The sequence below is a fragment of the Apodemus sylvaticus genome, chromosome 8, assembly GCF_947179515.1.
Source record: "Apodemus sylvaticus chromosome 8, mApoSyl1.1, whole genome shotgun sequence".
Lineage (NCBI taxonomy): Eukaryota > Metazoa > Chordata > Mammalia > Rodentia > Muridae > Apodemus > Apodemus sylvaticus.
Genome location: NC_067479.1, coordinates 41,967,735 through 42,039,823, shown reverse-complemented (window position 1 = coordinate 42,039,823; position 72,089 = coordinate 41,967,735).

The window sequence follows — 72,089 nt, the reverse complement described above, 5'->3', positions numbered from 1 at the left end:
AGTCTGCATATGTCTGATCTAGGTCTTCTGCCTTTAACCTAGGATTGTCTAGGTTGATGTTTCAACAGTGAGAGTTGAGGTATGATTGACTTTATTGCCTGTGCTTGGGAGTCTTTTATCCTACTTGATTGCCTTATCCAACATAGATAAGAGTGTTTGTGTCTAGTGTTAATTGTGTCATGTTAGGACATGTATGGTTGATATCCCTGAGAGGTAATATGTGAGAGAAAAAGAAAAGAAAAAATAATGTAAATTAGTTGCTTGACCAAAAGCAAGCATTAGAGTAAATAGTAGAAGCCTTGAGAGCACAAATTTGGAGTTTTCTGAAAAAAACAAAACAAAACAGTATCTTTAAAAATATATGGATAGTGCTGATAAATTGTGGGCAGCCTAGGATGTCTTTACTGAATGTGCAAGGAGTGGATGAAGTACTGAGTGTGAATTGTTGACATGGATACAGCAATGTCAGCATCTAATGCCTCAGGTCCACAGTAATTTTGAAAATCCTCACGCTTATCTCTCAAGGTAATGTTCAGAGGGACGTTAAAACTTTCTTCTGGTCTGAGTATGAATATTGATAATGTTTGCAGGTAGGTGTTCTTACAAATAATTGAACAGTGTGTGTGAAAACTGGACATTGCATCTTCCTTCCCCCAGATGCTTACAGATAAGACAGATCACCCCAAAAGACCTATTTACACTCACTAAGCACTTGCTAGGTTCATTTTCCCTGTACTGCACACAATAAACTTGCTAGAGGTGTGGTTTGTTGCATTGTTGGTGCAACTCTGACAAAGTGAGAATGATAAAACTGACTCCTCTGTACTCTCTGTTGACCTTTTCTTCATTTCCTTCCCACTCTTAATCAGATTTGCAAGGTACAATGATGCAGAATGTGGAAATAAATAGAAATTCCAGCTAGTGAATAGGCAGTATACAAGGCACAGTACAGATAAAAAATATCTTATATTATGTGTGAACTAAGAAATTCTTTTAAACTTAATGTGCCACTTGCTTCTGATACTTCATAGAACACTCATGATTACAGAACTCAACTGTAAGTGGACATTTATTTCACCACTTTCACAGAGTCCCATAGACTACAGGAATGCCTGATATGTCTGAAAATTATAATCACCAGAAATACTTTAGAAAATATTAGTTTCAACTACTGAAATTTAGATTTAGTGAAGCTGTGGTAGGTCCTCATTAATCCCAACTTACTTCAGGAAGGGGATCCATTCAGACCACTCATCAGATTCCACATCCCAGCACTCTGAGTTGGTCTTCACACCAACAACTTCAGTGAGTTAAGACAGAATATATAAAGTTCTGTGGCACAATTTTAAAAATATGTTCATTAAAAATCACAAAAACGTGTGCATGATAATTTTTTCCAATTTTAATGACAGATTTTTGGATAGCCAGATTTATTCTAATTTAAAAATTATTTGCATAAATTATTTATATTTATCTACCGATTATGCCTTTAGAATAATTTTACTTATGAATTTGAAGACAATGAGATCCATATTTAAACATTCAATGGTAAAATTAATGCCAAGTAGAAATTTGAATGCAAAGTTTCTATTCACTTACCTTTGAAGGTTTTAGATATTCACATTTCATATTTTCATTACTTCTATTAATCCAATTTAAATAACACCTTTATTTTAAAATTATTTTATATTGACAAGGCATTGAAAATAGGTATTACTGAAAGAAAGCCATTTCTACTATTCTAAACATGTTATATAGCAATGCTTATTTTTTGTAAGTAGAAAATGTATTATCAATAAATTATTAATGAAGATAATACTTTATTAAATTATCTTAAATGTTCCTGATAATCTGTTTTGTGTTTCAAAGTCCCATCCAATATACAAGGCTTTATGAGGTTTGCGTGTCTCTATAAGTGCACATAAGCTGTGGTAGGATTCAGGTTCAATTTGATTTAGAGAAAAACTGGATAGCGAGAGATTTTCCTTACTGGGATTTGTTTTGGGTTTTTTTCCTCTTAGTTTAATTTATATTATAGACTTGGCAGAGCAGTTCCAGAGATTAATAAAGTGCCTCTCTTGTTATAGCACATCACAAGCACAAAGACCAAACCCAACTAGTCACTGCTGACATTAATTTTTATAGCAGAAGTGATATAGTAGTTACTATTTTCCATGAAAGATTTAGTTTTTTACACTCTCATTATATATACTACACTCTGGATAAAATAATTGCTAGAAGAAAGTAAACAAAAATGAGGAAAATAAATCACGACTTATGACTGGTAACACTTTAAAAAACCGAACAAAACAATGAAGGATTATTGGACTCCAACTTAAAATATAAAATAAATATCAAAAGACCAACAGTTTTATAAATGTAACATGATAGATAAATAAATGAAAAAATAATGAATAAATATGCCGCACAAAATACGCCAAAGAAATATACATGCACATTTTCCAGAAATGTGATATATAAAAATCTGCTTCTAAAATGTGGGTTTCAATTTGATAATATTTAAGGCAAAATTTACTGCAAAACTTTAGTTTAAAAATCTCTGATATAGTTACACCAGTGTAATCTACTTTAAATGTCCCGGAATCTACATAATTATTATTGTTTCCTTTTTATTAGATATTTGCTTTATTTAGATTTCAAATAGTATCCCCTCTCCTCAATAATCCTCTGTAAACCCCCAATCCCATCGACCCTGACTCTGCTTACCAACACTCTCCACACACACTTTTCTGACCTGCAATTCCCCTATCCTGGGGCATCAAGCCTTCATAGGACAATGGCCTCTCCTCTCAAGGATGTCTGAAAAGGCTATACTCTGGCTTCTTTTGTAGCCATTTCCCTTAACTCTAGGTAATAATGGCATTTAAAAGGAAGCAATATGTAGCAATATAGCTACACTAAGGATAATGGCTACTCAAGTACCCAAAGTTATTTCCATTAAATTTTTGCCTACCTGAGATTACAATTTAGGAAGTGTAGGGAAGTTACTATATTTGTACAGCTTAACAAGAAGTCAAATTAGCATTTATATCTAATTTTGTAAAGATAAATAAAATAATGAAAGTTTCTTACATTGATAAATGTAGCACCACCTTCTGAGTTCCGAGTGGTCATATTCCATCTTACTTTCATAATGTTTCACATTCCCCATTTATTCACAAGGATTTTAAATGCTAGAACATCCTTTGCAAAATTTCCTAGGTTATAAAACATTGTTGTTAATATTTTTCCCCTTTCTCAATTTCTTACTTTATGTCTTCTTTCCACTTTAAGCATTGCTTCCACTAGTTATTCTGAGATGTAATGAAGATCAAAGTGTGAGGGGCATAGAGGACTCAAGGGGTAAGACCACTTGCTCTGGCTTTAGAGGTTCCCTGTACGGGTGCACCCGGGGGTTCACAATGACTTGCAGCCTATTGCAAACCTTCAGTATTTTCCTTTCCTTATACTGTTCTATTTTATACTTTACTCTTGTTCAAATGTTCAGTCTCTGACCCAAAGATAGTATTTCAAACTAATGAATTATGGGCAATGTTTTTTTTTTTAAACTCTCATTTCAGACTTTGGAGGGAATCTTTCATTCTATTAGTTTGTGTCTTTTCTCTCATTTCATCAAATTTTCTAGGTGGTTGTCAATTACACTTATTGTCTCAAAGATCCAAGGCTTAGGCTGAAAATGTCTCCCATTTCTGTGATCCCAGTTCACTCTTTTCACACCCTAATATTAATACTTGGCGTTTACTGTTTTGGGATTAGGCTTTTTCTTCTTTTCCAAATATAGTAAAGAATATCATTAGCTCAAAAACTACTTAATTTTTAAACATATGGAGGTATCAAGGACATCTGTAAATTTGCTCTGACATTTTTACATTATAGTAGTAAATTTTGTTCAAGAAATAAATTTAAGGGAGTAAAAGTAATACAATCATCCTAAACTCCCCCAAATTCAATGTAAACTATTCAATAACTTGGACACATATACTTTTTTGATAAATGGACTTTGAAATATATTTATCTGGGGAAATAAATAATGATATAGATATTTTATTAGGCAACCTGAACATTAAAACATAATATGAAAGAAAATAAAGAGGCATCAGAAAAGACATTTTTCTAAGACACAGTTCTAGAATATCTCTGAAATATTCGAGATTTTAACTGACCTCATATAACAGATATGTTTAATACTGTAATACCCACAGAAGGAGATACAAAGACAAAAGGCTGAGCAGAATCTGAGGGAAAGACCATCCAGAGACTATCCCACCCAGGAATGCATCCTATATATAGTTATATACAGTTACAAAACCCAGGCACTATTGTAGGTGCTCAAAAGTGTTGGCTGACACGAGGCAGATATAGCTATCACCTGGGAGGCTCTCCTAGTACATGACAAATGGGGGGGGGGGGCATTCTCAGCCAGCCATTGAACTGAGCACATGGTCCGCAATGGGGGAGCTAGAGAAAGGACCCAAGGACCTGAAGGGGTTTGTAGCACCATAGGAGGAACAACAATATGAGTCACCTAGTACTCCCGGAACTCCCAGGGACAAAACCCCATCAACCAAAGTTTACACATGGTGTTACCTGTGGCTCAAGACACATCTACAGCAGAGGATGATGTTGTTGGTCACCAAATGGAGGAGAGACCCTTGGTCCTGGAAAGACTTGATGCCCTAGTGCAGAGGAATGCCAGGACAGGGAAGTGGGGGGAGGGCTGATTGGGGAAGAGGAGATGGCTTATGGGATTTTCGGGGGACAGGGGAACCAGGAAAGGGGACAACATTTGAAATGTAAATAAAGAATGTACCTAATTATAAAGAAAAGACCATTAGATTATTTTATTTGACCGCTTTGTGAAATAGCCACAGAGAAGCTAAATTTAAGATGGGTTACAAGTTTTACCTATTTATTCTTCTTTCTGCCTTTCCTCCCATTTTATGTATAATCTATTATTAAGATTATGCATATAAATAGACAGGTAGGCAGCAGGAAACAGAAATCATGCACACTTTACTCTCCTGAAATATTTAATATTTATTTTCTTCAAGTTATAACTTTTATTAGAAAGGTGATTAGAAAACCGGAATCGTTTTCCTAAATTATTATGTTTATTTTCTTTATCACTGCATGGTAGTTTTTTAACAGAAATCATTAGGAAATTTAGTATCACTTAACAGTAATTTTCTTATAAAAATAAATAGCTTTTACAAATGAAAATTTAAACTGTTTTAAATTAGTGTCCAATGTAATACACCAAAGAGATCTGGTTAAACCATCTTTTGAGGAAAAATTAAAAAAATAAAGCTAGGGTTCTTACTCAAGGACATAAATCATGTGCTATCATCAAAGTTCCTGAATCCTTTCTTTGACGAAATGAGTTGAACTACACCCTTCTTCAGCTGATGGTCCAGCAGCTTTGATAAGCTGGTCATAAAGCTTTTCTCCCCCATCTAAACATGGGTCAGGGGCAGTATGACCCTTATGTCCAAACTACAGTTAAAAGTTATATAAATTAGATTCTCTCCTTAATTCTTGTTATGTTTTTATTCATAGGGCTCTAAGATCTCCTTATGGTTTATCTCTCTATTCCATTGTACTACTATCATCTGTATATAATTTGTAAGAATTCCTGGCTGGTTGTGTTGTCTTGTGCCAGTGCCAGTAAGATTTGTTGAAGGAGGCAGAGAGAATCATGAGTTTGAGGTCTTTCTGGGCTACACATTGCTCAGCAGATAAGAGCACTAACTGCTCTTGCAGAAGTCCTGAGTTCAATTTCCAGCAACCACATGGTGCTCATAGCCATCTGTAACTCCATTTCCAGAAGTCCTGTTTTCCTCTTCTGGTCTGCATCGGCATATGCATGGTATATAGACATATGTGCAGGTAAAACATTCAGACATCAAAGTTAAATTATAAACAGAAGATATTTTTAAAAAGTGTTATTAAAAGTGAATAATTAAATACAGTAATTTTGATAAAAAGCTACATAATTTATTCTGTGAATAAATTGTAACAAATTCACAAGGAGAATACCTATAAGATCAATTAAATGGTATTTTTAAATATGATACATTTAAGTTGTACAAGATTATTCAATATATCAAAATTAAGTTGTATGAGTACATTATGAATGGACATGGAATATATACATTTCTACAATAAAATTGATATTAAATATAAAATACTCTTAGGTAAGGCTCTCTCACTTTCCCTTGATGTAAACCAAGACATGAAGAGTGGATTGGCTACTGTTTGGACCACTTGCTAGGGTCCATGGCAATGCTAAAGGTCCTTAGGTTGTTGCTCTTGACACTGAAAAGGCTGCATGCTCTGAGCCACATTATTCATTCATCTAATCATATGCATATTCTGGTAATGGTGTAAGAATTCACAGAGACCCTTTTCTCTTACATCTATTACAAGTGTTTTATGCTTATGAGTTTGCAGTCGAAAGCAGTCTTATCTTGGAATCCTTTAAAGTACATTCTATGAAACTTTCTTGCCACATATTTGAACAAACCACAACTCTATGTCTAAACAAGAAAAATGAATTATCCTAGATGATGTTATATGTGGTTAAGATGAAAGGAACATATTAAGCTAATATTTAAAAAATTTATTTGTAGATTTGCATTTTTATTATAGATTTATATTTATTGTTTCAAAATCATGTGTGTATTTTCATGTCTATGTGTAGGTATGGACTGTTTGAAGTACCTTCACTGAGGTTGCCTGTGTAGGATAGGAGTGTCAGACTCTGTGAAGATAGAATTACAGACAGCTATGAGCCACTGGACATGGCTACTGGAAGCAGAATTTGGATCCTTCTACAAGAACTGGATGTATTCTTAACTACTGTGGCATCCTGAATTCCACATAAAGCATTTTAAAATGTACATTTTTAATGTCCCAAGTCTTCCACATTTAAAGTTTACATGAAAGTAGACAAAATTCCATATACTAAAGGTTTAATGGTGACCCACATCTTTTACCTCAACATTTTGCAGAGACAGATAGATCTTTAAGATTTTTCCAGTCAAGCTGTTATATAAGACAAGTTCCAGCAAAGCTACTGATACATAGTGATGCCCTGTCTCCAAAACCAAACCAGAACACATCAAACTTAACCAAAAAAAAAAAAAAAATCCAGAAACAAACAACAAAATAAAAGTACTGTAAGTTGGCAATTCATTTAATACTATAGTTCAGTAACAGTGTACTATATAGACTGAGCCTTTCTCTTGCCTGCAGGCAGCTGTGCTACCTGTTTGCTGTCCAGCATTACTAGATATTCTCATGTTCTATGTTGCTCATGCAGAAGTGATATGCATTTAAAATCTGAGGTACAATTTGCTTTCGATGCACATTTTTTATATGCAACGTCAAAAAGTAACAAGTCAATTCATCTTTAATCCTGGATCTTTTGCTATATTCTTCGTGTATTAAAGGAGATGTAGCAAAACAGCTGATTCAGTCAAATAGACTTGGGTCCTCAGAAAGATGCATGTCAAATTTGTGGCACACTTGAGAGATGAATTCTGTAGGTAGCATTTGATTTGGTCACTTGCAATCAGTGCTGGTAATAATATTTTGTATGTGCCTGCCTTGTGCCTTTCCACTAAATAAAACTAAATGAGAGCAAATGAGATTTTATTACATCTATTTAAGCTCTACTTGCATAATCAAAGAACTTTGTAGTATTTGGCATATAGCAATGATCCTGGTGTTGACACTGCTTTACTTGAGTTAATATTTATGCTCTCCCTACTTAATTTAATTTTACTCCTAGAGTCATTGTAAATTAATTCATATCCTCACCTTGTGGACTCTAGCATATTAGAAGGAGCTCTTTGTGGTCTTATTTGCATATGGTGAAGCGATTAAGATGACTTTGGTCCCATTATGGGCTCTTGAAGATGCCAGACCTGAGACACTAAAATAGAAACAAATAAGAAAGGATTGCACAATGCTATCTATCTATTGGCCAATTCTGGGAATCATGAGGCTAATTGACTAAATTGTTGCTTAACATTGAGTTATCTGTATACCATTAAAAATTATACTCTGGAGTATATATATATATTCTTTTGTTTTATCATCATCAAAACTTTTCTGAAGTTTTTCAAATAAGCAAAGCATCTTCCTTAAACTGAATTAGTAAATGATATTTTGGAGTTGATGGGAAGGAGCCAGCCATTTTCTCTCACAGGCTGAGAGAAAGGTGTTGGTAAATGGGCATTCAGAGGAATAAATCTACATTTGGTTGGAATTAAGAGTCCATCACTGATCACATAAATGATACTGTCTACCAACAGATGTTACCTGCAGGATAAAGTGATATGAAAAGAATTATATAACAATAGATAGAAACTATCCCTTTGTAATGGAGACTGAGTAAAAATAAATGCATCTCATTCATGTTCCTCTGATTGAGAGTTATATAGTCTCTCTCTCTCTCCCTCTCTCTCTATCTCTCTCTCTCTCTCTCTCTCTCTCTCTCTCTATATATATATATATATATATATATATATATATATATATATATATATATATATATATATAATTATATATTTTACATGTATATGATTATAGAATTATGTAGTTAGACACAGAATATACACACATATATTCAATATTTTTAGTGATGTTTAAGCTTAAAGAATATAAACTTATGATGAAACCATCTAGGTGTGTTGATTATATCATATGCCCATGAGAGGTAATATTAAAGCAACTTGGTGGGGACTACATAATGATGTGTTTGAGACAATGTCTAATCGTATACAGTTGGTACTTCTAACTCTGCACCTCCAGTGATAAAATGTATAAGTCTATACTACCATTTGAGCATAGAAATTATAATATCTTATACTTCGGGTTCTCAGCACCTGGTAGGTCACCAGAGTATGGAGGTATACACATGTCATCCTAGTGTTCACAAGGAAGGAAGACATGTGCTCCAAAGATAGTTACCATAATCTTATTGATATATTTCAGAGTAATAACAGGCCCTGTCTCAAAACAAGGTGGATACCTTCTGAAAAATCAATATGAAGATGAACCCTGCACATGCACATGTGCACTGACATGAGCATGAATTCACATGTACATATAAATATACATATACACCAAAGAGGTGGAAGAGAGAAAGGATAGATGGAGAAAGAGAAGGAAGGAAGGAAGGAAGGAAGGAAGGAAGGAAGGAAGGAAGGAAGGAAGGAAGGAAAGAAATAAGAAAAGAGGTAGAGAGACTGACATGAAGATAGAAATGTTGTGTAAAATAAAAATGCTAGTAGAAAATGGAGGCTTCTGTAAATGTATGATGTGTGACAAAAGTCATGGAAACATTTATATTCTACCAGTAAAAGAAAAAAACAAAAAAACAATTTTAATCAAGTTGGCAATACTATTTGGTTTATAATCATATATCCAATGTCATTTTTCAAGAGTAAGCCACAGAGATGTATGTTAAATGAGGGTGAATTATTTAAGAGGTTCCTGACTTAATTCATGTGTAAACTATCTGGGTGAGAAAAGAGTCATAAATAGGATGATGCATGACAAGAAAAGAAAATTGTTCAATATAACTTGAAATTTTCTCGTTTTGGTGATTGCTTTGAATGCTGATGATTCTTGTAAATTTAAGAATAGAACATTGCCATGTATTGACGCAATAAAAAAAAGGAAAACATAACATTTTAGTATCATGATGAGATCGCCAGATAAGGATTCTAAGTCAGGTTAGTATAAGTATGTGATACAGAAGAAATTATAGACAAGAGAAGATAATACAGGGCAGAACCAAATATATAAATAAAAACAGATGACCTACTTAAGATTCTGCCAGTCATTTGCATATGTACAATAGAAACTTGATTAAATGGGTTTGTATTTATTTAGAAAATATGTCCCTGACATAGGATTACAGATGGCCATTAAAATTTCTCTGAGTTTCTTGACAGCCACAACAAAAAGAATAAGGTGATGAGGCCATATTGATTTCATGATCTGATAAAAAAAAATGAAAGTCTTTGATCTGAAAAGATAACTGGCTTCCTGGCAGTCATTTCAAAGAGCATTTCTATGATGTGAGTACTTATGCAAACATAATGTAATGTTATGCCAGACAATGTGTTCAATAGAATGTTTTCTCAAAAGAGTAAGTGATGAGCATATTGTACCCAGACGTTGAGAAAGAGAAAGTTGTGTATACAACACAGATGGACAAGGGCCAAATTTAATAACATCTTGAAGCAGGCACTTAGTTCCAATAACTTAACCCTTGGATAAATAATTGTTGTTTTCACTGCTTTTACTTATAATCTAATGCTTTAGACATTCCAAGGATTATTATTATGTTACTTGAAAATCCTGAAGCATAAATATCTTACTTATACTACGTATGTGAAATACCATGTATAATATATATTGCACATTATATGTGTATACTATATATTATATATCCATTTTAGTCTGTATATAATATTTTTTACTAAATTTCCATATCTTGTTTTTAAGCATGTTTTTGTCTTGCAGTTTGGGGCTAAATGGTATCACAGGGACAAGGTTGTGACTGTTTATGTTTTCTTTAATAGTGTAGTATTTAAGAAGGCAGTGTATAATTCCTATTTTGTTTTTAATGAAGTATCTCTAAAATATTATTTAAATCATATAAAGATATTTGCGACCTATGACTTTGATGTAGTATTTTAACAAACTGATAATGATATTTTGAAGCTTCTCTTTTAGTTATTACTAGGTAGACAATGCACAGTTCCATAAAAGCTCCATTTCCCATTCATAAAATTTTCTAAACTTAGTATCTATAAATCATAAACCAAACCATCACATGAAGTAAGGAGCATGACAATATGCTGTCATTTATACTTTTAGAAACTTTCAAGCAGGGAATAAAAGTCCTGACATCTCAAAATATAATAATGCTTCTACCTTTTATGTGACTAATACATTTTGGTATTTTATAGGACGCTAGATCTCTAAGGCCTTGACTAGTTTCTAAAGGAGGAACTCTAAGTGTTGGCAAAACTAAGAAAAAAATTATCTACCAAATCACTTGGAGAAACGATAATGAAAAAATTATAAGACTTGAATCTTAAATAAAGCCAAATGTAAGTATATCTAGACATTCCAAGGGTCATTATACAATAAAGGTTAAAAGAAACAAATAAAACAAACAAACAAAAATTCACGAAGAGTTGAGAGAAGGATGGAGTGCTATCTGAACCTGCCTCTCTCTTTATCTCTCCCTCCCTCCCCTATGAAATAAAATCTAGTTGCCCAGCTAGAAGTTCATTGCAGCCTGAAAGAATAAAACTGACTCACCGAAGACACTCTAGATGAAGAGCTTAGTAAATAACAACATTTCAAATGTAATAAGAGCCAGGTACATTGATCTATCTGGTCTTGTTCAGAACCATGTAAAGATCTGAGTCACTGAGCAACAATATCCAGAGAGTTCACTCAAGCCCAAAGGAACAGAGGAGAACATATTGATTCTTTCCAGCACATGCCTGCTTTACACTCAAAGTCAGTCAATGAGTTGTCAGCCTTAGTGCCTAAGCCTTTATCTTTCTGCACAACTTTCCAAAGTGTACAATGCATACAAATGCTAGAAGTATAATGTGCAATGTAATAATTATAAAATGGTAAAGCTATGATTCAACAAAGAAAAATGATACTATAAATATTATGATGTAACTTGCATTTTCACAACTGCTTTATTTAGAATAGTTTTAAGCAAGCAGAAGTATACGAAGAATGTAGTTCGGAGTGTTTCTTAATAGTTCATGTTCAGCTGGGGACATCTCACAATACCATGTGACATTGCCACAATTAAGGAACCACAATTTCTCAAAAGTCTTAACTTTCAGTTCTATCATAGGACATTGCCTAGGATGTGAAAATACATGTAGATCTCCTGCCTTCATTGTTTTCTCTTGCCTGTATAAGCTTTCAGATATCTTTGCTTCAGTGATCATCAGGTTTAGTGATTTAAAATCAGACATTTTATATCATTCCTTCTGGTCATGGCCATTGTTAGACAGTGAGCTAGCTAAGACCAGAAAATTGTGCTTAAATTCTGTTTCTTAGTCTAAATAATCTTTAAGCAATATGTCTTCAGTGGAGAACAGAAGAGTTTCATGTTGATAAAAGTTCTCTCATGGGTGATACTTTAAGGTAGACTAGAACAATGTGAAATCAGAGAGTTGTCAAAACATAAGTCATCATCTGGATTGAAAGACTTGAGATATATGTTTCTTTAATCTAGTTTAGTAGGATTTAGAATCCTTACATTTCAAGTGAGATGACTGTAAAAAGCAGGATATATGTAAATATCAGGAGACATAATAAAATATTAACCAAAATGGTCAAAATTGAACATACATGCTAGCACAATGATGGATATCTATGTGCAATTAATTTTGTGTGATTATTTTTAAATTATTTTATTATCACAGGCATATACATGTGTTACAGAAATAAAAGTAATCTAGAATATATGCAACTAAATAAGCAGAGAAGTGGGAGATTTCATATTCCAATAATCAACATATAAATACAGATTTACATTCTTGAAAATAGTAACAATTTTTTCTAAAAATATTATTAAGCCTACATTTACCAGACATCCAAGTAATAATACTCACTGCTATTCAGTATACACATCTATGTGCAGCTTTTCATCGAACTTGTTTCTAATGCTTCTGAAATGAAAATAGCCATAAGTTCCTTAGATAAGTGAATGATTTATACAGATTTGCTATATTCATAACATGAAGTATGACTCACAGTAAGGTGAGGTCAACTATGAATACATAGAGCAGTTTATTTGTGTACCAAAGGCCTTGTCCTGGGAAGAAGATAACAACCTAGAGAAGACTTACTTCATGCTGTCTCATTTTGTAACCTTCCAAAAATGTTAGAGTTGTAAAGATGAAAAGCATATTTTTCCATTAATTAGTTTGTTTAGTTTACATTCCTACTGAAGTCCCATTCTACATGTCCCACTCTCACAGAGCTTCTCCATCAATATCACTTCCCTTTTCCTCTGAAAAGGAGGGAAGCCCTTCTGGGTACCAACCCACCATGGTACACATATACTACTATTGCGTAGAGCATCCTCTCTCAATGCCTGACAAGATAACCCAGTTAGGAGAACAATATCTCTAGACAGACAACAGTGTCAAAGACAGGTCATGCTCTAGTTATTGGGGGTTCCACATGAAGATCATGCTGCATTTCTGCTGTGTGTGTGTTTGTGTGTGTGTGTGTGTGTGTGTGTGTGTGTGTGTGTGTGCATGTGTGTTGGGGGTTGCTAGGTACAACCCACGTATGTCTTTCTGTTGGTGGTTCAGTCTCAGGGAGCCCCTAAATGTCCAGGTTAGTTGACTGCAAACTTGAAAAATGACTCTAGGTATCAATTTAATGGATTCTCAGAAATTTAAGAATAGTTCTACCTCAAGTCCTAGCTATACCACTCCTGGGCTTACACCCACAGGATGTTGCACCATAATGTTGCACTCAGCTATGTTCATAGAAGCTTTATTTGTAATAGCCAGAAACTGAAAACAACCCATATGACCCTCAACCAAAGAAGGGTTAAAGAAAATGTGGCTCATTTACACAAAGGAATATGACTCAGCTATTAAAAGAAGAGGTTTAAATTTAAATTTGCAGGCAAAAGAATCTAAGTAGGAAATAGCATCCTCAGTGAGTTAACTGAGACCCAAAGGACATACATTGGTAAGTACTTACTTAAAAATGGATATTAGCCATTCAGTACAGGATACCCATGCTGCAATCCATAGACTCAAAGAAGCTAAACAAGAAGGAAAGTCCAAGAGAGAAAGTTGAAAGAATAATTAGTGATGGTAGGTGGATGGATGGAGGGACATGGGTGGGAGAAGGAAGAACATGGAGGTGGTAAAAAAGAGGAGAACCAGGAGAGAGACCCAGGAAAGTGATTGAAAATTGGCAAAGGGCTGTGGGAATGGGGTCATCTCTAGCACGGGGCAGAGAACTGAGATGGGGGAGATTCCAGGGTGTCTATGGAGGTAACTCTAGCTGAAACTCTCCTAGAAGTGGGAGATAAGTAGCCTGAAGTGGCACATGTACATTGGTGGTAACCGATTGCTCTCTAATTTGACTTAGGATCCACTCAACAGGAAGAATATCCTGACTAGTACTGAAAATCTAGATAACTAATCAGTGCTAATGCAATCATAGTTATTGAAGAAGAATCTATACCCAGAAATGCTTAAAATAAAAAAGCATGATCAATATACATTTGTTCTTATACATAAACGTAAGGATAGATTTCATCCCTTATCAAGGAAAATTTATTTCCAACAGGAAGAGACTATTACTGAAAATGCAACCAATTAATGTGGATAGCTGTGGAGTCAAGTTGCAGTGAACACATGTACAAAATATGTCAATACCTAAGGCTCATGGAACATTGTAGAAAGAAGAAAACTTGAAAGAGCCACAGGCTTAGTGACTTTGCTGTGAGATTATTCCTCCAAGTAATATCAAAATCTTTATACTTAAAGTGTCTCTATCGTTACCTCCAAATGTGATAAGGAAAAGGACAGCAACAAAGATTCTAAACTGCATGGTGAAATGTCTGTGAGGCCTCAACCCTATAGAACGAAATGCAGAAAAGTGAATAAAACCGGAAACTGGAAGCCAGGCAGTGGTGGGGCACACCTGTAATCCCAGCACTTGGGAGGCAGAGGCAGGTGGATTTCCAAGTTTGAGGCCAGCCTGCTCTACAAAGTGAGTTCCAGGACAGCCAGGGCTACACAGAGAAAGCCTGTCTTGAAAAATACCAAAAACAAAAACAAAAACAAAAAAAAAGAAAGAAAAAGAAAAAAAAAGCTGGGAACCACAAGGTCTGCCCTGAAAATATATATATGTTACATCATACAGTCTATGGACTATATCACATGTATATACAAATGTATATATGCATGTACAAAAATTGATGGAAGAAAGGAAGTCAGGAAAGGATATGAAGGAGAGCAGGGAGGAGTGAATGTGAGAATTTAGAGGAATGAATGGGAAAGGAGAAATGTAATTAGAAAAGAATCTGAAAAATTAAAGAAAAATGTCTTTTGAATTTATATTTTATAATTTTGAGCATAATTAAAAAAGAATATTTATGTGAATCTCCAGAATTTCAGAGTTTGGAGCTGTGAGGGACTAATATCCTACATTTAAATATTCCTGTCCTAGAAGAAGGGGACTTCTATAATTAAGGCAACTAATAAAATTTATGAAGCTTGGGGAGCTAAAACTTAAAGGACACATAAAGTCTTTGCACAGGATTTGAACAGGGTTTAAAATTTTGTATATTTAAAAAATAAATCACTGCGAAGAAGAGATTCTACCTAGTAGAGCTGACTGTGCCCTTCTCAATATGGTTCAGGGATGCAGGTCTTCCATGTCATCCCCATCCTGCGGTTGATTATAATGGTTTAAAACATTTCTAGGTATAAATTCTTCTTCAATAACTATGATTGCATTAGCACTGATTAGTTATCTAGATTTTCAGTATTAGTCAGGATATCCTTCCTGTTGAATGGGTCTTAATTCAATTAGAGAGCAGTTGGTTACCACCGATATTCCTGTGCCATTACTACACTTATAGTATATCTCATAGGCATGATAGTTGGGAAGGAATGTAATCCTTTTGTAATCTTGCATGGTGTTTTCTGGCATCATGAAAGCTAGTATTCGGGGAGTAGGTAGCCAGATCAGTTCCAGCTGAGGGGCCCCTGGGTATATATATTAAGTATATGGTGTTTGCAGCAGTAAAGGATGACATCCCACCTTTGTGAAGTAACCAAGAACAACAGGAAAAGGCTGTATGCTTGGGCAGTCTCTTAGACAGTACTAGCCAACAATTTAATCAAGAACTTGTCATTTCTGGTAGAGCTTTTGTTAGGTAGTCTTTGACTCCGAGAGAGCATTCCATAAGACCAATCTTTATACTGCCTCTTTCCTGCTGTTCCAAGCCTTAGATGTAGTTGTTTTGTAGATCCATCCTTTGGTCCTGAGCATCCTACAGTCAGCTGTTCTCTGCATTTTGACTAGTCGTGTGTTTCTGACTATTCCTGCTTTAGAAAGTAGCTAACAGCTTCACTTGTTCATTAAATACACTTATTTAGAGCACAATTAAAATTTATGCTGATTTATGAAAGGGAAAATAGATTTAGTAGGTTCTCTAGTATTAATGGTCTCACAAGTCCTGGGTAATTGCATGAGTTTACATGTTATGTATGGATATCCGACAATAGAAATGGCTTCATGTCTGATCAGATGCCTGTTGGTTATCCTCAGGATATAAACACCACTATTTCACTCTTCGGTGTATCATGTAAGTTGGATACTAATTTTGTTCTTAGGCAGTACAGTGGTGGACTAGTGGATATATTTCTCTTTCTGAAGTTTATATTACACCTTCTAATTGCATGAGGACTAGTCCTAGGGAGGAAGCTTCCAAGTCAGAGCCAGCTCAGTTCCTCCAAGGCTTTTGTCTTACAAAACTGTGCAGTCCTCAGTAAAAGGGTGTTTCCTTCAATCCTGGGAGGCAAACAAGCACAAAGGGAATTGATACCTATTAAAATTGTATTCAAATTTTGTTTACCTTAAAGTTTGTCTACTTTAGAATTACTTTATTCAAGTCTGATAAGAAAACCAATAGTTTATCACTGACTAAATACATAGGAACTAAAGTTAACAGATTAATATTAGAATTATTATTTGGGGGCTATTCGCACATAAAGAAATTTTGTGGTGTTTTGATTGTGTTTTTCAAATTGATTCATCATATTGCATGGCCTGATATTTACACTAAATTTCCAACCTTGGGAATTTATAAGCGACTTGTCAGCCTCTCACTTTCTGTCAGTGTCACTAAGGTATCGCTTTTGTTGTCATGGCAGTGATGGATCATCAATGTTTAGAGGAAGACCTATAATTTGCAAAGTGAATGACAGACAGCATTGAAAATGCACCACAGTGGCCCATCTAGGAAACTTGGAAGCTTGTGGTGTGTGCATTTTCTTTCTTCTCATTGTGTTTTATTTTAGTCTTCACACCAGGTTTGACATTTAGATTCGAAGATATAAAATAAGATCTTCAGGTTTTGAACTTAAAATAATTTTTTTTGTAATAGAGCAATAAATGTTTTACTGTTTGCAAAAAATTCCAGAAGTCATTTAATCAAGAAGCAATTTTGTCTTTATACTCCATGACATAAATTTTGGTCTCTTTTAATTAAAATGTGTATTTTTATAGAAGAAGATTAAAATAATTATCTTCTTTTGATATATCTGTGGAATTAAACCAAACAGAGAGGAAAAAGGTGTCCCAAAATCAAATTAGTATTTCTTTTTGTCATTAGCTTAGAATTCAGTTTCTTTTTTACCCTGGGACTATTTTCAAGATGCAGAATTTGGGGTTCAATTATACATGGGTTTTTATGCAGCAAATAGAAGCCAATTTTCTCACCTCCAAAGTTGTTTAATTTTTTCTGCTCTTGAGTTGCAGTTTAATCGAAAATAATAAATAACTGCTTACTAACTGAAAAATTCTGAAACTAGTCTACTGCAGTAATGCACTGATTATGCTAGAGCATTGGGTGAAGACCAAAATATTACTGTTACATTACAGAATTACTTATATATTTTAATTTTATCTATTTAATTATTTACTTTCACCATGAACATGTCATTGCCAAATTGATAGTAAGCTTCCTAAAGTATGGATAAATAATCTATACACCTGTTTATTACAGATAGAAAAATTAATGTTCCCCAGACTCCATACAATGATATCATGCATGTATCAGATACATGGTTAATAGTTAACAATAAAAATAGCTGCAAGCATGATTGTAAAAATTAACAAAGAAACCACATGAAAAAGAAAACAGTAATTCCAAACTGTTAGATTAATTAGCACTGGCAAAACATGATATACCCCCAAGCAGTGCCTATGATTTGACAGATGTGTCCCTGAATTGAGTGGAACATTTCTATAAAGTAGGATGTGTGATTCCTATTTTAAATTGCTTTGTCATAGCCCCTGGAGCAGTCATAATTTTTAGTTATTCCCCTTTCTCCAGCTTCAAATGTGAGAGGCTATCCCTGTCATAGTTACAATTTACAGCCATGCACTGATCTTAAAATACTGAATCTTGTTAGCTAAAACCTTTGCTGTTTCCAAAAGTCATTCAGGGACAACAAACTTGTATCATATTTTTTTTTTGTCAGAATCCTTATCTAACCAGTTAGCATAACTGTTTTTTCCCATCAACATAGCATTTATTAAGTACCATTGTTTCACCTGATGTGAAAAGTAATGAGTTTAATAGACTCCAAAGAAGTAAGATATTATAGCTACACAAAAAGTGAATTGCAGACACAGAGAAAAGAACAAGACAATTATAATGGGGAAGATTACCAGGCACATTACAACTATGATATATTTCAGTTTCAAAAAGGGATTATGAATGCATTCATGACTTGCCTGTAAACCTGTAGAATGTAAATTGGATGACATCAGCAATGAAATTAGCACATCATTTAACATTCTCAAGTGAGAAATTAGCCAACTGTCACATTTGTTATATTACTACAGAAATTTATATTTATCTTTAACTTAATGTATTTATTTTTCAATTAGATAGTGATAAAAAATCTCTCTATTAAATTTCTGGATGCTAACAAAAACAAATTTGGTTGGGACAAAACCAATTATAAGTATTGCTTTAAAGCACAATACTCATAATACAGTACATTTGAATCAAGGTCAAAGTTACAGGACAAATACAATGTCCTAGATTGCAAAATGGTAAACTAGCTGGGTGGTGCTGGTACACACCTTTAATCCTAGCACATTGGGAGGCAGAGGCAGGCAGGTCTCTGAGTTTGAGGCCAGCTTGCTCTACAGAGTGAGTTCCAGGACAGCCAAGGCTACACAGAGAAACCCTGTCTCAAAAAACCAAAAAAAAAAAAAAAAAAAAAAAAAAAGGTAAACTAAAGCCTATAGCACATAGCACAGTAATAAGGGTTGTCAATACCAACTGAATAGACAATTAAGTCTCTGTAAGTAAACTAATTGATAATAAGACTAATTTAGCCCTATACTTTCACATATATCTTTACTAATATACAGATATGTTTTTCTATACAGAATGGCACAAACCCTTTCTACATATGAGTACTTTATATCTATCAAATTTACATTAATGCATTATTGTTACTTATGAATGATCACAGAAGGAGGATAGAAATGGTTATAAGGTATTCACTTAGAAAGCATGGCTTCTTTGTTAGAAGTGATGCGTAGTGATAGGTTGCAAACTATGTTAAAGTAATTATGATCAAAGTACCTGATGAGTTCTAACAGGAAGAAAATAAGATTGGAGAGTAGCAGGACAACAGTTTTTCACACACACAAAGTTGTTGCTTTTCATATGTGCTTTCAGAGTCATTATAAGGAGCAAAGTGGACAAAACAAAAGAGAATCTGTAAAGATGCCAAAAAAGTTTAAGAAATATATAGATGTGATTTTGGCTGCTTTATTCACTGATATTCTCAGCTCTTATTAAAAAAGAAAAGTTAACTTATGAAAGGAACCACATCTCTACCTATATATCCAGAGGATCTGGTACCTTCTTCTAGTCATGGGTACCCACACATCTGTGGTATATGTTCACAGTGCATTTACAAACACACACACACACACACACACACACACACACACACACACACATACATAGAGGTACACATAATAAAAAAACATAAGAGAATAGCTGTGAAGGCCTTCATTAAACATAAAATCTATTAAATTTAAGGATATAGTTACAGGAATAAACTAATAAGTACAATTTTCCATTCTTATTGAGACACTAACTGTGTAGTAGGATAGATATTAGTATTGCCTCAAAAGACTTGGATTGAGAAAAAATTTCTGGCTATATCCAGTATATTTATTTAATCCATATTTTGGGAATAAGTTCCTAAGTACTAAATGTGAGCAACTGCACAAGTCTTTTCTTCCCTGAGGAAATCTCTAGATAGCTATATTATCAAAAACTTACTATCAGGTAATGAAGGTCTGTGTCTTTTTCTGTATTTGATCTTATTTTTTGGCATTAATCAATGTTATTTATTTTACATTGTGATTGTTGCCCCCTCTACTCCCAGTATACTGCTCACATGGTCCCTCTCCCCATCTCTTCTTCCCCTTCATTTCTGAGAAGGGTGAGGCCCCCTTGGCTACCATGATCCCCCACCAACACCTCAAGTCCCTGTAGGACTAGGTATATCCTCTCCCACTGAGGCCAGCCAAGACTGCCCAGTTAATGGAACAGGACCCAAGCCCTTACTCCAGTTATTAGGGGACCCACATGAAAACCAAACTGCATGACTGCTGCATATGTGCAGGGGTCATAGGTCCAGCCCTTGAATGTTCTTTAGTTGGTGGTTCAGTCTCTAGGAGCCTACAAGGGTCAAAGTTAATTGACTCTGTTAGTCTTCCTTAGAAGTCCATGTCCTCTGAAGAGTTGGGGAAATGTCTGTGTCTTTGGAAGTCCTTCTTGAATATTTTACTTATGGCAGTGGCAATATTAACAAAATGAACCATCACTTTTCAACTTTTCAAGTTAGTCAGCTTTTCAACTTTAATCAAGTTCTGACTAAATAATTTATATATATATATATACATATATATATATAAATATATTTATATATATAAATATATATAATATCCAGTTATATGATCCATATTGGATATGTACATCCAAGGTGTTTAATATAATTTTCATTTTATTTAATTGAACTGAACACTAGAGAGATTAAGTAATGAGAAAATATTTCCAAACAACTAAATCACTATTCTTATCAATATTTTAGTACTGTCAGGAGTCATGTCTGGAAACATGTTTTTTGCAACATCTTGTTTTATCCTCCACTACAAAGATTGTATTAAATCGAACCAAACCCTGGTAAATTTTGTAATCAGCCTCTAACCTTTTTACATTGCCATGCCTTTGTACAGCTTTTGATCTGATTAAGAAATAATTGAATTAAACTGATGGAGTCTATTGTGAACTTGCAACCACTGCACCCGGAATCATTCTCTTGTAATTAATAAGTCTCTGTGAAGTATCAGGACATTGCATTTGAAGAAGACATACACTTAAACATTATATTTACTCTATGGCAGTCCAATCTGCGGACAGCTGTCTGAGCTGTCCTTGTGTTTCGTTTATAATATGACGGAAAGGACAATGGACCCCTGGACAGGATCCCACATTTCAGGATTCTCTTGTGCAGCTTTATACAGCCATTTTAGAGGGAAAAAAGCTAAGAATTTGTGACAATAGTTGTTGCTACGGATGTGACTTTTACATAAGGCCAAAATATTTCCTCTGGTGGAATTAGGGAATATCTCTAAATGATGTTGAAAGTGCATAGAGTAATATGTAAAAATAGAATATGCCATTCCCACAATTCCCCCTGTTTATTCTAAAGGGAAGCTCATTAGAATAAAATATAAATCGATTTTAGTTTAATAGTATTTGTTGCAGCAAGTAAAAATCCGTTTCCAAATAGAAAATGCAGAACAGAGTGATTCCCATCTCCTGTTCAGTGTATTTTCACACTTGTAACATTGACAATTTCCATCGTTTGAGAGTTCCTTCGTGTCAATTGAGCAACAAATCACAAGACACATATGTAATCTGGGCATGGTGTTGCACATGTTTAGATTTAGCATTTAGAAGTCAGAGGCAGAGGCAGAGACAGGTGGATCTCTGTGATTTTTTTAGCTTGTTTGCTCTGCAAAGTGATTTGAAGGCTAGACAGGGGTGTATAATGAGATCTTTTCTCACAAAATAAAGCTAAGGTATACAAGGAGATAGGGGTTCAGAACCTAGAGTTACAACAATATTGAAGGGAACTTTCCTATGGTTTGCTAGGAACATGCCTGCATGTAAACAATACTACAGGGAGCGAGCACATGGCTGAGGATTGCCTTGCAATGAGAATGCAGAGTTTTCTCTTTGCTCATTTCTTCTCCACTTTTTTCCTAAAGCATGAATACTTTACGATAGAGCAGTATCTACATGAGGAAAGTGAGAGACTCATTCAGATATAAAATCGGGAAGTGAAAATATTAGTCAATTAACAGTTGAAGGAAATATGAATGGCACCATCAGGGGGATATGAACCTAAAGAGGGAAGTAAAAATAAAAATAAAAGTAAATATCAGAATAATGTATTCACCTACTTTATAACCAAAACTATTAAATGTTTGAAACAAATGAAAAAATCTGGCAGTGTGTTTAGGAATAACAGTAATTACTGACTAGCATTCTAGCAACCCAATTTTGAAGGTGACCCTGAGGTCATAATGCTTGATTTTGCACAGTTATTCCTCCATTTTGTTGCATTGAAAATCTGGAAAAATTATTATTTGTTTTCATCTCATCTGTGTTGTGTAAAACAATAATTAGCAATTACATACATATTTTACAATGTTGTCAAGAGAATTAAATACAATTGGACATAAAACATAGCAAGGATCAGATAAAGCACACCTGAAAAGCTGGTGCGATTGGTATGTCTTAAGACCGTCTTTATTGAGGCTTCTAGCTGTATGTATGTATATATATATATATATATATATATATATATATATATATATATATATATATATCCCCAAGTCCTCATCTACCATAGTGACCAGCTCATCATCCTTCTCCACAAGAGTTGGCCATGGTATCTAAAAGCTAAGAAGTATCATTATTTCACTGAAACTACATAAACAACTTGTATGAATTTCTGTGTATTTTTAAGATGGGATCTTTTAGTTCTTATATTTTCTGTAAATATTTCTGCCATTGATTTGCAAAATAAAGGAGATGTTAATATGAAGGTACTCTTTCTCTAATTGCCTGTGTTGGATCTGCATCAGCCTGAGAATAAGACACAGTTGGGTTTGTTCAATTCGGTCCTTCGTTCACCGGGAACCTATGGGATATTGAATATAAACATATTGTCAGTTAGTCATTAAAGAGATTCTTGCTTAATAGATAAAATACCACAGTGAGTAGGCAAGAGATAAAAGGGTAAAGGTCTATTCTATCTGAAAAGAAAGAAAGGAAGGAAGGAAGGAAGAGAGGAAGGAAGGAAGGAAGGTAGGAAGGAAAGAAGAGAGAAAGAAAACATGCCAATAAAAATGATTTATGGAGTTCATAACCAAGAGCAGCTAGACACACAAGAAAGACTAATAACTGTGACGCAGTTAGGAAGCAATTAGGAAGACGCCAGTAAGTTTACTGTTACATAGAAAGGATCCAGGAGAAGTTAGTTAAATGTATTTTGAATGCAAGATATCAAGTTAGGTTTCACTCTCACTCACAAATTTACAATTTCCACTTAGCAATTTAGCTTAAATTCTGATTTTTTTATGCAAACATATTTTATATACACTCTTCTAGAAAATAATCACTGATTTGAATTACACGCCTCTCTACATTGCACTTTAGATATTTTCTTTTGAATGTAATCCCCCCCAAAAACCTAAATGAGACATACAATTTAGACAAATTCATGCCTTCATCTAATGAACATTTACATAATTCCTACACATATTTCACTCACAAGGACATGATGGTAACTGATACAAAGTACATGTTCTCTAAAAGTGTATAGTCCACAGAAGGGAGGCTGACTTAAATAGGTGACAGATGTGGACATAGACCATAAAACAATGCTTTGAACATATTGACCGGAAATGAGAGCAGCGCATTACATCTCAATTCTTCTTGTTAGATTACTCAGTCCTGAGCAAACATCAGTTGTGAGGTGAAATTTATAATCTGAAGAGTTTAAGCATGAACCTAGGCATTCCTGCTTAACATTTTATTTCTGTAAAAACTAATTAATTTTTATTTTTATTAATTTTTATGCATATGAATATTTTGTCAGCATGTCTGTGTGCTATATGAGTCTCTTGTATACAATGAACTCAGAAGATCATGTCAGAGTCCTTGAATGGGAGTTATTGATGGTTACAAGCAACCATTTGATTTTGAAAAACTAAACTTGGGTCTTAAGCAAAAACAATAAGTGCTTTTAATCACTGATCCATCTTTCAAGGTCTGGATATTAAATCTTTAGTAAAGCAAACAGGAGAGAGAGTCAGAGAGAGACAGAGACACACAAACACACACAGTAACAGAGACAGAGACAGAGAGACAGACACAGAGACAAAGAGAGACAGAGACAGAAGAGACTGGAAGGCCTGGTGTGAGCTTTTCCAACCTCAAAAGCTGCCCTGAAATACTCTTCCAAAAAAAGCCAGATGTAGCCCAAAAAGGAGAGACCTCCTAATCCTACCCACCATTCTCAAACAAGTCCAGTCCCTGGTGACTAGGCATTCCAGTGTTTGAGCCTGTAGTGGCCATATTTGTTCAAATTACGACAGCTTCCACTGTCCAAGGTGCAGTGAACAATTTTAATGCAGATAAAGAACACCATGACATTCATAGATAAATAAAATAAGCATAAATGAAATCAGTGAGTGGCAAATATTTATCAATGACTGTAATAGATAGCACAAGGGAGGAGTGATGTATTCGACTATCTAGAGCATATTGACAAGGCAATCAAGAACATACAATACACACACACACACATACAAACACACGCACACACACAAATACTGAATGTAGAGATTAAACCATAAATAAATAAAAATATATATTTCCTGACCAGATATAAGTGATAAGTGTGGTGCAATGGTAAGATGTATTATTCTAGAATAAGGAAGGCAACACCAACTTGCAACTTGAATAAATATAGTAAAAAAAAACAGCTTTATAGTACAAGGATATCTACTGGAATATGGAGGACAATAGTAGCTTTTCTACAGGTAGAAAACAAATTTTGTGGATAAAAAGAAAATACCAAAATTGATTTTTCTTTTGCATGATTATCTATATGTGGTTCTATTTATTTGATGTAGTTAGCAAGGATAATACACCTCATAAAGAACATGATCTATGAGTCCAGACTAAAATTTGCACACAATAAAAAGAAAAAGCATGTGTTTTATCTACAATATCTTAATACTATTTGTTAAAACAACCCTATGTCTTACAAGAACATTATACGAAGAAAAGATTTGTCAGCATTAAATATTTGCTCTAAATCAGCAAATATTTAATTTTTAATGATGCCAAAAACAGCGGCAATTTAGCTTCTTGTTTTGCTTTGTGTACGTGATGTTGTTATTTTACCATTACTGTGAAAAGTTGAGTTCAAACAGAGTTCACTTAGATGCTGTAGCTTTGGGTAGATGCAAGGTTGGTACAGGGAGCCACCAGGGATGCTGCTTCTCAGGCTAGAAGTGACCATGCTTAGAACAATATGCAATTTTCTATTTCAAGTCCTGGCCTTAGCTATCCTATTTATAGGAATCTATGGTCAGATTATGGAAAGATTACACTTTAACCTACATTTAATCTAAACTAAATTGATATCAGAAGCCATGTTACGAATTCAATTTTATTGCTTTCAAGGGCCAGGTGAAGGGTGGAGTTTTATTTGGGTATATTAAATGTTACCAAGGCACATAAATTGTTTCCAATACAGTTTATATCAGTAAAGGGCAAATGTACGTTGTTCTTTCATTTCAGGGTGTACTTTTTATAAAATTTCCACTACAGACACTAGTTTTTCTGTAGACAGGAGGTCAGGAAAAATTATAATGAAAGGTACTTTGGAGACAATCTTCATACTTACTCCTAACTGGCATTTCGAAGCTCTGCACACTGCTGCCCTGCCTTTTGGTCCATTTTTGTGACTGCTCTCTGGTTTTGGAAATAGTCGAGTTCAGTGGGTCATTCTTTCCTTCTCGGTTATTGTTCTTTTTATGGCTGTTTGTGGCCTGTAACTTTACAATGCACTCCAAGCTCATCTTTAATAAGCACTTACTGCTGAGCAGACCTGGGTTGATTACGTCCCTGCCCCATAAGAGCCTAGGCAGTATTCTAAGCTTTCCCTCAAGCACTATTAAAATAGAGCCACACCTAAGGAGGTTTTCGTGATGCTTTAAAAAATAGTGCTCACAATTCACTTTTGTCACCTAGGTGACAACTTCAATTTGGCATCTATATCATCTAGTAGTTACTTAGGATAATAATTATTAAAAATGCAAAATGTTTTGTATCATCTTGGGATTCCAATTTTCTCAATAACTATAAGAAGGGTTGTATGTTTGTGCTCATTTGTTTGTGTTGTGTTTTTGTAAATACTTAGTCCGTTAAATAAGAATGGGGCAATTGCAACGAATACATTATTGCATATGTGACTACCACAAATCAAAAATATATAAAATACATATACGTGTGTGTGTGTGTGTGTGTGTGTGTGTGTGTGTGTGTTTAATCTTAAATTGCTGGCACAGTTCAGTTTCTCCAAGAAAGTAATTGAAAAGAAATTCTAATAAAATTTAATTAACAACACAATGGACTGCCTTTATTGTCTATTCTGGAATAATTTCACATGACATCTTTCTTCATTGTTTCAGACAAGGTAGAGCAATTAATCTTTCTTTTTAAAATAAAGAAGTATATAAAAAGCTGTGATGAATTGCATGTATAGAGTTGGAAGAATTGGTTGGGCTTATTTATTTATTTATTTATTTATTTATTTATTTATTTTAGTTAAGGGTTCTGAGTCTTTTCTAAAGTAATGTTCGCAGATGAGTTGCTGCTGTTTAGGCCATCAAAGCCAGTTCATGACTGCATTTCTTGTGAGTCTATAAAACTAACATCATTATGTAGTTCCAGTGACAGAGGTGCAACTGGGCAAAGCAAGATGGATGGGATGTCAGTTGACTCTATCTTGGGATCGCCATTTAGTGACCGAGGTGAGGCCCGAGAGAACTTGCCTCCCATGCACGACAGGGCTAGATATGATTCAAAATGCAGTGCCAAATCTCATACAGATTTAGACTTGCTACTAGAGCACAAAATTTGTCATAAAAGACCTGTCAGGACAGAGTTCATCAAGGTAAAAGATGATAGCGCTTTATCTTGACATCATGAGGTTGTGCTTTGGAGACTGGGTCTTCAGTTAAAAACCCTTGTTTTTTCTCTTTTTAATGACATTTGAAAGTGGTTCATCAAACTTTTCAAGTTCTAATCTTAATGCAAAAAGGTCCTCAGAGTATTTCTCCTCATTTTAATCCCTTTATTTTTTTTCCTTTGTTAAATTTGGAGGTGTGTTTATGGTGTCAATTCACAGCCACTTGGGTCTTGCCTGAGGTGAGGTGTTAAATCTCTCAGCATAGAACTATAATACATAAGGTGAAAGACAAGGATCTTAACACCAGATCTGTGACTGCCACACTAAAATCCCATAGCTGCCACAGATATTTTTCTTTGGTCTTCTTTTTCTTTTTTTTCTTTTAATCTGAGGTCCACAGATCAATGGCATTCACAATCATAAGGCTTTTTAGTATGTAACAGTTGCACCAATATACAATGTCACTGAATGTTTATATCCCAAGTGCAAAGAGTTTTTATAAAGGTATGGATTATATTTTTCAATATATCAGTTTGATATCGATGTATTTCTTTTAATTTCTACACATTTGGGAATATTTTTTGAACCTCAAAAATTTGTAAAGACTTTTCCAGTTATTTGTACTCTCTCTGTCCCTAGCCCTTACTACATATTTCATTTGATGAATAAATTCCTGACATATTAGTTAAGGCATTCTGAAAAGGGGATCTAAAATTTAAGTACTCTAATTTTGTACTTAGCAGCATGAGAAAATGCTGACAGTTTTCCTCTTGACTCCCTATATCAGAATTCACAAACTTGTCTGAGGCTGTACTCCTTATGTTAAACTGTGTCTCAGACAAAGACAAATATTCTATCTAACCCCTACAGGCCATCAAAACTCTAGCTCTACCACAAGGAAAGCCTCTGTGATGGCCCTTCTTCAGGAATCCCCTGAGCTTAAAATAAATATCATCATTCCCATAACAGAAGGAAAATAGGCATGTGACCCCGTCCCAGAACAAAACTTTCAAGGAGCCAGTGCAACTTGTAGAAGTGACTGTCTGATATAATTATTGAGGAAGCACTGACCTATGATTTCAGGCTCGGTTAAATTATTCTTTTTCATTTTACAGTTACTTCTCTTAGATTGTATACATCATTTTAATTTTAATGTGTTCCTCTGAGGGGTGTGGGGGTAGGGGACAGAGATGAGAAGTGTCCTGTAAGTGTAAATACAAGCTGAAGCCAAAAGAGGTCATCAAATCATCCAGAGCTGAAATTATAGGTAAGTGTGAGCCATGAGACAAGGGTCCAGAAACCAACCTAGGGCCTTCTGCAAGGCAACAGGTACTTACACTTATCTCTGTTTCCAGGACTCTTTTGTATAAGTATTTATTCTTAGAGAATTCTAGAATCAATTTGTTGGATCTACTTTTTTTTTAGAATCTACTTCCTGGGATACTTCCTCAGCAACACTATATTTAGTGACTATCAGTGATGATCCAATAAATAGCATTGTAACAATTCCACTCTTCCCTTCTAATAATGCTCATGCACATTAAATCATTTTTCTAATACATTGTATTTAAATAATTTGACATATAATTAGTTGCCGTTACATTATGAAAGACATGCTCATTTGCATGTAAGTTATTGTATAACATTTTGCATGTAGGCTATTACATAATATTTAAAGACTCCTCTGTGAAGATGAAATAATTCCATTAAATAGAGAGAATATTCATGCAGACCTTGCTCTGATATTATTGAGTTTCGGCAAAAAGACCCTAAGGTAAATGATCCTTCTATTTAGGCCTATAATGGTATACTTTTGGAAGAATGCTATCAATGTTATCTTACTGAATATTAATATTTTCCTGTTGCTATGAATCAAACTGAAATAAACTTAGAGACAGAAATAAGATATATATTAAAACATGAGTAAGAAAATCAACTCTTCTGTGAGTCTTATGCAGACAATACAATTATAATCAAGGTGAATAATTTTTGTGAGATTCAGAGAAGAAAATATCTAACCGGAAGTTTATGTGTGTATCAGTTAGGTTCATTCTCTTACAGCTATAGAATGTAGTATAGATTAGAGAATATTTACTCATGTCAAGAGAATAGAAAGAGGGAGGAAGGAGGGACACACAGAAAGAGAGACAGACAGAGAAAGAGCAAGAGAGTAAGAGAGAGCAGAGAGGAGAGAGAGAGAGAGAGAGAGAGAAAGAGAGAGAGAGAGAGGGAGAGAGAGAGAGAGAGAGAGAGAGAGAGAGAGAGAGAGAGAGAGAGAGAGAGAGAGAGAGATTTAGTTTCCACATAACATCTAAGATTAGCTTTACTGATAACTATGTCAGGTTTGCTTCTGGTTCATATTCAAGCTATTTCCATTCACTCTGATGATTAACTGCTCTGTTTAATTTGTTGCCTCACAAAGAAGTGGGTGTTTTTGTTTTTGTTTTTGTTTTTGTTTTTCCAGAGTGGAAACTGAGAAGAAATTTTGCTTTTCCTTCTTTCACAAAGAAAATATTGGTATACATATAGTGTAATGGCATGCACAGCCAGCTTCTGATAGTGGTCTGTTGGGGTGGGGCATCTACTGACACTGAGTTGGAAACCAATCTGACTGAAATGTGAATGCTCTAAAAGATGCTCCGGCTCTTCATATTGACTATTAGGTTATTGAGAAACCCTGCCCCAAGAAATTCAAACTCTCACATAATGTTCATACTAAGAGAAGAAAAGGACAAAAAGCCTTGGGTAAGCCAGAAGAAATATTTGTCTTTGGGGAGAAATATGTGCTTTTGTTAGACCACCTAAGATTAAAAAGTAGAGCTGGGGCAATGATGGCTAATAATGTGCACAACGTACTTTGATGAGATATTATTTAAGATTACTTAAATTTAGACTTATTCCTTGATCCTGAAGTTGGACATGCTGGATTTAAGGCTGTGGGGGGTGCGGTTGTGCAGTGTTTTCAGACCGGTTTTCAGCCTTTCTTCCCAGTGTGTCTTCTCTGATTAAATCTCCTTTGCCTACTTTTCAGTATTAATTTGACTCTTTTAATTGATTTTTATGGATGAATGGCCTAGCCTGGTTTGTTCTGGCTGGGGGAGAACAGGCTCTGGCCATAATAGCTATGGAAACACACTGTTGCTTAGATCAGTTACATGTTGACTTCAACTAGGGGAAAGGCATTGAACATCACAGGAACAGGAGACTTAGGATTGACCTCTTGATTCCATGCCATTCCCCATAATCATTTGCCTTGAGTTCCATCTAGAGTAAGACAGAAGAGTGAAAGCAAAAGCACATAGAAACCTAGGGCACACAATGGAACTGTTACTGATTGACTTGTGCCCTGAATTAGAGGCATGGAACATTGCCTAACTGAAATTGGCTCAGCTGTACCTCCCTACATTTAGGTGTGCATGACAACAAAGTTGTGATATTTCAGCTACCATATTATTATAGCTAATGTTAGTTGATAACTTTGTCAGGTATGAATGACCATATATCTATATTTCAACCAATTAGCATCTTTTTTATTTTCTAAATTCTTTGTTTATATTTCAATTGATTTTCCCTTTCCCAGTTCCCCCCTCCCCATAAGTCCCATAAGCCCTCTTCCCTCTGCCCATTCCCCAATCAGCCCCCTCCCACTTTTCTGTCCTGGCAATCCCCTACAATGCTGTATCAAGCCTTTCCAGGACCAGGGCCCTCTCCTTCCTTCTTCTTGGGAATGATTTGATATGTGAGTTGTGTCTTGGGTATTCAGAGCTACTGGGCTAATATCCACTTATCAGTGACTGCATTCCATGTGTATTCTTTTGTGAATGAGTTACCTCACTTAGAATGATATTTTCCTGTTCGAAAACATCTTAAACAGACTATAATATCAAAATCAGGGCTACGGAAAATTACTTGTTTGGCATTTTAATACAAATAAATGGCATTTCTATTTTTTACACCTATCTCAATGAATGAATTTTTATAGCTTGATAATTTAATTACCCCCTGTGGATATCATCACCAGTACCAAATAAAACAAAGAAATAAGTTTTGTTAACCTATTGATTATAACCAAAAGTGTTCTTCATTAATCTTCCATAGATTTTTTTCTTGTAGAATTTTTTGGCTTCTTATAAGGTCTATTATTTTGTTGAACATTTAAAATACAGGTATATTATACTGTTAGTGCCCTAGATTTTTTTCCAAGTGTTTGTGGCTGGTGTGGCATTAAGGCTAGTTGACATTTCCTGTATTTGTTTTCAGGCAAGGCAAAAGTGAGTAATGAATGCTATTCATTCATTCTTTAAATATTTACTTAGAACCTGTTTTAGACAAGGAACCATGACAAACCACTTCCACTACACTATCCTTCTTAATGCTAGAGCATGGCTCTACTTCATTCCCTGAGACCTTCACATATCCACAATGAAATACAATCATATGCATCACCCTTCCCCCTCTCCATCTTGTGTTTAACCACTGCCAACTCCTCCTCTAAACTTCATCTCTGATAACCCCCTATTTCTAGTTAGTAGCACCATATGTACAGAGGTGTGAAGCCATCCAGTGATATATGCAAAGCTTACCAGTAGCCTCGCTCTGAGAAAAAAATAATTCACTTCCCCTCAGAGGCCATAGCTATTTTCTCTCCAGAAAGAAAAGGAGAGTATATCCTGGACCCATGCTATAAATTTAGGTAGTTTGATTTTGTGGAAGTCTTGTGCAAGTGACACGTCTTGTATGTGTTCCATAGTCATTCCATGTCCAGAAGATATTATATTTGCAGCATCCCTCTCCAGTCTCTGTCTCAGATACTTTCTTCAACTTCTACCACAATGTTTCCTTATCCTTGCTTGTGTGTGGAGGGGAGATGATAAAGATTTCCCATTTAGAAATAAGCACTTGTTACTTACTCCCTGTACTTTTATGAGTGATAAGTCTCTGTATTGATTGCTGTCCATTTAAATGAGAAACTTCTCTAACCAAGGTTGAGAGCACAAATCAACGGTCACACACATATTTTTAGACGGCAGCATGATTATATGACTATTTACCACACGAGTGAGAACAATTTATACTCTAGTACCTATGACCTTCACAACTATAGGATTTTTTTTATTCGATATATTTTTATTTACATTTCAAATGATTTCCCCTTTCCTAGGCCCCCCACTCCCGGAAAGTCCCGTAAGCCCCCTTCTCTCCCCCTGTTCTCCCACTCACCCCTTCCCACTTCTCCATTCTGGTTTTGCTGAATACTGCTTCATTGAGTCTTTCCAGAACAAGGGGCCACTCTTCCTTTCTTCTTGTACCTCATTTGATGTGTAGATTATGTTTTGGGTATTCCAGGTTTCTAGGTTAATATCCACTTATTAGTGAGTGCATACCATGATTCACCTTTTAAGTCTGGGTTACCTCACTTAGTATGATGTTCTCTAGCTCCATCCATTTGCCTAAAAATTTCATGAATTCGTTGTTTCTAATGGCTGAATAGTACGGATTCCCCACCATGTAATAAGGATACATGCTCTACTATGTTCATAGCAGCCCTATTTATAATTGCCAGATGCCGGAAAGAACCCAGGTATCCCTCAACAGAAGAGTGGATGCAAAAAATGTGGTATATCTCACAACCATAGGATTTTGACAGAACTGTAGTAAAAGAATATGTGTTCTGCTATGGTTAAATTCTCAAATCAAATCAGTAAGCCATCAGTGATTTCACAGCTAACACTCCACTACTTTGCCAGTGGGCACAACTTGACTAGCATAAAATATGGTCTTTAATAGTTAAAATAAATACTTAATAATACAAAATCAATAATCTAGAATGTTTCAATAAATACAAATAATAGGAATATGAAAACATTTGAAAGTTGATAATGATGTAGTTAGTAATAATGGCATATTAAAATATCAAAATACTTCAGTAATAATTAAAATAGAATTATTTGCTTTTTTATTTCAAATGTTTTAAAAAATCTATTTATATCTATTTTTTATTCTTTCATTTTGTGCCTGTGAAATTGATAATATTGTTTTATCTCCTGAGGCCAATTTATTTGTATAAGAATGCAAAGCAAATAAGTTGTTTACTAATGTTTACATGGTATCCTATAGAAATGTATTCAATAAAAAGTTCATAAAATGTCATTTTGGTAAATAATTTGAGGTGTTCAGAATGAGGTCTGCCATGCCTAAATTTTATTCATTGTCCTTATTTGCTGTGTGAACATACATGAGTTAAGTGTACAAACTTGGTGTGCCTCTTCTGTCAGGTGTGAATGGCTATACCTGTTAAAGGATACATACAAATACTCAACAAGATGTAGTGTTCTCAGGATTGTTTTCAAAATGAATGTGAAACAATTCAGAGAGATGGTTCTGGGAGGGAGAGGAGAATGAGATGGTAAAGGGAGAGCATGAAAAGGTATGGATGGGAGAGGGACTAGAGAGAAGACCTAAGGACCAGCAGAGTGAATAGAAATATACAACCTCAGAAAATAGGACGTAGGGTGACCCTCTAGAAAGTACCAGAGACCTGGGAGGTAAAAGATGCTCAGGGCTCAAAGGTGGGGACCTTAGATGAAATACTCAACAGTAGGAAGAGGGAACTTGTAGAGTCCACCTCTATTAGAAAGACATGGCATCAAGTGAAGGAATGGTGTTGCCATTCTACAGAAAAAAACTCTGACTCAAGAATTGTTCCTGTCTAAAAGAACTGCAGGGACAAAAATAAAGACTGAGGGTCCTGTGACCGGCTCCACTTGGCATTCATTTCAAGGGGAGACTCCAAGGTCTGACACTATTAGTGATGCTAAGGTGTGCTTACATACAGGAGCCTAGCCTGGCTATCCTCTGAGTGGCCCAAAAGCAGATTACTGAAATGGAGAAGATACTTATATCTATTGATTGGACTGAAGTTGAGACCTCTGTAATTGAATTTGGAGAATGCTGGAAGAAGCTGAGGAGGAGGGTGACCCCATGGGAAGACTAGCAGTCTCAAAACATCTGGACTCCTGAGATCTCTCAGACACTGAGCCACTAACCAGGCAGCATACATGAGCTGGTCCAAGGCCCCTGACACATATACAACAGAGTATTTCCTAGTCTTGCCTCAGTGAGAAAAGATGCACCTAACCCTTGAGAGACTTGAGGTCCCAGAGAGTGGGAAGACCTAATGGGGGTTCAGGGAACATCCTCTTGGAGACTGGAGGGTAAGGAATGGAATGAAGAACAGTAGGAGGGTGGACCTGGAGGGGACAATAACTGGATTGTAAAAAAATAAAATAAATAATAATAATAAAGATTGTAAATAAAAATACATACCATACCATGGGCTTCAAATTTTCACTAGATGAAGCAATAATATTTATAGGCAGTACATGATTAAATAAATAGACCTGTCTTGCCAGAAATTAATCAATCCCAGATCAATACTTGCCAATATGATGTTGATGTCTCAATCTAAAACAGCTCAATGGGACATACCTATTAAATCAAGATTGTCCTATCCATATCAAATTTTTCCTGATAGTCATGTCAGCCTTTTGCTCTGATTCAGGTTGAAGACCAACAGTGTCAAACAACCCAGAGCCCTGAGAGCCCCTTTAAAGCCAAAGAGCATAGACCAGCTTGTCTGAGGTTGCCGGAACCTATGTAGCCAAAGACTGCTTTGTCTGGCCTCAGTGGGAGGAGATGTGCCTAATCCTGTTGAGACTTGAAGTTCCAGGGAAGGAGGCTGGGTGGGCCTGAAGTGGGGGGGTTGGCAGGAGCACCCTCTCAGAAACAAAGGGGAGGGGAAATGGGGGGAAGAACTCTGGGAGGTGGGACCAGGAATGGGAACAACATTTGGAATGTAAATAAATAAAAATAATTAATGAAAAATTAACTTCAAAATTTAAAAAAATAACAGAATTAAGTTATGTCAAGCAGTATCATATGTATATTCTTAAGTAATCTTTCAAAACAATGATGCTGTCCTCTTTTACAGAAAGAAAACAAAATAACATAGTAAAATTAACTTCCCTAGGACTAATGAATGGAAAGGAACATAATTAGATTTAGACAGATTGTGTTGTGCCTGTATTTACAAGAGACATGTTTAGACCCTGTGTCTCAAAGTGTATTTTTAAAACATAATTGATTATTTTAAGAGCAGTCTAGGGTTATTTAAAGTTTTTAAAACAAGTGCTTATTGCCTTGCATATTTATTTCCTTGTGTGTGTGTGTGTGTGTATGTGTGTGTACGTGTGTGTATGTGTTCATGTGTGTGTGTGTATGTATGTGTTTTATGTGGATACATATGTGTTTAAATTCTTCCATGCTGAACGCACATTGAGGCCAGAGGAAAACGCTGGGAGTCATTTTGATCTTGCAGAGTAAAGCGTCGTGATCTGGCTCGGTGGTAAGCATCTTTATACTCTGAGCATTTTATCACTCCCAACAAAAATATTTTCAGAGCAAACTGACAGAGAATCCTGAGGTCCGACCTGTACCCCAGATTCTCCTACCATGTTCCTATTGCTTTTATTAGCAACTTGAACCTGTATGATTCACTTGATATAACTATCAAAATATTTATGCTAGAAAAGTATGCAGGTTTTGGTGAAACTACAAAAATATCTAACCATTATTCTAATACCATAAGTAATTTCATCATCAACAATTCCCCCTTCCTTCCGTTATGCAGTCTTTCTTCTGCCCATCTTCCCAAATCAGGAACAATCACTGTTAATATCATCAAAGGCAGTTCTCCTATGTAAGAGGGCACACAATTGGAATTATTTAAGTGTTATATTCTCATATTTACTTATTTCACTTAGTAATGCACATTCTATGTTCTTTGATACTTTCAATGGCTTGATATCTTATTTCATCACTGAAAAATATTCCCGATCATTTACTATTTGAGTCAATTGGGAACTTTTATGGATATCTGTGAGTGATGCATCTTTCTAATTCATTTGGATTTGCAAGAGCATGGTTGAGAGGTCAGTTTTTAAGCAAATGTTCAGTTCCTAGAAACATGATGAAAGGAAAGAAAGAAAAAAAGAAAGGAAGGAAGGAAGAAAGAAAGAAGGAAGAAAGGAAGGAAGGAAGGAAGGAAGAAAGAAAGAAAGAAAGAAAGAAAGAAAGAAAGAAAGAAAGAAAGAAAGAAAGAAAGAAAGAAAGAAAGATAAAAGAAAGAAACTACTAAAATTTCTGTCTCTACTGAAGTCCTATTAACATTGAAAGGATGGGAGTATCTGCTTTCAAACAACCTTTGGATATTCAATAGTGTTTAGGGGCATTTAGTCACTTGAATAGGTAAGTCACATGTCTATGCTTCAATATATAACTATCTAAGGCTATGAGATATTGTATATCCTTTCATTGGCTAATTTGCCATTTTTTAAATAATTAATTTTTAGTCTCAAACTGACAAGATAACAGGACAATCTGAACAAATGTCCAAAACTTCTTTGATTACATTATTTGAAATTAAAATGAAGGCTCTATGGAGACAGTAGCATTCTCTGAGCTTGGGTCCTAGACTGAATGAAGAAAAAAATTAATCCTTTAATTCAAATTATTCATATTTTTCTGTATAATCTTTCATATTGAAGTGTCCATGAAGACAGAATATATGAGAATTGGTTGTTGTGATTCATGCATTCATGTTTTCATTTCCTAATTATATGAGTATAGTATTTGCAAGTAGGGAGTTTGGCAAAACTCTTCTGCTTGAGATTTCATTGTTATTCCTAATAGCACTAGCCATAATCAGCACATGATTCAATACTAGACTGCCCCTCTCTCTAACAACACTCTATCATCTAACTTTCCCAATTTTTTCTACATGAAAATATTTATATTTTTAATGCCAACTTTATTAGACTATGCATTCCCAGATTCCCTCTTCCAGGACTGGTGCCTGCATGTCATTATCATCTTGCATCCTTGTCCCTAATAAATGTTTCCCTGAGGGAGCCACATGGTACTCAAAGCTGCTTACAGCCTTTCCAGGAGGCAAATAATTAGCCACAGAAATAATTCAGTTCCAAAGGGAATTCAAATTAGCTACTTTTCTCCTGCATCATCCCTCTGTGAGAATAAATTCTATGTCAGCTGCATTAAAATGCTTCTAGATAGACCCAATTTTAAGACACTTTTTTTCCTACTTAATATGATAAATCTAGGCAAATAGGAGGAATTAGCCATCAAAAGACAGTTCTGTTCAGGTTTCATGATTTGGTCTTAAAAACGTTGCTAAAAAACGAATTTAAAAGGACATCACATGGTAATTCCTGAATATGAACATGTATTTTCTAAGTAGATAAATATATACATATGATGTATTGCAGAGGTTTAAAGGTGTGTAAATAGCTATTTAACTGTAGCTGGCCTGATTTAATACATAAATATATTTCCTTTGCTTTCTTCATTATAATTTATATTTTCATATGAAATCTATACAATAAATTCATCTTATTCATTAGTGAGGCTCTGTCTATGGGTGACAGCCTTTCAGCTGTTCTATGCCTTCCTTCTAAAGGTATCTAATTTTCTATTTATCAGTGTTTCTGTAAGATTTGCAATGTTAGACCAGGCACCCAACATATAGTGTTCTCATTATTATTTTTCCCTATCAAATGATTTTAAGTTCCAATTTAATTAACTAATTAATTAATTTAATTTGTGTTTATGATGCATTTGCTCCCATACACCTTAAGCTGTGTGTATGGCTTTTGATTTATATTCTCTCATCTGTCTAGAGTCCTCTATCTTGAACTCAAATAACCTTCCTCTTATATCATAAGCTTCTTTACATAAACCAATTTATGATCAATTCTTGTGTGTTGAATCTTTCTGAGGATTATTCTTGTATCACTACCACTCTATGTAACATAAGAAATTATTTAGCAGTATTCAGCAAAACCAGAACGGGGAAGTGGGAAGGGGTGGGTGGGAGGACAGGGGGAGAGAAGGGGGCTTACAGGACTTTCGGGGAGTGGGGGGCTAGAAAAGGGGAAATCATTTGAAATGTAAATAAAAAATATATCGAAAAAAAGACACACCTCATTTAAAAAAAAGAAATTATTTAGCTACCACAAATATGTTTCATAGGATATAGTTAACTTCTGAGGAGTTTCATAAGAAAAATAACTTTTATCAACTCTGAAAACACTTTGTTTATGTGATGCTTCATTCTCTATAAAACAAAATTTTTATTTTTAAATATTATAGTATAAATATATAATTTCTCCTTCACTTTTCTCAATTCAAACCCTCTCATATAACCCTTAGCTTACTTTCATTCATATCCAAATTCAGGGCTACTTTTCCTTTAATTGATGTTAAATACAAACACACACACACACACACACACACACACACACACACACACACACACACACACACACACACACATTAAGGTCAGCCAGCACTCTGTTTCTTTAAATCAATGGAGCCATATATCAAATACTTTTGGCTGGTAAAGAGCTAGTGAAATCCTTTCTCAGCAGTTTTAGCCTTAGCCTGATTCTATGCACTAAACATAGGTTGATTGTCTATAATACCAACTATAACGGTGCAAAGCATCACAATAATAGGAGAATGCAAAGAATGAAGTCAAGCTTTATGGGGCACTTGACTTAAAATCCAATATTTTTCACTCTGCTTTTCATAGCCTTTCTTTTAGTTTTATTTCAATGAGGTTTTGTCTCACATGAACCTACAGGCAATGTAAGGCTGGATGTCTTAATAATCACCACAGGAAGTTCAATTAAGACAGACTCTTCAGGGAAATGCTGCACTTTCTCTGCAAAATGAATGATTTCTTATCTGTAAAGATCGCCTCGTCGGTATTAGAAATATCTTACTGTCTTCTTGCATTAATTTATCAATTCTCTCTCTCTCTCTCTCTCTCTCTCTCTCTCTCTCTCTCTCTCTCTCTCTCTCTCTCTCTGTGTGTGTGTGTGTGTGTGTGTGTGTGTGTGTGTGTGAATATGTGTGTCTGTTTGCCCCTCTAACTCTGTCTCATCCTCTTTATTTAATATTTCCTATTATTCTGTCTTACAAGTGTATAAACTCCTTTTTCTCCTATACACTTGCAAGCCAGAGAGACATGCCTCTCTGTATATACTGTATTAGCCTGTGACAAGGAGGTCTATTTTGCTGAGACTAACTTCTGGACACTGCTGAGAGGAGCCAGTGAATGGACATGTCGTGCAATCTTTCTCAAGTAAGCAGAATAATTGGAGATTGCAATGTTTCCATAGTCCTAAGGTATGGAGTGAAGCCCACGCCTGGAAGTCAAAGCCCTGTGGCCCATCAGTAGTTGAGCACGAAGATGAACAGTAAATGATTTCAGACAACCCATAATGCAATGATGCAAACTGTAAGTTTTTCATCAACCTCTGAACTTGTTTCTTTTTCTGCCATGTCTGTCTACACAAGCGTACTTGAACCATCAGACATTGTCTTTTTTTTTTTTTTTTTGGCAATAATACGTGAAAACCATTCTTAGATAATATTCATGCTACATAGAACATTACACAAACAGAGATGGCTGCAGCATAGCCTAGTAAGGCAATGCAAAAGTATAACATCACTAGACTGTGTGTGGTCTGGCATTAATGATATGGGCCAAATATTGTAAGTTTATGCAAATGAACATAATTAGGCACAAAGGAATCATATATTCCAAACAAATTTCATATATGAGTTTACTATATGCATTTTACTGGTAGATATTAAATGTTCAGAGGTTTCATTATGATATTTTAATACATGCAAATAGTCTATTTTAATTATCTTTATATCTCTTAATTTTTCTTTGTATTATCCTTCTATTTCTATTTTTTCCTATTTCTAACTTCCTTCCTTTCATATATGAGAGAAGAAATGAAATACTTGTGGGTTTTGGGGAGGGTTAAGTAATTATACTTGTATGATGATTTCTGAATCCTTTGTTCTTTGTTTTGTTTGTGTTTTGTGTTTGTTTGTTTGTTTTGATTAGTGTTTGGTTTGGGGGTTTCTTTGCACATGGCAGTTCCATTGTTGTCTCATCCACCCTGGCACATATGTAGCAGATGTGCAGCCTGGTCTTCACGAGGGTCCTGAGCTTGTGCTATTTCAAAAACTGTCCCTCATGTGTGGATTATGTTCTAGTTGGTCTTATCTGGCCTCAGTGGGAGAGGAAGCACCTAGCCCTGCAGCGGCTTGAAGTGCCAGGGTGGCGATATAGCCAGGGGAGTCCCCACCTGCTCAGAGGTGAAGTGGAGCAGATGATGGAGGAAATATTGTGGGAGGGTATGACCAGGAGGGAGCAGTAGGCAAGATGTAAAGTGAGTATGCTAAATCAATCAATTATTCAATCAATCAATCAATCAATCAATCCATAACTCATTCAATCCATACTATTTTGTGTCACAACACCCATATACTCCCCCAGGGTCTACCCTTCTACCTACCTACCACCCTATGACTCTCCTTGAACTTCCTCGTCTACCCCTCTACCTCATTGGATCTATTAGCATCACACATTCAGTGCCCTGGCCATATCTGGTCACCTTTGTCTGACCTGTAACATAGCTGTAAGATTTCACAGCTACCCACTCTTCCGGCTACTACCCACAGGTCCCTTTTACATCCAACCTCTACATCCCACCAAATCTCTCACATTTTTATTCAGGGTCTAGTCTGGTGAGTTTTGCCAATTTTCCTCTCCTGTGCCATCACTTCAAATCACCAGAACTAGGCCATGTTCCACATTCAGTGCCCTGGCCTTATCTAGTTACCCATTTCTATCCCTAAGCCTGCATTTAGGATGCCAATACTTTCAGGTCTAACTGTCAATGTCATTGGGTTGCTTATATAGCTAAGAAAAATAGCTTAAAAGTGTTAATCATCCCAAGCAATTAAGAAAATACAAAGAAAACCTTTGAGATTTCATATTATCCCAGTCACAATTGTAAACTTTAACAAAATACCTGTATAAAACTTACACACACACACACACACACACACACAAACACACACACATTACAAAAGACTATTCAGTTGTGAATAGTGAAATGAAATCATAACTTTGCAAGCACATAGATGACACTAGAAAAGATCTCATTTAGTGAAACAATGCTGACTCAGAGACACAAATGCTTCATATTCTATCATCAGAAACTACTGGCTACAAATCTGTAAATATGAGTACATATCCCAGAGTAACCACTGAAACCAAACAAGTACAAATGGCCCATGGCTAAGGTAAGGGATGGGAGAGAAATAGGAGAGTGGTAGGCTATGTTTTATCTGCTGACAAAAATGGGGAATAAAGGTGGTTTGTAATTAGGGAAATGGAAGAAGATGAATACGTAAGAAGGACAAGAAGGGTAATTAACAGTAAGGATATCTGAAAATACCATAAAAATCACATTAATAGCTATCTAAGTCATCTGATACTGTATGTAAGTCTGTGTATAAGTTTACATAAATATTTTAAATCAAGGTTTTTCTTTTTTTAAAATCTGGCTTAACAATACTACTCCAAAAAACCACCTAACAAACCCTGAATACCATACATGAGAAGCCTTCTTTTCATCTGTTGGCAAGCATGATATAAGAGACTCTCAAAGCATCATACAGATTGCTATATTACACCTACATATAACTGTAATCCTTATTGCTCACCAAGGAAAATTTACTCTTGCAACAGATGAAAACTATTACAGAAACCCACAACTAGTTAAAATCCAGGTAATCAAAGCCCTGTCCATGGATATATCTGCAAAATAACTCTCACACTTTCAGCTCAGGGAATTTTACAGATGTGGGGATAGAAAAAAAAAATTAGGAGTCATAGGATCAGAAATTTTACTATCAAATTGTGATTTCTAATAAAGAAAGAAGCTGCACACATCCATAAAATTTCACTAACATGAGTTCATAAATGTAAGAGGAACAAGGACAACAGGAAACATGCCCAAGTGGATGGGTGAAAACTCGTTAGGCCTCAGTCCTACACAAAGAACATAAGGCAATAAGGAAATTTTAAAGCAGGAGAAATAGTCTTCTCCAGAGAAGAGCACATTAATTGGTTATCAAACAGCAAATGGTCAACTCTGAGATAATACATACATACATTTTCCAGAATGAGTAGAATATATTTACATATTTATGAGTATATACATATCCATAACAATATTGTTACAACAATTAATGAAATAAAGTTATGAATTTTAAATAGAGAAAGAGGTATATGCAGGAAGGTTTGGAGGGAAGTCTAGGTAGAAAGGAAAGACATAATTTTGTAATAATATTACATTTCAAAATAGAAGGAATAAAAATAATATGCATTATATACATATAACATGCACACATATACAAATGTATATAAACAAACACACAAAAATATTTACTCATTCACTTCTTGGTGATTTATTTTTATAATGCTTTTTTTGCCAACTACATAAGAATTCTACTAACCTTAATATTTGTAAAAAAAAGTAACATATTGTCCTATTTTTTACAATAATATGTTTATGGATTTTTGTTTCAATCTATTTTTTAAAATATTATTACGAATAAATAATATCTGTTAAGAATGATTGCTTCAGAGCTTTCACACAGATCATTATCACATACAGATTATAAATTTTTGCAAATAAAATATCTGAATCATGCTTATGCAAAATAGTGTCTTATGTGAAGAAAAATAAATGTATTTAAAATTTAATGACAGTTTAACACTGTCATTGAATGGTATTTGACGTGTTCCTATACTTCTGCTAAAACAAATAAACACTCACTCCAATACAGGAATTACTTTACCATAAACCTTTGCTAATTTTGCTGAGATGGCAAATTTCTTCTCATTTAGTAACTGGGGCTGTCCATGTACTCTTTACATTTTAATTTCTCATTTGTTTCTACACTTTACTCATATGGATGGTGGATATGCATGTGCTATGTTGCTGAACATTATAAAGTGTATCATCATTCACTATGATGATCCAGTAACAGGAAAACCTCCTGTGAGAATAAAAATGGAACTGAACCTGCTGAACAACATAAATCGTTATGGAAATATAACATAGGCATCCATTGACTACTCCCTTTAGACCATAACATTAAGGTACAGTATAAATTGTGTTGACCAAGGTATCTTGGAATTGTCTTCTGAGATTTCTGTTTCTGAAAACAAAGTGGTTTACACTCTTATGACAGATAAGATAGTATCATAGTTCTATTTAATCAAAATTACCACTGAATTAACGTAAAGTGAATTTGCTTGAATTCTTTGGGATGAATTTGAGTTCTTTTAATTTATTTGTAATTGGATTTTATTAAAACTGACTCATTGCTTTCTAGAGAATACAAAAGCAAATGCTAAAATTACAAGTGCCATTTAACAAGCTCCAAGCAGGTCATTTCACTACACTAGCAAGCAGAAAATCAAATAGGTTACTGTGGTAATAGATTTCAGGTAAAGCATTTTAGGGATTCAGAATACAACTTTTAGTCCTTGAAAACATATAGGTATTTCTTTTCAATACAAATTATAAATTTTAGGAAACAACAAGAAAATTCAGAAAACTTTAGGTAATTAAAAGTTTATTTGGGCATCATTTGATATATGAATTTTTTCCTGGGTATTCCAAGCTTCTGGGCTAATATCCTCTTAACAGTGATATATCATGTGTGAACAGTACATATCATTTGTGTTCTTTTGTGATTGGGTCACCTCACTCAGGATAACATTCTCCAGTTCCACCAACTTGTCTAAGAATTTCATGAATTCATTGTTTTCAATGATGCCTAGAAGAAGGAAGGAGAGACCCCTGGTCCTAGGAAAGCTCAATGCTACAGTGTAAGGGAATACAAGGACAGGGAAGCAGGAAGGAGTTGATTGGGTAACAGGGGAAGGGAAGAGGGATTATGGGACTTTTGGGGAGGGGGAGATCCTGGAAAAGGGAAATAATTTGAAATGTAAATAAAGAATATATCGAATAAAATACAAACAAAAAACAAAAAAAGTGTATTTAGAACATAATCTGAGAAAATTTCATGACACAAAGACAGAGGTCAATAAATCTTGATGGAGAGTTTGAATAAAAATAAATCTTACCTATTTCTGTGTATAAATATGCAATGTCATATTCAGCTTTATGAAATAAATGTTTATTTCTCTTTGTGAGATCCTATGAGTAAGGTACAAACACACACACACACACACACACACACACACACATTTCAATATTCTTTGTGTTTTACTTTTTTTCAGTATAATTACCCTACTCCTGTAATGCTTAACTATAAATCGCCCTGTTCCTGTCCCAGATGGAGGGATAAGACAAGAGCCTGACCCAAGCTGTGCAACTGCATAGCTAAGCCCAGAGCATTGTTTTTAATCTGTTCTAACTATCCCTAGACCTGGACATGGATGCTTCTAGCCTCCTTACACCCTAATTTTCCAAGCTGACTGATTCAATCCAGCTTCTCTCTACTTCTCACTGAATTACTCTGCCTGGCTCGTATTAACATCAGAACATATTCTGATCTTCTGCATCCTCCTCATTCTCTGGCTCGTTCTGTTCTCACCTGTGTAAATAGCTTGTTCTCTCTAATTCATCTCTGCTAAAACTTCCACATCCTTTTCCTTTCCTTTCCTTTTCTTGTCTGCTCTAAAGTAACTCTCCTTTCTTCCTCTCCTTCTTGTGCTGTTCTTGTTAGAGTTGGGCATATCCTATCTCAGAATCATTCTGTCAAATTATTTTCTGATTTGTCATTTTGTCTGCCCCTCGGTTAGATGTTACTTTCAAACATGGCTGCATCCTTCTACAAACTAACCTCCCCTTCATTGTGCTAAGACCTAGGTCAACCCTGACTTTCTGACCCTCATCCTCCATAAGAGCCAATAATAATAAAGGTCCATTAGAACCACTTTATGTAACTAGCTACAATAAGCTTGAACAAAAATCAACTGCCAAAACTGCCTGACAACACTTCCTGCATCTGTGTATGAACTTTTATGATTGCTCTGAACTTTGGTGTTATAAGTTCCTCCTGGTATACAGTCACCATTGAAGTCTTGGCTCCAAAGTCTAAATTATGTCCTTGATTCATCAGTTCTGGTGTCTATTATAATTAAACTATCCCCATTTGACTGAAATGTCTGAATGGTCTATTGAGTAATTCCTGGGCCCCAAAAATTGTTAGGGTTTGTTGTATTCCACACATATCATATTGTAATCCACATCTCTAGTTTCCAGATAGATAAGATAGACTTAGAAGATCTTGGGATCCCTTGCCAGAGCAGCCATGTTGCCGCCTAAAGAAGCCTAAAGCTTCATCTGCATTTCTTGTGCGTGTTCTTGGGACTTTTTCCTTCTGTTGGTTTGCAATTTCCAAAATTAGATTGCTGGTTCATGTCTAGTTATGATTTCTTAAAAGCCTATGCTATTCAAATGAGAGACAGAAAGATCTGGATGGAAGGTGAGGTAGGGAGAAACTGGGAGGATCAGAGGGAAGGAAAGCTATAATCAGGCTATAAAAGTTAAAAAGGAGTTATAGGTCACTGGTTATTTTGATCTTGTTTGTTCTATTGAGAATAATAATATACAATAGTATTTTTCTGTGTATATATAGATACCCTGATGCAGACCCGTGTAGGACCCACACTTGCTGCTTCAATCTCTATGAGTCATATGTGGTTTGCTTAGTTGATTCAGAAGGTCTTTTTCTCCCAATATTCTCCCCAAGGCCCCACTGGCTCTTACATCATTCTTTCTGCCTCCTATTCTGTAGGTTTCTCTGAGCTCCAGATTTGATATTACAAGAGGACTCCGCTATACCAGTCCTGTACATATACCCAGAGGTTTCCCAAGCATGTAATAAGGGCACATGCTCCACTATGTTCATAGCAACCCTATTTATAATAGCCAGAAGATGGAAAGAACCCAGATGTCCCTCAACAGAGGAATGGTATATTTAAACTATAGAACACTACTAGCTATTAAAATCAATGATTTCTTGAAATTCTTAGGAGATGGAGAATGTCATCCTGAGTGAGGTAACCCAATCACAAAAGAGCACACATGGTATGCACTCGCTGATAAGCTGATATTAGTCCAAAAGCTTGGAATACCCAAGACACAATTCACATATCAAATGATGCCCAAGAAGAAGGAAGGAGAAGCCCCTGGTCCTGGAAAGGCTCAGTGCAGCAGTGTAGGAGATACCAGGACAGGGAAACAGGAGGGGGTTGATTAGGAAACAGGGAGAGGGAAGAGGGCTTATGGGACTTTCAGGCAGAGGGGATCCAGGAAAGGGGAAATCATTTGAAATGTAAATAAAGAGTATATCAAATAAAAAAGAGAGAGAGAAATTCCACTTAGAGCTTGTGTCCCAAGCACTATATCTGTCTCTTCTCTCTCTTGCTGTAATGTTTGTCTGTAGGTCTTTGCTTTATTGCTGTGTGTGGCAAGAGGAAGCTTATCTGATGATCATTGACTAATACATTGATTTGTGTGTATAGCAGAATATCATTAGGAGTAATTTTATTGATATTATTTTGCTTTTAAGATCAGCAGTTTTATGCTAGAACTGTGGGCTCTCTGGTCTTTAGTCATCCAAGCAGTGTTATATATGGATTTGGTCGTGAGGAGTGGGCCCTAACTGAAATCTGATATTGGCTAACTACTCCCATAATTTCTGTGCCACCATTCCTCTAGCTTCTCCTGCAGGAAAGACAAAATATAACTCTAAGATTTTGTTTCTGGATTGGCATTTTTGATTCTCCTTTGGTAGCCTGCAGAGTATATTCCTGTACCAAAGACACCAGGACATAGGTCTGAAGGCTCCAAGTAGGACAACATTGCTTCTCGATGTTCATCAAGTTGATGGCTGCTGTCCTCTGCAAAGGGGTTAGGCTGTCAGTTTGCATTGTCTTAGCAACAGCCTGGTTTGCTTAGAGATTTCCTTTGGATTCACCTGGCTAGCAACTAATTAAATATAACCTAGTGACCTGTAACTCTTAATCAATGAAATGTTCTTATTTCTTATTAAGAAACTATAACTGGGCAACATGAAACATTACAAATTCATGTGCTGAATTTGAGATTACTGGCTGTAAAACTCTATATGACAGAATTAGCTGTAATCGAAACATATTCCCATCTTTTTCCTTATATATACAGTTTATAGTTTTGAAGTACAAAGGATAGATAAAATAGAAAACAGTTTAAAGTATAAACAGTATAATTTCACATTAAGTGAAAATATATTATTTATTGATAATGTGGATTTAAGCATTTAGAATTTCAAATTTCTAAAAGATTTAAAGATATATTAATAACACTTGAATTACATATTACAGATTATCAATGATAAATATGGAAGAATTGGTTTTGAGCTATTATTTATCTTAAATTATTTTTGTAAAATATCATATAAATTTAAAATCTTAAACAACTTAGCATATAGACATAATTAAGGCATGCTTTTATGTATACATGTCATTTATATTAATAAATAGTTTTGCAAATTTTTCTATGTAATTTATAAAATATGATTGAAAAATTCTCTGAATATTTTCTTCAATAGACTCTGTAAAAATAGCATTCTTCAAAAATATACTGATGATAATTTTCAGTAAATAGCCTGTTTAATTCTTGTATTTGTTCAGTAACATATGTATATTTTCTTTTTTTTTCACATTTTAAGCATGCTTTATTCTTTTTTCTTTTAATTTTTTAAATTTTATTTGATATATTTTTTATTTACATTTCAAATGAGTTCCCCTTTTCTGGTCCCCCACTCCCCGAAAGTCACATAAGCCCCCTTCCCTCCCTCTGTCCTCCCACCCACCCCTTCCCACTTCCATGTTCTGGTTTTGCCCTATACTGCTACACTGAGTCTTTCCAGAACCAGGGTCCACTCCTCCGTTCTCCTTGTACCTCATTTGATGTGTGGATTATGTTTTGTATGTTTTCTTCTTTCAAGGTGTTCTTTCTAACAATGACAACTTAAGAGTGAAAAAGAAATCTAGAGTGTCACTTTTGTTAGAAAATAGAGAATCAGCAAAGTATTTAGGGTATTCAAAGCACTAATGAAATTCAATAGAAAGAAATTTAGAGTTGGAGGAGGACTTAATAGTGAATAGTCTGGTGAGCATCTGTGCACTGGATGCTATCCATGGAGATCTGTAGGGCTCTGGACCTAAGGACTGGTCAAAGAGTTGCACTCTTTAAAGGGAAGAGGGAGTTAGGTTAAGGTGAGCTGCCAGGTCTCTTCTGAGGTAGGAAGTTGTACTGCAGGCCTACACAATACAGGAAGAAGGCTTAGGAGCCAAGGTCAAGGCCACTGAGGTGAAAGTAGTTGGTGTAGGCTGAGCATCTGCCAGTGATGAAAACATCAAGAAAGAAATTCTCTTCCCCAAGTGTTACAACTCTATAGGACTGTCTGAGATGTTCTCAGACAGTCTCTGATGAAATAACTCACGTTTAAATCCTTGTGGACAAGGTTTTATATACTTTTTGGAGTTGGTTGGGATCTAAAGGCAGATGCTTTCTACTGGCTTGGTCTGAGATGTTAGGGATTCTTCATATGTATTTGGAGGGACTACAGGCACTGCGTGATTGATTGTTATAGTCCTCTCCATGGGAAGCCATGCTCACATGCCAGAACAGGAACCTAGTTAGTAAATGAAACTCCTGCCACCCACATATGTGCAAGAACTGGGGATTCTGAATCCACTAGATCTTACCAAGATTTTGTCTGGTGACACAGTTCCACTTGCCCCACAGTCTGGTGAGTCACAGTCCTTCTTTTAAGTTGGTTTCTGACTAAAGAGATGGTTTAGTGGGTAAAGGCATTTGTGGTTCCTCCAAAGGACCTGAGTTCAGTTCCTGGAAGTGTCAGTAACTCACAACTGCCTGTAATTACATTCCTGGGGACATCTGGCTCCTTCTGGCTTCTGCCATCACCCAGACATATGGCATGTACTCAAGGTAGTTTCTGAATCAAGAAATTAATACTATTAGGAAGACGGCAAAATAGACCCATCTAGGAAAACCATTCCAAATAAAGAAGAGAAAGAGGAAAGGATACATTGACAGAAAACTTTGGATACTATCCCACAAATGGTAATGAGGCCAGTGAGGTCAGGCTACGGAGATGGAAAGTCACGGAGAAGGAAGCTGAGGTAGAGATAATATATATTCCACTGAGTCACTTTGGCGACTGTGTGAAAAATTTATGTTAAAGAAAACCAAGAGCAGAAGGTGGTAGACCACTTAAGAACAATTATCCACAAAAGAGATGGTGCTCACCCTAGTCAGACTGGAGGCGGTAGACATGGAAAAGTCAGATTGCTGATGCAAGGGCATGCTGACAGATCTACTCTGGAATACAAAAGACTTGTTCATTGTAAGTGAAAAACCCTTTAATTTATAGAGTGTGAAACCAGGGTTGTATTTTAAATCAGAAGGTTCCTACACACTCCCCATCCCCCCCTCTCTCTATATATATATAGAGAGAGTAGTATATATATATATATATATATATATATATATATATACATGATGTTATTAAAAATTGAAAAAGTCAGTCACAATTTCAATTGAAGAAATTCAACATAAACTCATAATATGAATTAATGTGTATATACATTTACTATATGCCATGAGTAGTTTTGCCTACATGTCTTAGTTATTTAATTTATATACAGTGAACATCAATAAAATTTATTCATCATGGGCATCATATAATAATAATAATGGGACCCAAATATAACTACGTTTTCCTAGAACCTAGAGCTAGTGAATAGTAGTTCAAATCTCCCTTCATGTAATATCCCTAATTACTCCTTTATCTAGTAACTAATCATAGAATAAATAAAATTTAAAAGCATTAGATTAATATCACCAATGGAGGAAAAGGTATCCATCAGGTTCTTTGGATTGAAAAGTTCATTAAATTTAGGAATAAAAATCAACCCTTTGGTATGTTACTGAAAAGAGGAAAAAGTGAGTTAGACCACTGTAGAACAAAAGATAATATTTCAGGAAGGGTGTGATCAATTTTGATAAATGATTATGGTAAGATGAATGGAGAAATGTTATAAATTGATATACTATTTTTATTTAGGAGGGACATAGGTAAAGTTGAGAACCTTGACAAGAGCAATTCTAGTGAATTAAAAAGTGAAAGCTTTAGAGGGAGAGAAATTAAACTAAGAAGACATATTTTTGAAGGGATATTATACAGCAGGAAGGTAAAGATATTGAATAAATACTTGCTGGAGACATTCACTGGCTTCTGGCTTGCAAAGCTAGAAGGACAGGCTACTGGCACAGCCCTCTTGAAGGCAATGTTTAAAACTCATTTTTTGAGATGTTAGAAATGCAGGAAGTTATCTTACTGAAGAAAAATGGAGAAACTTACTTGATAATAGAACAAAATAGTAAAGATTAAGGAAGAAAAAGGCATATGTAGGAGGCTGCACATGTGTGGTCTTTCTCCTGTGATTCCTGTGAAAGCCAGGCTGCCTTGATGGTTTGTTTCACTTGTATAATTCAAACATCACACTCACCTCTTAAGAGAAATACCACAGTTAAAAAGTTTTTATATCATGCTGCTTGGATGGCATTCTTGCATAAGCAGTGAGGCAAAACTTTACAATTGTAATGGAGAGAAGGTTAGCAATAATTAGGAAAATGGTAGATTCATTTTGGTTCTGTTTGAAGAAGCTTAATTGGAGCATCCTCCCTTCTTCTCTCTTCATTCTTTTCTTTTCTTTTTCTTTTTGAGGAATAACATTCTTGGAATTTTTCCTAATACATACATACATGACATTGAACACTTATTTGAAATCAACAGGAGAATATTTAAATAAAAAGCTTTGATATTACTTCTATGAAATAAACAGCTATCACCATGCAAGGACATATTACTCCAGTACTCCGGAAGAATGTTCCACAAACCTAATAAGAAAATTCCTTTTATAATCACTTGGAGATTTTGGGACTTTTGGGACCAAAATTATTTGCTATTTTCAAGTAGGTATATAAGATTTATCTCTAATATTTAAGAATAATTTTATTCCTTGATATTCTATAGGTACTATGGCTGAGATGAATGGTAAAACATTAGAGAATAAAATCATTTCACCTTAGATTTCATAATTTAATTTGTTGTAAACTGATTTCTGAACTGCTTGTCCTGGCAATCCCATCATATGCACCAAGGTTTCTTTGCTCCATCCATCACTCCGTTTTTATGTGAAGGTCAGTAAAAATATACACATAGTATAAATGCAGAATTTCTTTATAAGGTGCTGAAGAAAAATATGCTGAGAAGTCACAATAATAAGTTTTCTGTCCCTTGTTATTTCTCTAATGTTTTTCCTTTCTACACAATTGATTTGGGGAAGGTTCAGATAACAATCAGAGATGGAGTGCTATAGTTCTTAAAAGTGTTTACTATCTTGAAAATGTAGTCCACTTTTAGAACAAAAATTATTTTCATGATATTCTATACAAAAATTAATATATGATCAAAGTAGGTATGCCAGTGGAAGCAAAAATCACCATGCTTCATAAGAATGGTATTAGTATGTTTTCTCATACATCAGCATAAAAGCAAGCTAATATAAACATGCTATGAAAAGTGTCTGCGTGGTGTATCCATGAAAGGAAATATGCTTTTCTGTCCAAGTAGCAAAATGCTCCACTGTGTACCCAAAATATCATTGTTAGCTTTTGGATATTTTAATTTGAGAAATATAGAGGCTTGTATAAAGGATTGCCTACACTTTCTCAAATAATTCAAAAATTAAAAATACTATTGAATACAAGTTATCAAGCATATATAAGCTATTTCATTAATTAAACCATATAAAACCCAATTTGTTAATACAAATAACAACTAGATAAAATATAATTTATTAAACTCAGAAATATAACTGTATTAGTCATGGTTTTCTAGAGTCACAGAACTTAGAGAATAAATTCTGTATGTATTATATAAAAGGTATTTATTGGAATGAAGTCCAATTAATTCTACAGTGGCTAGCTCTGAATGTATTGTCCAAGAATCTAATAATTGTTCGGTCCCACAAGCCTGGTTGTTGCATCTGGTCATCTCTATATACTGAAATCATGGAGAAGTCTCTAAGTCCAGTGAAGGAATGGATGAAGGAATGGAAGGCAAAGACACTCAGTCAATTAAAACCTTCCTTCCTCCACTGTTCTTAATAGGCTTCCAAAGTAAAGTGTGGCCTAGATTAGAGGTGTATGTACCCACCTCAAGAGCCTAATCAAAAGCATGTTGTTTTCATGGTTCAAATTCTGGTCACAGTTGTGCCATCCATTTCTTGATTTTAGTTCATTCCAGATATAGCTAAGTTGACAACCAACACAACAGCCATCATGATAATTTTCCTTGCCTTTCCACATAATACCCGTTTATGTGAGAAATTATTTTACTGGAAAATTCTAACTGATAAAGTATGTAATTAATAAAATAAGAATGCCATTGTTGAGAATTGTAAGGATGTGAAGCCATTTGATGGAAATTTGAAGGAGTTTATTTCAATGCAGCAATCAAAAGACTTTTGCACTATTTATGAGCTTTGCATTGGAATGATTATCTGCTTCATTCCCCTGAACTTCATGTGCCATGAAGCTTGCAGGACAATGTGTGAACAATTTGAGAAAAATGCATCTAAGCTGTAATCTCATCAAGACTAAAGAGGATATCAATACATTCGTCCTAAATTGCCTCCACAATGAAGCAATGGGAAAGATACAGAAAGAAAATAATGTTATAGAAAAACTGACCTGGGCCTGCAACAAATTCATAAACTCAAAGGCATATTGATTTGTGTACTTTCTTGTCATCTTGACTTGAGCAAACTAATTTCAATTAACACACATACACACATATAATATGGAGGTGCTATATTTTTATACAATATCATGTGTTTGGTGAGTTGTTGGCCAGTATAACCAGAAGAAAAGGTACAAACCTTAGCCTTAAACACTGTGTTTGTCTGTTCTAACATGTCTCAAAACAATATGGAAGGATGAAGTACTATTTGTTTGTTTTTCCTTTTCTCTTTTTTATTAGATATTTTCTTTATTTACATTTCAAATGTTATCCCCTTTCCTCGTTTCCCCTCTAAAAACCTGCTATCCCATTCCTCCTTGCCCTGCTCACCAACCCCCCCCCCCCCAATTCTGCTTTCCTGTCCTGGCATTCCCCTCCACTAGGGCATTGAGCCTTCACAGAACCAAGGGCCCTCTCCTCCCACTGATATCTGACAAGGCCAAACTCTGCTACACATGCAGATGGAGCCATGGGTCACTTCATGGTTACTCTTGGTTGGTGATTTAGTCCCTGAGATCTCTGGGGTTACTGGTTGGTTCATATTGTCATTCCTTCTATGGGGTTACAAACCCCTTCAGCTCCCTGGGTCCTTTCTATAGCTCCTCCTTTGGGGACTCTGTGCTCTGTCCATTGGTTGGCACTGAGCAACCATTTCTGTATTTGCCAGGCACTGGCAGAGCCTCTCAGGAGACAGTTATATCAGGGTCCTGTCAGCAAGTACCTGAATACAATAGTGTCTGGGTTTGGTAACTGTATATGGGATGGATCTCCAGGTGCAGCTGTCCCTAAATGGCCTTTCCTTCAGTCTCTGATACATACTTTGTCTCTGTATATCCCATGGGAATTTTTATCCCACTTCTAAGGACTGAAGTATCCACACTTTGGTCTTCCTTCTTCTTGAGCTTCATGTGGTCTGTAAATTGTATCTCAGGTAGTCTGAGCTTCTAGGATAACTTGGAACTTAGGCAGAAAACCTACAGAGGGCTTTCCTCAAAAGCATTGAAAGGCAAACAAACAACCTTCATCCACGTGGGGCTAGATAATAGTTGAAGCATAAAATAGAACACAAAATGCCTCAAAGAAAAAAACAAATCTGTGGAGATAGTCTTTCTTTGGAAAAATGGAACATTTGAGATATCTGTTTATACAAAGGAAATGGAAAACTAGTCTAGAGTATAATAATACATGCACAAATTCTTCCTAGAAGGCACTGTGATTTCAAATCCTCATGATCTCTAGTGTCAATGACAACAAGGAGTAAATGCTACGGCTTAGTTGGAAATAACATTGCTAAATGAAGAAAACATGTTTGACATAATACTAGAAGCATAGAAGTAATGAAAAAGTAAGAGAACGTTTTCTGTTTTTTTTTCTCTCTCTTTCTCACACACACACACACACACATACACACACACACACACACACACACACACACACACACACACACACATCTTCTATTCCCTTTCCTTATATTTTTAGTTTCAATTTTATTTGTAGGCTTAGTTGGAAACAGCATTGCTAAGTGAGGGAAACATTTTTGACATAGTACTAGAAGCATAGAAGTAAAGAAAAGGCAAGAAAATTTCTGTTGAAAACCCTACATATACACAAAGAAAAAGAACAGAAACATCAGAGAGGATATATATATATATATATATATATATATATATATATATATATATATATATATATATCCTTCAGTATTTACTTGTTTAGGGACTGATAAAAATATACTGTATCATCGCTAAGCAAGCATCCAATGTACAAGTATAAATATAAATAGGAGTAAACCCAGAATATAGGGTTTGCATTTTTCAAAACCTGATTTGAAGAATGCTAGCCTACAACATCCCAAAACTTCAGTTATTACAAAAACAGACAGAGGTAAATAAAACCAAGTCATACAAAGAATTAAGGAAGTATTGATAAAGATCTCTTCCCTATCTGTAGGTTGCCATTTTGTCCTATTAACAGCATCCTTTGCCTTACAGGGGGTTTGCGATTTATGAGATCCCATCTGTCTCTAGTTGATCTTAGAGCCTAAGACATTGGTGTTCTGTTCAGGAAGTTTTCCCCTGTGCTGATGTGTCTGAAGCTCTTTCCCACTTACTCTTCTATTAGACTTAGTGTAACTGATTTTATGTGGAGGTCCTTCATCCAGTTGGACTTGATCTTTGTACAAGGAGATAAGAATGTATCAATTTCCTTTGGTCTCTGTTCCACACTTTGTGTCTGTATCTTCTTCCATGGATATTTTGTTCCCTCTTCTCAGAAGAACCAAAGTATTCACACTTTGACCTTGCTTCTTCTTGAGCTTCATGTGGTCTGTGAATTGTATCTTGGGTATTCCAAACTTTTGGGCTAATATCCACTTATCAGCGAGTGCATAACATATGTGTTCTTTTGTGATTGGGTTTCCTCACTCAGGGTGACATTTTCTAGTTCTACCCACTTGCCTAAGAATTTCATGAAGTCATTGTTTTTAATAGTTGTACAGTACTTCATTGTGTAAATGAATGCCAGGACAGAGAAGCAGGACTGAGTGGGTTGGTAGTGGAACACTTTCATAGAAGCAAGGAGAGGAGAGAGGGGATAGTGGATTTTGGAGGGGAAACCAGGAAAGGTGATTGTATTTGAAATGTAAATAAAGAAAATACTTAATAAAATTTTCAAAAAACAAAAAACAAAAAAAACCCGAATGGATCAACTTGCATTCTCCTAAATTCCACCACTTAAGCCATCAATGAATATACTGTGGTTTTTCCACTAGATGGTTTTAGCTTCTTTGTCAACGATTAGGTGGCCATAGGTATGTGGGTTTATTTCTGTGTCTTCAGTTCTATTCCTTTGATCTACATGTCTCTGTACCAATACCTTGCTGATTTTTATCACTATTGCTCTGTAGTACAGTTTGAGGTCAGGGATGGTGATTCCCCCAGAATTGTTCCTGTCTATAGGGAATGCAGAGATAAAGAGTGGAGAAGAGACTAAAGGAAAGGCCATCCAGAGACTGACCTAACTAGGGATCCATTCCTTCTGCAGACTCCAAACCCAGACTCTATCTTTGTAAAAGTAGCAAAGATATAAGGATTCATTTTTTATACACAAAGGAGATTAGCAATCTGGCATTTCTGGTATTACAGGTATCAAACTTAATGAAAAATCCCTCAAAATTAGCATAGTACTTGAGGTCAAAGAAGAAAATACCCAATAGAGAATGGGATAGAATTATGTTGTTTATAGAAAAGTATAAACAACTCAATAAAGTCAACTTAATCCAATAAAGCCAATTCTGTTACCTTCATTTTATGCTTCCTACATTTTATATAAACACAAAATCAGCTACATGGCATGGAAGTAGAAGCAAACTGTTTAAAGGAATGAAGAGAGTGAATGAGGCAAGGAAAGGGTTAATAAAGTATTAACATGTGTAGGGTAGATTATGTTCAGAGCATACTGTATGCTTGCCTGAAGATGCACAGTATCAGTACAATGAACATATAGCAATGAGGAAATCATTACAAATGAACACATAGTCAGATGGCAATAGACTTACATTTTGTCAGTGGCTGCTAGGAAAGAGTCTGTAGTAGCATATGGAGCATAAAGCAGTGTGACAAAGCAACAGATACTGACTGTAGAAGAGAGAAGTTGAAGAATTCATTACGTCTTTCTTATTAAAATTCATGGTGGTTACCCACTTCTAATTCCAGCTACTCAGGATGATGAGTCAAGAAGATTGTGGTTTCAAGGGTAGCCTGTGCAATTCACTATGTGAAAATAAAAAACCAAAAACCAAAAGAAATTTCAGGCAGTGAAAGAAAATAATACATACGCTCTTCCTTTCTCTCTCTATCACGTGATGTCCACAGGTGGAGTAATATGCCAGAGTTTGCCCTCTGAAACAATGTGAGAAATAGAATTCAACAGAAGCAGAGCAGTGTCTACTATCAATCATTTCTTGTATTCCATTGGTCCAGATGTAAAAAGTTAGATGACAATTCTGAATGGTCACTATGTGGACATTCTAGCTTTAGTCAGTATCTGGAGTGACTAAATTGTCTGTTTCTCCAAATCTGTATTATGTATACTAACAGTGCCATCAGCATAAGTTTGATCCATTTTTAGAACAAGATAATTTTAAGAAATGATAACCCATATTTGTTTTAAGGAAATATGTTGGTTTTTGTCTCAGGAGCCATAGATATTGGAACTTATTGCTATATCTATACAATATATAGAGAGAACAAACAACAGCTATACATGAAACCTCTGTGGTACTGGATTAATTTGAATTGATTTCATATAAAGAAACATTTAGTATGCATTAATGATACTATGGGTAACTAGGAAAACACAGATCTATCTTTAGAAGACATATTTACCAGGATTTAGGATTAATGGAAATTACCATTCATGATTTCCTTCTCATTAGTTTACCAACATATATTGTAATCAGAAAATAAGAGTAAATCAAGTTTGAAATGATTCTAAAAATCACTGACACCTAAATAATAACATCAACTCAGCATAATAGAAGCAGATCCTCAATCAAAATTAGGGCTTTTTAAATAATTTGCTTTGGAAAAAAATGTTAGTGATTATCAATGAAGATTGTACGGATATCCGTGTAATGCTTTCTTAAAAAAGTAATTATGTCATAGTACCAATCATAAATATCTGAACAAATTAGTAAATTTAAGCTACCTTATCCTTTACTCTTAGGAAATAGCCAACTCTTTGGTAAGAACTTGTTTTGTTCACTGGTCTAGCTCTTATGTTTATTCTTTTATATGTAGAAAGTACTCAGTGATGTCTATTGATGTAATGACTTTTCTATTGATGTAATGAGAAAACTTTTCTATAATAATACAAATCTCAGTCTCATTCTACTGTTGTAATATTTTACTCTGATATGCTTTTGGACAATGGAAAAATAATATTTATTTCAGATATCTGCCACATTCCAAACTCAAGTAAATAACTTTAAGATATGTAACTTGTAATTGTTAATGTTATTCATCATTTAACTATAAGTATTCTCATTTTTAATAATAATTCCATTCATTTACCTCTCAAATGTTGTCCCACTTCCCAGTTACCACTTCACAAACTCCACAAACCACATATGCCCTCTCCCCCAGTACCTTTTGCCTCTGAGTGTGCTCCAACTCCCACTCACCCTCTCCCAGCCTGCTGCTCCAGCATCCCCTTATGCTGGGGCATCAAACCTCCATAGCAGCAAGGGCCTCCCTTCCTATTGATGTCAAACAAGGCCGTCCTCTGCTACTTATATATCTGAAGCCATAGATCCCTCCCTGTGCACTCCTTGGTTAGTGATCTAATCTCTGTGAGCACTGGGTTGTCTGGCCACCTAACATTGTTATTCCCACTGGGTTGCAATACCCCTTGGCTCCTCCAGTCCTTCTACCAGCTCCCCTACAAGGGCCCACAAGCTCAATCTGATGGTTAGCTGCAAGCGTCCACATCTGCATTGGTCAGTTTCTGGCAGAACCTCCCAAGGAACAGCCACACCAGGTTCCTGGCAACAAGTGCCTTGCCTCTTGGCATCAGCAATAGTGTCTTGGGTTTCGTGTTTGCAGATGGGATAGATCCCAACGTGGGGCAGTCCCCCTCAACATCCCCCCTCCATGGTCCTTCCTTCAGTCTCTGCTCCATTCTTTAGTCCCCTTCTCTCCTTTGGACAGGAACATTTCTTAGTTAAGAACTTTAAGATGTGTGGGTGGCCCCATTCCTTGACCTGGGGCCATGCCTCTCGACTGGTGGTGGTCTCTACAGTTTCTATTCCTTGTTTGCTGCACATTTTGGCTAAAGTTATTCTAGTTGGGTCCTGAGAGCCTCTCATTTCACTGGCATCTGGGACTCTCCAGTGGTTACCCCTAAAGTGGGGGCAGTATCAGGTAAGATGTGATAGGAGAGTGGTACAGAGGATCAGGAAATTGAATAAAAATGTGTAGCAGTGGGGGATGAGGAGCTGGGGATAGTCTCCTTATCTTATAATTAAGTCTTCTAGGCCAGAGAGTTTACATAGCTGAAAGGCACATCATAAAGGAAAGATGTCTACTGACAAAGCTTCATTTTTCCTAGTATGATTTTTCTTAGTTTTTATTTAAAGAGCTGTTTTGTTTGGAAGGGATTACTTACTGCCAAAAAACTGAGTTTTGAGGGATATTCATTAAGATCAATGACGAAAAATGAGGTTTGTCGTATAGAATCCCATTTATGCAATATATTGGATGTAAGGCTTGGTAATATTTTATTAATATACATTTTTAAATTTTTTCTCAATTTTATTAACATATAAAGTGCCAATAAAAATCAGATGTTTAAAAGAAAATGATATTATGAGTTTTTATCAAGCAACATTAAGCATTTCCATTCAGGTGTCCACTCAAATTAAATATGACATGTTATGCATTAGGATCAATGAATTCACATTTAACAACCAATTACAACCAAGCTGAAAATAAAAGAATAATGAAATCAAGTGAGAAAGATTTCCTCTGCTGGCTTTTTAAGCAACATTTATTAGACTCTAACAAAAGCCTTGCACTCATATTAGTCTTTAACAAAAGCATTACACTAATTATTTTAAGCAAGTAATTATCTGGGCCAAATAATCTGAAGAACTGCCTAAAGTAATTCTGCTGATTCAAAATTAATGATTAGTTTTATCAACAAATATTAATTCTTATTTAAAATACCTCATAACATTTACATTGAACTTCTAAAATAATATATGAATTTATATTTGAAAATAAATGTTTCCCTTTTAATAATTCACCTCATCCAACTCCCAAGACATATATTCACATACACAAAATGTTTTATATTCTACTGAAGATAATAGAGGTGTTTTCTAGTGGTAAAAGACCGTGTATGATTACCAATGTTAGAAGAAAGATGAAAACTAGACAGTGTCCAGAAAAAATTACATAGCTACATAAATAATATAAAAATTATCTTGTTAGATACAACATGATGATTTCCCACAAGCAGAAGATTAACTAGAAATACAGTGGTTCTGTTGGAGGAAAACAGTTTTAATTTAATGTTATGTATATGTATGTGTATACATTTGTATTGGGTACACAAATACAAGTAAAAGTTTCCATGCAAGCAAGAAGAACAGAGGCACTTATGTACCCAAAGGTAAAGGGTAGTGTGAGCTACACAACTCCGGGGGAGTTTGAATATCCTACTATAGTCCTCTGAAAGAGCAGCAAGCACTATTAACTGCATAGCTACATCTCCATCCAAATGAAATATTTTAGTTAAATAGGCAAATAGGTAAATCATTTCAATCTATATTCATACATATAGATTAAATAATTACTATTGACAAAATGTCCATATCACTGATGGAAACCCATAGAATTAGTTCGATAGTGAAATCACTATCACAATATCAATCATATTTCACACAAATATAATAAACCATACTAAACTTTGGAGCAATCAACATATTAGAGCAGTCAACAAAAATGAAGATCAATAGTAGACATACTATACTTCCTGATTTTAAGTTATACTAAACCCTATGGTCAGCAAAATATTTTAGTATCTGTGTAAAAGCAGACATACATGCCACAGTATTAGGACTGAGAGCTAGGGATGGACCTACATTTGAGTTGTCATTCAGTTTTTGCTTATCAATAGCAAGAGTAGTCAATGTACTATGGCCTCCTGAATAAAATCCAGGAGCAGAAAATAGACATATAGAAAATTATGCATTCTGTAATTTGGTAAATAAATAACACCAGTGTCTATTAAAGAAATAACTGTGATATAAGAATATAAGTTATAAAGGGAACACTGAGTGGCAATATATTATTTTTCCATATTATAATTATAATGTATTGTCCTGTAAATACCAAAATTAATTTTTGAAAAGACACAAAATGCTGCTAATACTTCCTGTATCATATCAGATGTATATCTATTGAGGTTTAGTTAGTTTTTGTATTGCCTTGGTTTATATTTTTGTATGTTTGAGATGATTTTGCTTGATCCAGTTGTAATTTTGTGTTAAGGGAAGTACACTAAAAATGTTATACTATTCAATTTAAAATGGTAAAGATGTAGAAATATGAGAGTGAAGAATTTTTTAGTTAGAGGATACATAATTTCTGGGAAAGGAAATGATGCTTCTCCTGTCAGTTATAAAACTGACCCACAAGCAACAGTTCAGAAAATGGAGAAAGTTTACTTTAACAAAGTCCTTGAGAAGCAGGCATATTTCCTATCCATTCTCAGATTTAAAAAAAAAATAATGGGTCATAAAATTAAGACTGTGGATTTAAATCTTTAAAAAACAGTAGTTTTTAATATCATTCCTAAAATATACGTGTGAAGAAATATTTTACTCTTCTATGAAAAGAATGCTGAGGCATGAAAATAAAAGTGCTTTCCTAAGTAACAAATTACAAATGACTTGACATTACATTAGATCAGAATAATTCCTATCACTAGACCCTTGCCATTTGCAATCACATTAGCAATTATAACCTCATAATGAGTGGGTCCACTTACAGATGATTCTGTTTTACCCTAACTTAGTCTTACTACCTCTGTGTTTAGAATACAGCTATCCATCTTTCAAACTATGGACTTTTCTTTTAGAAAATAACAATAATAATTCCTGCTTTTCTACCTTATTGGTGTAAAACGAGACCACATAAATGGATGGATACAAATTAAGATCTAAAAAGGCATTACCTGGTTCTCTTTTCTGTTTTTAGAAGAAAAGCTCTTTATAGCAAAAGCCCTTTATAGTGAAAAGTGGGGAAATGAACAGAAATGTAATTAATTAGCATAGCAACTGCCTCTCACTTTATATTACAAAATTTGAAATCATTTCTGATAAAGCTTAATTCCAACCCATCCCATGCATTTCAGTATTTAACTCACCTAAGAGGTAGGGCAGCCAGTTAAGTGCATTCTTTGTTTTTATACCTGATAAATGCTATTGTCTGGTTTATTGATGATAATATCTTCTGTCTTAATAAATAAACATAATAAAACATTTCACATTAAAAGAAAATACTGTGATTAGTTAATTGCACATACCTATAAATTGAAATTGATATGAAAGTGAACAAAAGAAAAATTGGTGGTTGGTGAGGAGAAGGATAGAGGAGGAAAAGGAGAGAGGAAGGTAGAGAGGGAGAAAGGTGTAGGAAGGAGAGAAAACACAAAGGAAGCAATGATGGCAAATCTTCATTGTCAGTGTGAATGAGCACAACTGGAATTTACCAAAAGCCAATGCCAAGCAGCTGGGCATACCTGTGAGGGTTGTGGCTAACTGGGTTACGTGAGGCTTGAAGACCCACCTTAAATCAAAATCACCTGATTAAATAAGATTCATTGAGGTCAGAAAACCCACTATAACCGTGGGCCACACCTATACCTGGCGTTCTACATAAAGGATGTGGAAGATAACTTTTGTCTTTTGCTTGTCTGTCTTCATTCTCGCAGGCAAGTTCGTCTAGCCTGGTGCTGAGGCATTTCTCCACTGAATGCTTCTCCAGGACTCAAAAGTTCATTGAAGACCAGCTGAGACACCCACCAAGATGGAAGAATTATTGGATTCTTGGGCTTTCCTTCGTGAAGTATCTATTGTTGAACTAGCCAGACCATAGCCTATAAGCCACTCTAATAAATTCTATTTTATTACATATAGATTTATTAAATCACTTTTGTTCCTCTAAAGAACCCCAACTAAGAGAAGAATAGAAGTAAATATGGGAAAAGAAGAAATGAAATATATATAATGTATACCTAATTATATTGTATTTTGCTCTGGGTTTAAGTATAGAAGTTACTCTTTAATTGTAAGCTTTATCTCTGATTTATTATTAATAAAAGTAAACCTTGGGGGAAAATCACTTTGGCATTTTAGATTTCCACTGAGAAAATGGGGATTAAGGAATCTACTTAGAGTAAAGAAATGGAAGTGAAACCTAATTAGTAATTATAGCTTATAATTATTTACAAAGCTACTTTGCAGACCTAAAGCCTGATGGAAAATATTCACTGTAGACAAATGTTCTTTTCTAAAATAAGTAGATGAATACTATTATGAAAGAAACAGAAAGTATCATCCTCAAATTCATTTTTAAAAAATAAATTAAAACTTGATAAATGTCAGTCAGTTAGGTGGACTGTCTTTTCTATAAAAGGGTCCAATAAGACAAGGAAAGTCCCTTTTCAGAATTTGCTACTTGATAAAAGTCCCCCTTGACTCAGCAGTTCTTCAAATCAATACATTCCCTTATGTTTTATTGTTTCCTAGAAACTTAATGGCACTGTAATAGTCTGACTAACCAAAGTAAAACACAGGCATTCAAATTAAAATCCAAAGCCTTCTCCCTGTGAATGCTAGCTTGACCAAATATTCACGATTGAGATCCTTCAGCAGAATTTTGGATTGTGTGGTTATTTGCCAGAGATTGCAGACCTGTTTGTAACAGAGCAATCTGCAGGAAAATTTCCTTGTAGGTATTTTAGATTGTTGAGAGATTCAGTATCCTCTTTCAGTTTTATATAGTATTATGCTTAACACAGATAACCAATGAGATAGCTCCTTTTAGGGTATAAACAATTAATTTAGAGGAGGTTAAGTGCTTTGAGGGAAAACGTATTAAGTATTCTACGAGCCAAAATAACATTTAACAAATGGTTACTGTCTCTTCCCATCAAAAATAGCACGTTCCACTTAAGTCATGCATCACATGCCAGGTAAATATAGTTCTAGCTTTGTTGATTGAGCCAGGAAGATTAAAAACCTTTCCAAAAGAGGATAAAATGAAGCAGTAAAGAACTGGTTCCAAAAAAAATGAGTCTACAGCCACCCTGCAGAGCTTAGTATGTCATTAACTTACAATTCCTTTCGCATTAGCTGACTTCAACTGCTACAAAGTGCTATCAGTCACAGCATTTATCAATCCACACAAAGCATCAGAGCAGTAGGAAATGTGCTCTTCATTGTCGATCATGGGAGCCAATTACAACTTCTAGTAAATCCCTGTCTAAGTCATTGAAGTGCAAAGCAAGCAAAAACACTCACTTCTCTGGAGTCTGCCTCTTCAGCAAGATTTGACAACTTAAAGAACTATTTAGGTAATATCCACTTATCAGTAAATACATACCATGCATGTCCTTTTGGGTCTGAGTGACCTCACTCAGGATGATATTTTCTAGTTCCATCCATTTGCTTGCAAAAATTCGTTGATGTCCTCGTTTTTAATACCTGAATAGTAGTCCATTGTGTGAATGAAACATTTTCTGTATCTATTCTTCTATTGAGGGATATATGAGTTGTTTCCAGCTTCTGGCTATTACAAATAAGGCTGCTATGAAGATGGTGGAGAATGTGTCTTTGTGGTATTGAGGGGTGTCTTTAGGATATATGCCCAAGAGTGTTATAGCTAAGTCTTCTGGTATATCTATTTCCAGTTTCCTGAGGATCCTCCGGATTGATTTCCAGATTGGATATGCTGGTTTGCAATCGCACAAGCAATGGAGAAGTTTTTTTCTTTCTCCACATCCTTGCCAGCATGTGGATCCTCTACAAAGTACCAGAGGCCAAGGAGGTGAGACACGCTCAGAACTCATAGCCAAAATGCCTAGCACTGGGGAACAGGAACTTGAAGAGTCCACCTCCCATAAACAAACAGGGCCTCAAAAGGACGGGCAAGGTTACAGTCAAAATTCATGACAGAATTGTTCCTGTCTAAAAGAACTACAAGGAAAAAAATTGGAGATTGAAGAGAAAGGAGTCCAGTGACAGGCCCAACTTTTAAGGTATCCATCTTAATGAGTGGGAAGGGGGGTGGCTACAAAGGCCTGACACTACTATGCTATGATGTTCTTGCCTGGCATGGCTGTTGTCAGAGAGGCCCTACCAGCAGCTGACTAAAACAAAAGTAGATACACGCAATCATTGGGCTGGAATTGGGGACACCTATGGTTAAATTAGGGGAAAGATTGAAGAAGCTGAAGTGGAGAGGAACCCCACAGGAAGACCAGTTGTCTCAACTAAACCAGACCCCAGGGAGCTTCCAGAGACTGGGCTACCAATCAGGAGCATACATGAGCTGGTCTGAGACCATTGGAACAAATGCAGCAGGAGACTGCCTGATCTCGCCTCAATGGGAGATGTGCCTAATCCTAGAGAGACTTAAGGCCCTGGTGAAGGGAGAAATCTGTGGGTGGATATCACCCTTTCAGTGTCAAGAGGGAGGAAGAACGGGATGAGGAAGCATGGGAAGGGGTCTGCTGGGGGCAACGACTAGAATGTAAATAAATACAATAATTTAAATAAAAAACTCTTTGATATATGTGATGTTGATGATTATGTGTTTCTCACAGGAGGGTTAAATGGAGGATTTGAACGGCTAAATCTTACAGTGTTACAGATACACTGTAAGATAGTGGAATCAGGTTAATAACATTGAATTAACATGATATCAGCAGCATTAGAATTACATTCACAGATATTGCATATGACCTTGTTCGTTCAGTCTTGACAAACAATAGTCTCTGTATGAATTTCTTCATTATCCTTCACTTCTGCGGTATACCCACTTATCCTGAGGTTAATCTTGAACAAAAATTTTATTTGAAAGAGCTCAAAAATCTAACCTTAGACAATTTCTTGATCAAGAAGGCATCTTAGAGAATTCTAATCTAATAATTACATTTACATGATGGAACTGATGGGGTCTGTGGACTTCAAAAATTACCCAATTAGCTTGACATAATTGTAAATAACATGATAATTTTTTGTCTGAGTGATTTAGCAGTACTTTAAAAAGTGCAATCACATTAAAATTTAGTCTAGTTCATTTTAAATTATATTTTCTGTAGATAGTCATAAATTACACAATCCTTATTCTGACAGTATATTTTGCTTGAACGAAGTAATAATTAAGGGACAATTTACTTTGTTAGACATCTTAAAATCTTTGCCTTTTTCTTATACTTCAATCTCACTTGAAGAAACATGATTCTGTTTTTGTATGATATTCACTGATGTGGTGATCTTGAAAGAACAATCAGTGTCAAGTCAATTTTTACCATTGTGGCCAATGGAGAACAGAATTCTCTTTACATATCTAATTACATAACAATGGCCTTGACAAAAATAAAGAAATGAATACATAAAAAAATATAGAAGATAAAATAAATAAAAGGATGGGGTTAATTATCCCATACCGCTAACACTATCTCATATAAAAAAAATCATACATGTATTTGTGTTAATTGCAGCTAAAATACTTTTCTATCACATTGAATTTTTTAAGTTACTTAATGACCAGCAAGATGGGTCAGCAGGTAAACCTGCTGGCTGCCAAGCTTGATGTCCTGAGTTTGATCTCTTGGACTCATATCGTGAAAAGAGAAGACAGACACCCAAAAGTTAACCTTTGATCTCCATAGGTATACTGTCGCACCCCTGTACCCATATCCATGTGCACACTGATAAAATAAATTCAATTAAGCTACTATTTAGAGTTATGTTAAGTGCATCTTAATGTACAAAGAGGGTATATATATATATATATATATATATATATATATATATATATATATATCCATTACTACATTCCAATTGTCTGCTCATTCAGGCTTAAAGGCGACAACTCAGCAGCAGGCAAGACACCTAGCATGTACATATTGGCTTCTAATATCATTTTCTGTCAAGAAGAAATCTAAATATATTATTAGGAACTAAGTAAGTTTTAAGCTGGATCAAGAAATGTGCAATATCCTTTAGTGTTATAAAGACCTAGAATTCAACTGGGAGGACCCAAAGATGTAATAAGCTCAGCAGAAGATGAATAAGCATAATAGGTTTAAACACATCAAGTATATAAAACACTTGTGAATTCACAATGACCCCTCTCTTTTATGATCCATGTTCCAATTTGCTATTTTAAAAATTGATAGGGTGAGAGAAAGAATTAACATTTATCATGTTCTTCTTTTATAAATGGCATCTAATTTACACAAATAAGTGGTTTAAAGAACTTGTTCGTTGAAGTCGTCATTACTCCTTCAGTATTAGAGACCTACTACTTTGTTATATGGAGATGATGAGACTCAGTTGATTTGTGGCTATGATAGCCATTATTTAAACTCTGAAACTGACTTTTGATAAGTTGAGTGACGATTTCAGTGGAAATGCTATTGTGAATAAAAACAAGCTAAGAACACCAGTGAAGACTGATTGCTATTAGCATCATAAAATGTAGGATAACCAGATATTCTGGGTTTCTCATTATTATGGAAAAGGAAATCACCACCTCTGTGCAAGATTATTAAACTTGTCAACTGAATGCAAAAATGATATTATTTTTATTTGAGAGATCATTGCTAACTATTTAAATCAATGTTGGTAGACTGAATCATAACATAATGAACGTAAGTCTGAGAATATGATTAAAAGATTTTATAAATGGAAGCTTTCACAAAAAAAAAAAAAACAGAAATGGCTCTGAATTTCAAGATATCAATGGTAAGAAGTAAGAATTAAAACCAGAGAAGGAAAATGTAACAGATGGTCAAAATTTTTCAGTAGTATATAAATTTCTATATATAAGACAAATTCTTTGTTTCAATATGGACTCAAATAGAAGAGCAGTAAGAAGTTGTTAAACTGTTTATAAAGTGTACACTGTGAGTGAAAAATTTCTGGGAAAGACAAGGGAGTTGCTAACATTGTTAGAAAAGACTTTGACATATGTTTTTTTATTTAACATTTTATTTATTAGAGTTTGTTCCAAAATTAATTTTCTAAAAAATTATAAGTATGTCTTTCTATAATTTAAAATTATCTAAAATTGGAGGAGTGACCCCTGGTTCTGGAAAGACTCAGTGTAGCAGTATAAAGCAAAACCAGAACAGGGAAGTGGGAAGGGGTGGGTGGGAGAACAGGGGGAGGGAAGGGGGCTTATGTGATTTTCGGGGAGCGGGGCACCAGAAAAGGGGAAATCATTTGAAATGTAAATAAAAAATATATACAAGTAAAAAAAAATAAAAAAATAAAACTATCTAAAAGAAAATACAAAATTGGGAAGGAATGGAAGTTAAAATGGAATAAAACTTATTAACAAAACATTCCTCCTTATGTTGAGAGCTGTCCACAAAACTAATGAAAAACATAATAAAATCTAAACCAATATAGAAATAATCATTCAGGTAACACATATTTGTGTCACAAAAAATAATTCTGCCTATTTCCAATTAGTTTTCTCAGAGAGAATTGCAATTATTTTTTTTATAAAACAGTATTAACAATCAAGAGGAAAAATGTAAATCCAAGAAAAAACAATTGAAATCTAGGAAGATAAAATTGAAAAATATAAACAATACATTGCTGATAAAATAGAAACTACAAAAAAGGGATTTTGCAGAGTCTAAAATCAGCAATTACAATCTTTATCAAATAATAGCATTCTAAAGAGAAAAAAATGATAACTGTAGTCAATATTCGTGATTGATCACCTCTAAAATAACTTTCTTAATTTAAATAATCAAAAATATTGTAAGAAATTATTTGATTCTATATTTCTATGTATTTTTAAATTTAGGAGAAAGAATGGGCATGGTAATTTTTTTTTATAAAGAAAGACCAGACATAAACATAGAGAAATGGCATTTTAGAAGAAGAATAAAGATATAATTGTAACTTGCTTTAAAAACAGTAACATTTTCCAACAAAATGTTTTTGACATCTTTTAATTTATTAGTATCATATATTCTGGAACACTTGAAACTATATATCTAAATATGACATAAAATAACATTGACTGTAGAATTATAAATTTAAACTAATTATTCAAATTTCAGAACAAAATTAAGGCAGACTCATATATACTTAAGGATTTCTATCCTATGTACTTCTTATTTAAATGCTGTGAAAATATATTTTAGGAATATGAAAATGATATTCAAGGAAGTATAAAAATGTTCTAACTTAGAAGTATAATGATCAAGTTCTAGGGTGATAGAGAAATAAGAAATGAAGGAAATTAGTACATTGCCTCATCAATTTGAGAAGCATAATTCCAAGATTTATGATTAAGACACAATTTCATAGCTATGACTCACTGACAAAGATTGTCTTTCCTTTCTCACAAACCATGGCATATATATTCATACATATTGTAGATGGTACTTTACCTTGCATTTTGAGTTAATCAAGATAACACCTCATATTTCTACCCATTGCTGTCCTAGGTCCTCAATAATAAGGACACTTGGCTAGTCTCTTTACATATTAAAATGCCTTGATTTATTCATTTACCTTGATCAAAAATCTCTAGGAAGTCTCTCCATTAAAGGAATTCATCTAAATTCCTTAAAATTATTTTTTGTTGAATCATTGGCTAATGCAGAGGTTTGTATCAAGTTGTCCCTAAGAAAGAGTCTTTAAAGTAAAATATTGGCCTTGGATGCCTCTAGAATATAGTAAGAGCACTAGACTTTCAAATTTCAGGAAAACAGACCCTAGTATTATTTGACATATAGACTCAAATTATTACTTATGGTTAGTAGGAATAAGGTTATACTTCAAGGGCAAGGCTTTAGTAAAGTGCAATTACATCCAATAATATCAAAACTATTTAAAAAATAGAGTAGCCCAGAACTTTCTGACAGCTAGAAAGCTTAAATAGATTCAAAAATAATCACAAAGCTGTAAACTATTAGTCCAATACAAGGGTAAAGAAGTAGAAAGTTTCTAAACATTGGAAGGTGGAGCTATTTTTTTCTCTTCTAGAAATAAGTAGACAGTTACAGCTAAAAATAAAATACTAACTCTGACTTGGAACATAGCAGAGCTGTAATGTCAATTGAAGGATCGACTTCAGTAAAGTTCATGCACTAAGGTTATGATATTGATTTTGAAGGATTATTATCATGAGATTTCTAATTGGGACATTTGGACTGACATATTCTAAACATCATCTCTATATTGTCTTACTCTATGAATCTTCAGCCCATCAGTTCCTCCCTTTCTGAAGAAATTAGCTCACCCCTATGCTATTGGTACTCCAGGCAAAGTGGGGATTGCATACTCTACCTAAAACACCAACTGATTTCACAGACTCGTACATTCATAACACAGTTATTCCCAGTAATCACGTGCAACACTGAATGAAAACAAAACTGTACTCATGAACCATGTGTTGTGAATGTTTTGAAAATGAGACTTCCAAATCCTAATAAAGATTTTGCAAGCTGTTATAACAAATGTATTATAAGCAGTGGAACTTGATGTATGTTATAGGAAGCAACACCCAAAGACATACTGAAACAGCTAGATGGACAAAATCTAGAAAATATCCCATCAAGGATGATGAGCACATCTTTTAAAAATACAAGCAATGCTTTACTCAAGAGTCAGTATTTTACAAAGCCTATGAGGAGGCTTCACTGCTCATCTGGACTTTTGTTTTCTCTCTCCTCCTCTTCACCCCTCCTCTCCTCACTCTTTCTCTCTTCTATCCCTCTCTCTTTATTTTTTTGATGTTCTTTTTTTAATTTTTTTATTCGATATATTTTTATTTACATTTCAAATGATTTCCCCTTTTCTAGACCCCCACTCCCCGAAAGTCCCATGAGCCCCCTTCCCTCCCCCTACTTTCCCACCCAACCCTTCCCACTTCCTTGTGGTTAAGAGCACTGACTGCTATTCCAAAGGTCCTGAGTTCAAATCCCTGCAACCACATGGTGGCTCACAACCATCTGTAATGGGATCTGATGCCCTCTTCTGGTGTGTCTGAAGACAGCAGCCATGTACCTCTCTCTTTATTTTTAACGTTTTTTTCCCATGGTTCTCTAAGTCCAATAGATATTCCTTGCAGGTGGAAAGACCAAGGTCGCCTACTGCCATGCCATGCCATGCCAGATGACTTCATAAATTAATCCTCCCAACGTGGCATGGCCACTTTCTATCTCTCCTGAGCTTTCTGACACCTTAATGAGTCTCAGAAGACAGCTGCATATTTTCATAAAATCTCACCCCATATCTAAAGAAACAATTTTATAAGTTAAAGTCATTTATCATGAATTCTGCTTTTATGGGTCCACAGGCACATGGTGACATACATTTATTTCAGCCAATAACAACAGAAGAGGAAATAACCTAGGTATCAACCTACAATAAATTGGATATACAGCTATAGTATATTAAATTGAACAAATATGTGCTATATTCTAGGTGAAATAATGCAAGAACTGTGTTTCAGAGTTATGAATGCCACATTTACTTTGAGTAAAATGCCCATTTTAAAATAATGCAGAAAATATTATATATATATATATATATATATATATATATATATATATATATATATATATATGCTTTTTAAAAGTTGAAAATGCCAGGAATTTTTGTCCATATTTAAACTGTACTAATAGTAAAAACTGAATGGAGAAGACTGCCACTTATCCCTTGAGAGATTGAGAAGAGGCAGGAAGAGGGAAAAAGATGAATTCCAGCATATATTTCCTTTCCTGAAATAGAAAGAGAAGAATAAATGAAAACGTATTTTATTTGGTTAACATGGCTGCTGTGCATGTTCATCTTCAGTATCTTTAATTATAATTTATGTATTAATGCTCTCTTAAAATTTATATTAGTAATAACTATCAATTCCAAAATAGTAACAGTATTCAATTTTGTGGGCATTTTGCCAACATCACCACCGCAACATATGACGTAGTAGAAGGTGCGGTTAGTCAAGCTTTATTTTTTCTCTTTGCTGTGACTCAACCCGTTTACTTGGTTAGCCATTCCACACTATGTGTGACCATCTCTTATCCACTTTAACATATGGAGTTGCTATTGAAATCTATTGCATGTGTTTTATATATGTGTGATTTTTCCCCATATTTTCTTTCTCCTTTTAACCACCTTACTTTCCATCTGCTTTATCCACCCTATAACACATGGGTAGCCTATAGATACATGTTTCCTATCTCCATCTCTTTGACGCATCTAAAAAAAATAAAGAAAAAGATTATTTGCTG